The following is a 72089-nucleotide window of genomic DNA, read 5'->3' on the forward strand; positions in this document are numbered from 1 at the left end:
AGGATCAGCTGGGAGGCGGGATGGTGGTGGAGGGGCCGGGCTCCTATTCACAACAACAACAACAATGGCTGGCGATTCGAAACCGGGACAGGCTGTGCACGTTATTAATTAATGCGGAGGCAATGCGAGTCAATGAGGGCACACAAAGCGAGCACCACACCACAGCAGCTGAGAGTTTACTAAATTATGGCGGATGCAGCTGAGGATGAAATGCGAGCAGCGCAGGCTCCAGGAGAAATTATAGTAAATTACAGGAATAAATCGGCAGCAGAGTGTAGCTTGCAGCGCAGGCACCAGTAAAAATAGTAATAAGCAGGGTAAATCGGCAGCAGAGTGCAGTGAGATACGATACCCAGGTGGGACCAGGGGTCGTGTGGAGCGTCCGCTTCCGAAGCTGCAACCAGCTTTTTACAGTCTATTTTAATTCTTTTTCTGCAGGTTTATTGTTTCAAAAGAAAATATGGAGTACCTATGGGAGATTGGATTTTCATGGACATCGATTGCATCATGTTTGAACATAAGTTCCTCAACTCTTCACAGACGAAGAGTTGAAATGGGTTTGTGCACATCTTCTGAAAACAGATTTACCAATATAAGTGATGCAGAGCTTGATCAACAAATCATAAACATTTTAAGTTCAACACCTGATTCGGGACAAAGTTATGTATGTGGAAGCTTGAGAAGTAGAGGACTAAGAATTCAAAGATGGAGAGTGAGAAATAGACTTCATCTTCTTGACCCTGTTGGTAGAGCAATTAGACAACGTACAGCTATTCGACGAAGGGTGTACCATGTGCAAGGTCCAAATCATTTATGGTAAAGCATTGCTATCTATCTATCTATCTATCTATCTATCTATCTATCTATCTATCTATCTATCTATCTATCTATCTATCTATCTATCTATCTATCTATCTATCTATCTATATTTCTATCTGTCTGTCTATCTATAATGTATAGGTTACTTCCCTCTCTACGAGTGTCAGTGATTCACTTTAAGAATGTTTGATAAGTGATTTATTTAGGCCAAAACTAGAAAATGCTATCCAAACTCTTTGCCCTTCAGAAACAACTTTGAGTTTCAGACCATGCTCTGTTTCCAGAGATTTTGAACTAAGGCCATGTGCCCCTAGTAATTTTTCAAATCCTCCAAACCTATTGCACATGGCTGTGTTGAGTGTTGTTTAACAGTATTGAATCTTGCAGTATTAATGTTTTCTGTTGTGTTTGTGTAGTTTTGTTCAGTGTAGTGTTGCTGTATTGTTATGTTTGCTGTTTTGCTTTCATTTTGTGTTTTTGTGCCCGCTAGAGCTTCTGTTGTTTTCTGCAGTATAGCTCCTTTTTGCTGTGTTCATGTGTGGTTCAATTGTTTTTATATTTTGAGACTATCCAAATGTATGGGTATGGTCAAAGGCACCACTCCTGCAAACCATAGTGAGGTTGTTCGAAGTTGAAGGCAATTACCAGTAGGCACTCAGGCTTTGAGAACTGGCTGTACACTGGAGCCCAGAATTATTTTTCTTTCATACAACGCTGACACAAAGACAATTTTCTTCACTGCTTTGGGCGAAAGGGTGAAAACAAAAAAGCTCTGTATTTAGAAAAGATATGGAGCATAAGCCCTTGAGCTTACAGCCCCACATGCAACCTATGTATCCCAAATTACTTTATTCCACAAAACACTTCATTCATTTATGGTGCAAAAGGTCATAGTTTGATTTACATATTGTCATATACAAACATCATAACACTTCAAACAATAATGCAATTCCTGCCTCCTTGCTTCAGTTTTGACAGCACAACCCTTTTTGACAGTACCCTGAGCGAATACCCCCTTTGTCTAACCGTTTTTTGTGGGCTCTAGGCTACACCTTGCTGCCAAGTGTTGAAGGGTGGCCCTCATGCCTGACCCGGGCTGCAAATGCCATGTCCTCCCTCTGCTGCCCCATGCTGACCTGTCGCCTGCTCCCTGTGCCCCTGACATAAGACATCCCAAGGACACGGGTTTGAGCAGCTCCTCTTTGGTTATTCAGATCTGACTGCTGTCCCTCTGTGCTGCCTCCACCCTGCCTGAGCCCTACCTCTGCCTGTGGCTGCGACGCCCGCATTTCAGATGTGGGTGGGTGGGTCAACGGCAAATGCACATGTTCTTGGTGAGTTACCCCGCCGCCCTTAACACCTGGTGTGTCCCAAAGGGGCTCCCTAAACCTCTCACTGCTCCTCCCTAAACTCCTCCCTAATTCCTCCTCTTTAGTAGTAAGTATGCTGTTTTGTCCATCCACTTCCCTGTCCCTTCCGAATTTACTACTAAAAAGCATACTTACCTGTGTAGACACTTCACTCTCAGGATGGAGATCTATGCCCAGAAAAGTTAGGAGCAGTAGAGGTGGAAACTATGCACTGAGGTTTGTAAATTCCATTCTCTGTATGCTAGTAGTGCTACTGTAGTACTACAAAATGCACTTAATAACTATCCCTCAGGGCAGTGGCGTAACACAGGCTCCCACAGCCCCGTGGGGGCCCCCTCAGCACAGTGCTCAGGCCTGAGAGCTCTGGATTAATCCAGTGAGGGGGCCCATCAATGTACCTTGCAGGAGTCCCCCTCAACTTTTGTAAAGCCACTGCCTCCTGGTGTCTAACATAGCTGAATCTAGATAATTATTTGCAAACCCTCTGAGAGAGGATCACCTCACATATCTATCCGGTTAAATATCATTTTGAAACTAGGATTTTGAGTTTTTTTTAAGGCATTAAAAGATGTAATAATACCCATTGAGGGGGGGTTAAGTTTCATATTCTAGCACCACTCTCTGAGAAAGCCTGGGTGAGACTTCTGGTTTTTTTAAGGCTAGAGTATACAGTAGGAGAGAGTCTGCACTCTGTAGTATACTTGATCGCCAGAGATTACCAAATTGTCGGCTAGATAGCTGGGGGGAGGTGTTGGGTATAGACTTATGGATAATGAGGGCTAATTTGTAAATACTTCTGTTTTCCATGTAAATCTGTTTGAGTGATATGGTATGATCAGACATTGACCCATCTTCAGTGTTGATGTCTGCTTTTAATAGAGCAATATTCAGAAAGCAAGGAAATATTTTAAGAAACTTTCGAGTCTGTTTTGGTGGTGAGCTTTTTGAGCTTGGGCATCGATGTGATCCTGTAAGTGCCTTTATTTCAAGGGTCAAGCAATCATTACAATTGTTTTTCAGTCCTGCATGTTTAGTTTCATCTAACCATGTGTTCACTGGAGTGGTGCATGTCAATGTAGAGAAGAAGAGGAGCTAAATGTTTGTAGGGGTTTACCTTTATGTGGTGGTGATAAAATGACTTCAGTGTCTCACCCACTTCAAATAATGTCTTCTAGTGAGGAGACTCTCAGACAGAGCTGCAGTTGTTCACATACAAGCAAAAGTAGATGTTTGAATGATTCAGAAGTGTGAAGAGTTGTTCTGTGTATGCACTAAAGAGTGTCAGGAAAAACATGGACTATTAGCGTACTCCTTGGTACTTAGGCTTAGGGCCTGATTATGAGTTTGGCAGTCCAACCGCTTTTGGACTGTGTCTGTGACTGCTAGTACACTGCTGTGATGGAGCTTTCCCGCCTGCCATAGCATGAGTTTCCTGGGCGGCCAGTGGAGTGGCTGCAGCTGTGGGTAGTATATCCCCATACATATCGATGCATAGGTGTTCATTTCGACTGCATATGTGTTGAATGCATATATATGCAAGATATATATATATGGTTAGATCCCATCTACCCATTGCTCTGAGCCATATGTGGGCAGTCTCGGCAATGGGTATTTGTTATGATATGCACTTACCTGTATTTTGGTATCCTTTCCTCAGGGTGAAGATCCCCCTCGAAATCTCTATGAAAAAACAGAACAGGTGTAAGTATGCACCCCAAACCCTTCCTTTCTGCCTTCGAAACCATGATGGTGAGCTGGCAGAAGAGTAAACTTGTAATACGGTCAGCGGTCTTGCTCCGCTTGACCGTCCAATGGGGGCTGCCTTTGCGTGACAGCCGGGCCGGCAGTTGACCTTGTGCTGGCAGTGCCACCGGTTCAACTAAGGTCCCAGTACAGCAACACTGCCAACTCATAATACAGCAGATGGACCGCCACCCTCAGACTGCCACCACCAGCTCAGCAGTCTATGGAACGCAAACTCGTAAATAGGCCCTATGTTTTTTGACAGGAAGTTTGCTAGTTTTATTTCCAGCAATCAGTTTTTCTCAGGGTTGGGGCACAGATTCCCAATCACTGTTAAACTGTTCTCAAAAGGATGGCATGATTCACTATATTAAGTAACTCTGACTGTGATAAACTGGGAAGAATGAGTAAAAATCATTAGAGTAGGATGTTGACAGCATCATCTACTATTATTACCACAGCAGTTGTTAAGTTACAGCCAGCACGGAATGTTGATTGAAGATCATAGAGGAGCTGGTTTGTTTTTCATTGCTAAAAAGCATTGATTATTTCATGATGTAGCTTTCCAAAACTTGTCTAGGAAAGGGATTTTGAAAAATGGTCAGAAATTTTTTGATTTTCTTAATCGGATCACTGTTTTCTGAACACAAGAATGACTTAGCTGATTTTTAAACAGGGAGAAACTGACAAAGATTGTTATGTATGGAATGGCTGATATGCTTTATTCGCTTCGCTGATATCTAGTGGCAGAAATGACAGGAGGGTCTTAGATTACCAACAGTCTTTGTCAAAACTGCCTGTTTTATCTTATAAAACAAAGATCATATCAGTGCGGACTCACAGACTATTAGGAATGAGAGTATCTCAGGAGTGTCAGCTATGAGAGTTCTACTTCTCTTATTTTTTTACTGCAAGAAGGTAGATACTTTTTCACACTGTCTCTTGGATTCTTTGATGGCATGTAACAACATTTGGTATTTTCAATAGTTTTTAACAATTTCAAAAAGCTTCTTGGGTTAATTTTGAGCTAACCTTTCCCTGTTTAAAGTGGCAGTGTATCACCTTCATATTCTGTCTGTTGTGCAAATAATTTTCTTTTTTTCATATAATTATTTGCAAATTAGTGCAAAGAAGAGGGATTATTTTGTCTTTTTTTCGAGAAACAATTTCATTAGCCATATCCATCATGGATTCATTATAATGTGCTGTTAAACAAGTAATGTTGGTTTCATTTATGTGTTTGGTTAATTTTATAATGATCTTCTATTCAAGATAGAGCAGTTTGTGTCCCGGAAGTTTTTTCTTCAGATCGCCTGTTTGTTTATCTGACCCTTGACATATGTTTTAGTATTTAAAAAGGTGAAAGATAGTGGGAGGTGGAGAAAGAAGTCAACCGCAATTGGGGTTTCGCTCTTGATGCAGCCTTTTTTGACTATTGGGAAGTTGATTGTCAAATTTTTACATGAATTGGTGCCGAGCAAAAAGGATGTGTTGTATGTTATGTTACCAAGAATTTAAATTGCACACATACACCAAAAAGGTTTCATGGCGCTGGTGCAAAAGAGGCAAGGGACTCGGAGCTTATCCATAACCCTGTCTAAATAGCCATATTTTTAGCAAGGTCCTAAAGCTTCTATGGGAAGTTGTGACTCTAATGAGTCGTGGAAGAGAATTCCACATGCAAACCTTAGGCACTCAGTATCTTTTTGTTGTACTTGGGAACCCCAAGCAGATTTTGATGAGATAATCTAAGATTACGTTTTGGTGTATAGTCCTGAATTTTGGAGTCCACAAAGGTAGCATAGTTGCCATTATGAGATTTAAAAATAATGTGCCCATTTTTAAATCAGGACCTTTGGGAAAATGGATGACAGTATTATTTTGACATTAGAGCTTTAGTGTGGAGCCATACAAGCCTGGTTTGGAACCAGCTGCAGCTTCTGTCCCATATAGAGTGAGTTTGCATAGTTGATGGGGACATGACCAAGGCGATTATAATCTGAGTAAAAGCTTCAAGTAAAATATTATCAGATTTTTTTAAATTTTCTAGAGCTGAAAAAAACCAAGATAAAGTTAGTGCACTTATCTGAGGCTTCATAGATTGATTTTATCATGACCCCAAGGCTCTTGACCGCTTTTTGGGGGGAAGGAGGCTCACCCATCTTCACTGGCCAAATGGAAGTGTTCAAGCTATGCATTTTGTTTTCAGGCGTCACAATTTCAGTCTTATCTGAATTCAACTTTAACTCATGACAACTCATTCAGTCACAGATGTATAAATGGTGCTTCAGAAACATTCTGCAGATTCTGTGTCATCGATGTTGAAAAGCAACTGCATATCATCGGCGTACTTGTATATGTTCACCATCTGTCCCCGTAGGGTGCAGACTAAGTGGCGGATACTGAGGTTGAAAAGATGGGTGGTACTCCTCAGTTAAGTTCTACCTTTGACAAGGAAAAAGGAGTGAGATTTACTGATTTTGAACAACCAAAATTACTTTATCCAGTTTAATGCCGACTCCTGCACACTTGCGACCCTGACATATTCGATTAAGATGTCATGCGCTCTACTGTCTCCAAGGCAGCAGATTAGTCTAAGAGGACCAGTGCCTGGGTCACTCCTGTGTCTGTTCCTTTCATATCGTTAATTACGGAGAGAATAACTGTGTCTCTGGTGTGAGCAGGGCAAAACCCTACCGGGTGGTGATTGAGAAAAGATAAGTCCTCTAAGAATGTGCTTAAAGGTTGGGTAATGTGTGCCTTTAATAACTTTGCTAAGTAAGGGAGGAGTGAAAGGGCTATAGTTTTTCAATATGGAGGGACCGTCCTTTTTATTTTTAAGTGGGATGACTACCGCCTCCTTGAAGGTATGGGTGACAATGCCTTGACTTAGGGATACGTTGAGCAGAGAGATCACAGAATCGGGAAAATGTGAGAAGATTTCTTTTAGGATCCGTGGGGGGACAGGTCTCTTTTGGAGAGCCAGATTTGACCTAAGTCATCAATTTCCACTTGTCATCTATAGTGATGGCCGGTAAAACTGAGAATGTTATAAAATTCACATGTTCCGAGCCAGTAGTGCTAGTCAGGAGGCTGGGAGGAATACTGTCTTTCATCAACCTTATTTTGTCAATGAAAAAGAAGCCCAAGTAGTCATACTTGAGCGATCGGGGTTAGAAAGTTCGCTGACAGTATCAAGTATTTCTTTTGTTTTGTTGCCAGCATGTAGGATTTGATTTGATAAATATGCATATTTAGCCCCCCAAATTGATGTCTTGTAGGTTTTTAGTCGCACCATGAAAATGTCTTTATTCTCCGGAGTAGATGGTTTCTGCCATTTTCGCTATAACTGGCATTGCTCAAGTTCAGCTTTTCTCAGTTCCTCTGTATACAATTGTGATGGTTCATGGCGGTGAACTGGTTTGTTTTCTGTTTCAGGGCGTATACGTTACTGGCTTCCTTGAGCCAGGAGGATATGGGTGAATCTAGTTTAATTGTAATGTTCTCTACCGTTAAAATTGGTAGAGGAGTAAGTTTGGTAAAATAGAGTGAGTCATTTAAAATGTTTCCTTTGTATCTCTCTACTTGTGACTGAAGCAACCTATGAAGATGTATTTTGTAGTTGAATGGATTCATCCCCCCCTTTTCCGTAAACATCTTTTCCACCTCTGAGCCTTCCTTGTCTTCAAAATTATTTCTTACTATTGGAGAAGTTAATTACATAAAAAGAGAAGGTTTGATTTAATCTCACCTTTACTTATGTATTAATCAGCAATCAGTGTTTCCAGTAATTCTTTTTGGGCACTAAAACACATAATCATTGATTTTAGTATGGGTATAGTGGCCACAAGAGGAGATCCAACCCGTAGATATGCACCTAAATCCGTTCAATTCATCATGAATGTCATTGTGTTTTTTTTTGTTTTTCACTAATGTATGAAATATTTATTCACCATTATAAAGTGTTTTTGTTTGTTTTATTTATCAGGCATATTGACAGTAATCACAAACTGATACGGTGGAGGTTTGTCTTCCATGGCTGCATCGATGGCTTCAGTAGAGCAATTATATATGTGAAATGTTGCAACAATAATCGTGCAGGCACCGTTCTTAACCTTTTCAGAGATGGAATATCCAGATTTGGACTGCCATTGAGGGTTAGAGGCGACATGGGTGTTGAAAATGTTGATGTTGCACGTTACATGATATGTAGAAGAGGATTAAACAGAGGCAGTTTTATTTGTGGTCGAAGTGTTCACAATCAACGTATTGAGCGATTGTGGGCAGAGTTAAACAGAGTTGTTCTTTTGGATGGAACAAAATGGAATATTAGATATTCAAAATGAAGTCCATCTTTTTGCACTGCACTTTATTTACCTAAAAAGACTGAATAAAGCAGTTGCTGAGTTTGTGAACCAATGGAATAATCACCATTTGCGTACAGAAGGGCACTTAACTCCTTTACAGTTATGGACTGGTGGTATGCTCTGTGCCACCTCAATGTTAGACACCTTTTGTGTCGGAGATGATTATGGTGTTGATGACTATGGACACACATTTACTGCTGAATTAAACAATTCTGTGCAGGTCCCTGACAATGTTTTCATTTTAAGTGAAGAAAACAGGGTGGCACTAGAGAATTCAATGGATCCAGACACCAATAATTCTAATCATGCAGTAGACATTTTTATAAGCACATGTAATTTTATTGCAAATCTAAATAACAATGTAGACAATGCTTAAATCTAAAGTATTTCGTTTTGCTCTCCGATATGTTACAATGTTTTGTTGTCTTTTAAAAAATACTTTTCTCGTTTTTATGCATCATTGAGCAAGGTATATATCAATTTCTTTACTAATGTAAAAATGACATATTTTGCACAACACTTAAAGTATTTGTGATGTCAATGTTTGCATTCCACACTGTGGACTTACAATTACTGGATCAAAAAATATATTGTTATTCAACATGGCCTTTGTTGGTCTCTTTATTTTAAATAATAAACTGTGGAAACCCTGAGATGGACAGCAAGTGGAAACAGTTTTAAGCTTTAAAGTGTTGGTGCTAGTTGCAATTGTGTGTTTCAATGACCACTAAACATGCAGTCATTTTAAATATGTTCTGAATGCAAAATCATTTTCAAAATATTGTCAGCAGAGGATGTAACTTAAACATATGCCTTTCATGATAAATGAGTGATGGCACATTACACCCTTGCAGAGGTAAAGTTAAATAGAATAAAATTAGTGCTACGTAAATTATTACAACTACGAAGATAATGTTCAGCCACTGTAAGTCAAAATAAAATACACAAACATACAAATATCATAGTGAACATTAATAGCTTAATGTATTGGCTTAAAAGTACAGGACTTGAAATAGTTATACCATGGAACATATGGAAAAATAGCAAATTCTTGGTGAAAGATTGGATACACATACAGGATATATGAGCCCATAGACAGTTGGAATTATTTCTTTTTTCCTCGTTAGAAATTGGTGTTTGGAGGCTCAGTTTCAGAGATTATGTTGGTTGGATACATATTCATACTTCCAAATTGTCAGCAGTGGAGCATAGATTCAGAGCTTCACTTTCATATGGTTATGTTCGTATTACACTACACTTGAAATTATTTTTTGCAGACTGTTTCCTTGTTAATTATTGTCAGAAATGCCCCTCTTAAGTGTAGGTGATACCTTGTTTTGGCCTCTCCAAAATGAGAAGACTCTTCTTGCACAATAGCCATCGGCCAAGAAGACACTATTTACCGTTACCCATGGAAAAACACATATCCCAATATTATTCCTATGCATATTGTTACACATTTGTAATTTACATGTCTGCCTATCTTCATTGGTATTATTCAGGTGATTGCTTTGATTTGATGCCTGATACAGTGAAAGAACACATTGTTAATACTTTCTACTGGGACTGAACTGGAAAAACATTGCAAGCAGGGGTCGAGTGATCAACAACTAAGGTGACACTTTCAGAAATGTCCTCATAAAGTGTTTACATGTGCATTAGTGTACCTACAGTGTTCAAATGCTTAATTTGCTGCAAGAAAGGGTCAAGTTGGACATGATGAATTGCTCCTCTTTACATGCTCATCTTCTTTTTGGCTGAATATATTGTTTTTTTAGACTTTGCACAACATGGCACTGCTATCAATGCCCAGTGTATGTGTTCTGGACCCTAAAACATTTAGACATTGACTAATCATTTATTGCCATGCTAAGGCCATAGTGTATGATGTACAAACTGCACCCAAGGAATGGACTGCCGCACGTATTGTACACTCCACTCAGTAGGACAAAGCAAAAAAACATGACGTTGGGGCTACCATTGTAACCTGACTGCTGCAGTTTAATACTTGCAGAGTAAACTGTTATAATAATCATTTTTAATAGGTAAAAAGCTTCCTTTGAAATATTATATTTAATAATATTTTGGAAGTCACCCCTCTGTGTTGTAGCCAACACGCTTGGTTGGATGGTATTTAAAAGTGCCACATGTGGGGGGCGTAGCCAAGATGACGGCCTGAGAGGACGCGACTTGAAGAGGCTCCTCGTTCCAAACCCCCATTAAAAGCGTAAACACACACTATTTCGCCCCCTGCACGCTCTATCGGCTGCCAGATTTGAGCGGGATACCTGCTGGGGCCCCGGACGAGCTCACACGCGCCGGATACAGGGGCGCAAGTCATTCAGCGGCAGAGAAAGCTGTCCCCGGCCGGGGACAAGAATGAAGCAGCCCGGCCCACAGAGCGATAGCGGCTGGCGGGGCGCTCCGTGGCGGATTTACAGACGGCGTGACTGACCTCCGCTCACAAGAAGCAAGACGTGAGGTGAGGAGCGAAGGATCGGCCGCCGATCGCCAGTGAAAGGCTCGCAGTCAGTGATGCCCCAACTGACTAGAAAAAGTTCCCTCCCTTGCTTATATATGCCCAGGTCAGGTGACCACTCTCTAAGGCGGGAAAACCTAACTCCGCCTTCGTTCTGGAAGGTTCAGGAGCTTCCCCACTCTACCTATGGACAGGGGCTGTGTGGCTGGTATTGCAACATTGTATGGGGATCTAGCCTGCTCCTGACAACTAGGGTGCTACACTAAAAGACCACGCTGCAGTAGCAGGGGCTAGTGGCAGCCATGTTTGAAGTAGAGAGCACCTGCACCCTAACACAGATTAGCTAGGAAAAGGTGCCCGAAGACCTATGGGCCAACAAAAAGAAGGTGGGAAAAATGAGGCAAGGGCAAAAAAATCACAGGGAAAGACCACCCTAGGGCTGACAGGTCTAACACAGCCTCACCCAGATTGAAAGGGAGCGGCATCGGGGGACAGGCTCCGAGTCTCCGGGAAGGGCCGGCAAAGTTGAAGGTGGCAGGTCCTGGTGTCGAGGGTGCAGGCTCGGGGGCGTCAGTCGAGCCCCCGGCAACCAGTAGCAACCTGAGAGGCTCGCAAAGCGTGGAGCTCGGCCGGACGGCAGGGAGCACTACAGGGGCCCCGGCTTGGGCCTACTCAGCGGGAACAGAAACGTCCGCAGCGGGAGGCAGGCGATTACCAGCACGGAGGTGAGGAGCAAGCCGGTGGGGCGCCTAGGGGCTGAAGCTCGGGGGGCAGGCACTCGAGCCCCCGGCACGGCGCGGACCAGGGCCTAAGAATGGAGACCCCTCAGCATACGGCCACGCTACGGAGGGAGACGCCACGAGGCAAAGCCTAGGCAAAGCCGCAACCGCACGTCCACACGGCCTCACCCAGGCCTCAGTAGAGGGGCATCGGAGGACTGACATCGAGTCACCGGGGAGGGCCCGCAAGGTCGAGGGGGACAGGCCCTGGTGACGAGGGAGTAAGTTCGGGGGGCATCAATCGAGCCCCCGGCAATCAGCGGCAACCCAACACGCAGTGAGGCAACAGTCCAGTTGACAGGGCACAGCTGCAGGCCCAACCTTGAGGAAGGCTGGCCCGGGAGGCCGCCGGATAGCACAGCCATAAGCCCCTTGCCGGTGGACACACGGGGTCCATCGAAACGCAGTGCAGCCCGCACGCTCGACACATCGCCTCCCTCACAGGCCTGCCAGTGACGGTGGACTCACTTAGGGACACAGCAAGCGCATGGGGCACTACCGGACTCGTAAGGGAGTAGAGCATGTCATCCACAAACCGCAGAGGGGGCCTCACCATCCCAGAAATGATGGCTAAAGGAACATCTAAGTGGGAAAAGAGCCCCGACAAACCGACACAGTCGATTCAGCCTAAAGAGAAGGACCGGGGCGAAGGGGAGGCCCCGGCAACAAAGTCGTTCATGGAGGCCCTATTCACCTCTCTCAGGGAAGACATTCAAACCCTCAAGCAAGACATGGCAGAAGGATACAAAGAGCTGCGCCGCGACATAGACAACATTGGAGAACGAGTGGAAGCGGTCGAGAACACTGGGAGTGAAGAGGTAGAACTCTTGCAGCAGGAAATCATCAGGCTCCATGAACAACAAACAGACCTGCAGGCCCACACGGAAGATCTAGAGAACCGCTCAAGAGGCAACAACATACGGGTCCGAAATGTGCGGAGGGGGAAGACGTCATGGCCTACTTGCAGTGTCTGTTCCGAGAAATACTGGAGGAGAATGAGGACTTCATGATCCAAATCGACAGGGCCCACAGGGTGGGCCTCGCACGCCGAGCGCCAGCTCCCCCTCCAGACATTCTAGCCTTCCTGCCCGATTACCCCTCAAAGAGCGCATTCTGAAGGCAGCGTGCCAAAAACAACCCCTTTGCTTTCAGGGTCACACGGTGGAGTTATTTCAAGACTTGTCAGTGATCACTCTGCAGAAGCGACGGGCATTCAAAGTGGCTCCCTCCTTCTTGTGCGACAATGGGGTCCCGTACTCCTGGGGACACCCATTTAGACTTATTTTCAAATGGAAAGGGGCCCTTCACCAACTCTGGTCCCTGCGAGACACCTGCACCTTGCTAGGCATTCCCCATGAGGGGGACGCATCAGACGACGACTCCGGACTGCGGCCGTCCCAGTCAAAATCCCCACAGATGACAAGAGATGGCTGGCAGAGAGTGAGACGTAGACGCTCATCCAAGAGAGGTCTCAAACCAGATCCCGAGACTGTGGCGCAAGAACACGCAGCGGCGATACAAGAGGTCTCTAAGGACACAAACGCCGGATCATGAGAAGACACAAGCGGGGGTGTTATCTTGCATAGCCGCAGCACTACGATGGGGGTGGGGGTGGGACGGGGGATATCAGGGCCACCATTGCCACATTTTCCCTTCACTCGAAACTCTACCACAGGCCTGGACTGACGTTGTATAGGCCTGGGACAATGTTCACCAGTTGGGTATTCACAGGGGGGGCTGAGGAGGGGAGAGAGGGACGGGAGTGAGTGGGAAGAGAGGAGTCTATGGTGGTAAAGGCAGTTGGGGTTCAGGGTAAAGGGGTGGGGACTGGGAGGGGGGTGGGCTCCGGTGTGTTCCCGTCAATCAGACAGCGTGCGCAGGGGCACAGGGTAGCTTCAGACCAGTGCACAGAGGGACAGGGCACACATCACCTCATGGCTGACGAGTCCATCCAGGTTCTCACCCTCAATGTTAAAGGGCTCAACAACCCAGTCAAGAGAAGGGCAGTGCTCTCCTATTTAGAAAACTCTGGGGCAGCTATATGCCTGCTCCAGGAGACGCACTTGCTGGCCAAAGACTGGCATCGTATGAGGTCCAGGGCTTTCCCGAATCAGTTTTACTCCTCCACCACAGAGAAGAAAGCGGGGGTGGCCCTTCTGTTCGCTAGACACTTTAAAGGACGGGTGGGAGATAAAGTGGCAGAAATCAAAGGTAGACTCCTGGCCTACACTGTCCTTATTGGAAACCCGTCGGTTACAGTGGGGTCCATGTATGCTCCCAACACCAAACAAGAGGCTTTCCATAAGGGGGCACTATCAGACGTAATAGGCACAGACACAAAACACATTTTGGTAAGCGGGGACATAAATCTAGTCATGGACAACAATAGAGATAGATCGGGTCGAAGGTTTGGCGATTCCGGAGCACTCTCCACTGAAGGGAAGCGTTGGCTGGCCAGTAGGGGGTTCCTCGACACATGGAGAGAGATTCACCACACAACTCTAGGGTACACCTTTTACTCACATGTGCACCGCACATATGCCAGGATAGATCATTTTCTAAGTTCCACAGAATTGGCCCCCATGGTCCGGGACGTAGAGGTCGCCCCAGAGGCTCTATCGGATCATGATGCGGTGGTGCTTTGCCTTTTGGTCCCATGTATACAGTCGCACAAGGGTAAATGGCGCCTTAGAGAAAACTTGCTTTCCCGCAAAGGGGTCACACAGCAATTTTCCCAGAGCATCACAGACTATTTAAGCCAAAACGACACAGGGGAAGTGGCCATGACAGCGATCTGGGGGGCGCTCAAGGTGGTCGTGCGAGGGGAACTATTAGCGATCTCGGCAGCGGACAATAGAGAGCGGAAGCAATGACGCCAGGAGCTAGCAGAGCAAGTACTGGAGCTAGAGAGAGTTCACTGCCGGACATGGGCCCCCAGAATCTGGCGCAAATTGAAGGCAGCCAGGGCGCAGCTCACGAGCCTCGATTTAGATCGGGCAGAATATGCGGCACTACGTCTCCGTCACACATACTACGTAGGGGGGGTCAAGACCAGCCGTCTGTTGGCTAGTAAACTTAAAGCAAAAATTGTCCGTTCCAAGATCCCGGTCATTCGCGCGGAAGACGGAGGGGAGATCAGAGAGGACGACCACATTGCGGAAGCGTTCAGGGCATTTTATGCCAAGCTCTACACGGCTGATCTGACCTCGGATGATGTGGCGGGGACAACGTACCTAGAGGACGCAGAAGTTATATTCCTCAACAAGACGATTGTCCTAGTCCTATATGCCCCTATACGCCTGGATGAGGTGATCTCGGCGATAGCACGTCTTGAACCGCTGAAAGCGCCGGGCCCTGACGGATTCTCCGCTGGCTTCTATAAAACGTTCTGCCCCCTCCTGGCCCCTATACTAACAAAATTATTCAACAACTTTCAGGACCCGGGTTCAATCCCACAAGAGATGCTGGAAGCAGACATTATAGTCCTGCCGAAACCAGGCAAGGATGCGACCCTTTGTGCGGCCTATAGACCGATCTTGCTCCTCAACCTTGACTTAAAGCTATTTGCAGGAATTCTAGCCGCGAGGCTAGGCCCTTGTCTCCAGGTATAATAGAACCGGATCAGGCAGGCTTTATACCTTCCCGTCAGTGTGCAGACAACACCAAGTGCCTGATGCATGTAATCGATAAGGCACACTTTAACGCTATGAATGCAGCCCTCCTATCAGTCGACGCCGAAAAAGCGTTTGACAGGGTGGACTGGAAACATCTAGACAAGACGCTAGCGAGGTTCGGCATGGGTGACAGATTTCAAGCTTGGGTGGCTATCTGTTACGCGTCACCCCATGGCAACAATCAAGGTGAACGGGATCAGCTCCATGCCATTTGACATCAGACGAGGCACGAGGCAAGGCTGCCCGCTCTCGCCCCTGCTGTTCGCCATCTATATCGAACCATTCGCCCAACACATACGGGACAACAAAGCCATCACAGGCATCAAATTCGGGGGTGAAGAACAAACTATCAGCCTCTATGCAGACGACATCCTTGTCGCCGTGGACAACCCTAGGGTATCGATACCTGCCTTTCTGGAGGAAATGGAGCTGTTCGGGAGGGTATCAGGCTTCAAAATGAACATCTGGAAGTCCGTGATTCTACCCCTGGGGAGCAACACCTGCCTGGCCAACAGAGGATTGTTACAAATGGGGGGCTGACCACGCAAATGGCGTTGCCATGCCTGGGGATTGATTTGACGCCCACAACAGCCCAGAAAGTCGAACTAAACTACTCTAAACTTCTGGCACGCGTTCAGGGGGATGTTCTAGGATGGCTACAACAGCCACTCTCCTGGCTTGGGCGGGTGGCAGCTGTTAAAATATCCCTATTGCCAAAGGTGCTCTACCTTTTCCAAACCATCCCAGTCACCCCCCCTATAGGCATGATTAAAAAGCTGCAGGACACAATACAGCAATACATCTTGGCCGGTAAACGTCCTCGGCTGAGGCGCGACTTGGTCACGTGGGTGACGGCGGAGGGCGGGCTCGGCGTCTCCAGGTTTGCTCCACAGAATCCGGTTGATGTATACAATGGTCCATGTTCAAACGTCACAAACACTCTTGTTGTAAATACACAGAGTATTTGAGCCATTAGGCGAGGAAAAAAACAGGAAGAACGGAAGGAAAGGGAAGGGACAGCAGGGAAGGGATAAACCTGTAACGACAAAACATATACTTATCAAACAGGCATTGCTCATCAGGCTACACTCATATGATCTCGCTAATAACTCTGTATACCTGTTAGAATAAAGGAAAGAGACCCTGGGCAGAACGTATCATCAATCACCACCTGTCTTGGCTGATAGGCCTGATGAAACATAAGCAAAGGTCATAAGTCATACATACTCCCATAGGAAACAAACATATAGGTAAGCAGACATCCTTTCCCTGCGTACCATAACAGAGGTGAAAAGATACTGTGTATGAATACTGGATTCTGGTAGCAAGACCTCCCCTGCTGGGTTTGAGCGATACCAATTATTCCTCTTGAAAAGGTTAAATTATAACAGCACCTTGTAATCCCAGAAACGGTGGTGTGTAGGGAGCAAGAACCACAACACTCCGCTCTGTATACAATGGAGAAAGAGAGTCTTTGTATTTCAACCCTGAAATGTCATAACTTATAAGCATCTAGCTCCTGGTAAACAATAAACGCCCAACGGGTGCATAGGTAACTATGTCCGAGAACTTGCAGGCACGGCAGTGAGGAGACAGGGCCCCTTCACTCCGCTCGCATGTAGAATAATAGAAATAAGAAAAATGTCACCCACACGGTAGCGTGTAGTTGCGACCACTACTGCGCTCCGCAGGGGGATTCAGCTAATACCGACACTCCGCCGATATCAAGATTCAACCAACCAAAAACAGATCATAGAAGTTCAGGCACTTCTAGATCGTAGAACGGTAACGCGTGGCCTTGACCACCGTGCTCCGCTCGTAGAACTCAATGTACAAACGTCCGCTGAAGCGCTACATGAAGCTAACCCCAGAATCGCGGAAATGCTTCCCCGAGCTCCCCGGTCCTACCTTGATGCGGGGACCCGGTCAACAGCACCAGAACGGAACACCAAAGCCGCAAAGTCCTTGCGGCGTGCAGTAGCTTCCTTTCCTCCTGACAAGACGGAAGTCGATAGAAGTACACGCAACACGAAGCGTGTCGACTGTCCTCAAATACCTCCTTCCTAGTCTGGGAGATGTAGTTTTGTTATCGGTTCATGGTTCCTTGCTATGCTTGATGCGTAGAAGACTTACATATCGCACAGTCATGCAGGTGAACCTGACACGGCGTGCCGGACCTGCAGCGATACTTCCAGGCATCACAACTGCGATACCTTTTACAATGGTCCCGGCCGACTTCAGAGAAACACTGGCTCTTTCAGGACAGGGCCATGGCAGGCATGCCGCTCTGAAGAGTCCCATTCATAGCGCGCCAAGACAGGCCAGCCTACCTCAAAAAGTCACCCATCACCAGGACGATCCTCAGGTATGGGACAAAGTGGCGGTCCCACGGGGCCTTACGTCCTTTCCTTCACCGATGACACCCCTGCTAGATAATCCAGCTTTCCCGCCAGGTCTGGTCACCGGTTCCTTCCCACAGTGGCGACAGACGGAGTGTCGATCGGCTGGGCACTCATTTGACCTACAGGGCTTCATGACGTTGGACGTCATAAGGGATGTATATGCGATTGACAAACCACAACGCTTCCAATATTTTCTGCTTCGGCACTGGCTTACCCACAAGGATACTGTCCCTCATGTGAGCCGCCCACTCACAACATTCGAAAAGTGGCTTTATACCAAATCCACAGATACGCGGGCGATCACTGAACTGTATAAGCTGCTGTCTCCCCCCTTGCCCGTGGAAAGATCTGCAGGTCAGAGACGATGGGAGCGACAACTGGGGCGCACGCTCTCGGACAAGGAATGGCAGGACGTTTTCGATTGGGCGCACCACATGGCTCGAAACATGGCCAGTAGAGAGTTGATGGTCAAGTTGGCCTATTACTGGCACTTGACTCCGGAGCGGCTATACCGGAGTAACCCTAGATGAGACCCCACATGCTTGAGGGGATGCGGACACACGGGGACCATGATTCACCTGCTATGGGAATGCGAAGCGGTGCAAGAATATTGGGAGATGGTTCTCCTGGACATAGACTTACACTTTGAGACGGAGATCCCCCATTTCCCCGCATACACGATCCTAGGCCTACCCAACAAACTCACGTTCCCATTCAAGTCACTACGGGGGGAAACAAATGGGGTTTGGCAATGGGGGCAGCGACGCAACACATCCTCTCCCTATGGGGCACCTCACGGACGCCCACACATACGGGGTGGCTTCACCGGCTCTGGTATATAATGGGGATGGAAAGGATACAAGCCTCTCTCACACAAACATCGGACACCTTTAGAGAAACGTGGTTGCCATTAGTCTCCCTGTTAACCCAAGAATTCAATGAGCTTACCTGCCCCAAATACCTATAGGTCCTCAGACTAGCGGAAGAGTTCCATAAGACACCACCAGGAGATAAGTGAGACACTGTCTAACTCGGGTCCATTTGGTTACCTTGCGACGACTCAGCAGAACACACCGGAGAGGGGGGTAAGAATGGGGGGGGGGGCACCAGGGGAGGGGGCAGTTGGGGTTAGGGAGGGCCACGAGGGGGGTTGGAATACAGGAGCTCCAATATGCACTATCTTGATGGGTAGCGACCTCACCAGCTTACATGGACACATGGCATCTATCCCCAAAGCTCAGATCTCTAACGCAGGTGTAGAAATAGGGATTGAAGGGCACCTACACCATAATGGTTGTCTACATGTTACCTTGTATTTTACTGCTGAGCTAAAAAAAAAATGTGATAAAAAAAAAAAGTGCCACATGTTAAAAATTAACATGACAATGTCCCTAAAGCAATAAGTCCCTAAAGGCTATTATCAGTTTGCTGTTCTATGTGTAAAAACAGAGTGATTTCACATTTTTAATAAATAGAAATAATAAATAGAAAGTTAGCATTAATATGCATGAGCTTTCGAAAAGTTAAATAGCATTATCCTTTGTCAACTCCTAGCCTCTACTCAAGCCTAGCTGTAGGTTTTAAAAAAAAATGTGAACTGCATCCCAGGAGCAAACAATAGGCTGACCTGCATGCATGGGCAGATGACCCATCAGAATTCCATAGAATATTTACAGAGAAGGCTGTGGGCATCCTGTTGACACCAAAATGTCAATCCTGCTTAACGTGTCTGTGAAGCCACATCTAACACTTGGCAGTGAGAGAACAGGTTGCCAAGGCAATTTTGTGTACTTAATGCCTTTTACTGAAAGACCCTGCTTGTGACCTACCAGGCATCTGTCTCTGGGTTTGTTGTGTGTATAGTGAGTGCTTCAAACTGAACGTCATTATTAGATGTGGAAGGTCACTAGGATTACCAGGGTACACTCCACATTCACATCCCCAGTCTCAGAGCCCGAGTTTATTGTGGCCAGAGACCTTTGCCGTACAGAATTTGCTCTAATACACATTGCATTTTTGGGCAGTTTACAGTTAGGTAAACAGGAACTACTGCAAACCACAGTTTTTTTTCTACTGCTTGGGAATCTTTACTCCATTGGTCATAGAGGAACTAGGGGTGTCATAAGGTGTAACCATTCCCCCACAAGCTGATAAACCAAATAATTCTGGACCCTCATCCAGCCTTTCTCTGAAAAATGGCAGACTTGCTAAAAGTCTGAGTCTGCTGCACTCTGCTTCTGTGACCTGTTGGAAGATCTTGAAGAGTTTGGACCCCCACCTTCATTAAACCCAAAGACTGAAAGGTCTCCAAAGATCAAGGGGCTGTTCCCCTGGGCGGCTCCAGGAACCAAAAAAAAAACCTTAAAAGAACGTTCCTGTGAAGAATGCCAGTTGACCAGTGGCAACTGGACCTGAACTGAACTTTGCTGTTTCCCTCTGACAGACATCCTGAGGGGCAGATTTATCATTATTTTATGCAGTGTGGTGCAGCAAGCCACCATGCTGCACTATGCTGCGGAAAGATAATGGTCACAATTGCACCGTATTTAACATGAAACCGCGTATTCCTGCACTTTACTTGCACTGGAGCACTATGTGCTGCCTTGCAGACAGGAGTGTTTTTAGCAGGACACCTTCCTACACTAAAAAAATCCCCTGAAGCATTTGTGCTGTGTGTGCTGCAGCACACATAGAAAGCGGAACAAAAGAGGAGAAATAGAGACATTTTTCCTCCTTATGCTATACCTGGGAGGCTTAGTAAGTAATCTTTATTGTAGTGATTATTTAAAATCTTACAATATTACACATCTAAAACGAGAAAGCAGTAAAAGCTATGTTCAAATATAAAAACACTTAAAATACCATTACATCGAATAAATTCATTTGGTTTTGTAGTAAATTACATAATAAAAGTAATTATTCTCCTAATTTCTTTTTAACTATCAATAAGAACTTTACAAAGGTAGCATTCAAAATGATATCACTTGATTGTAGGCACCTAATCAGGGCCTACCTGGGAGGCTTAGCATTTTTACCCATTCCCAGATCTGACAGTAATGGTATATCTGGGAATGTGCCAAAATGCATGGTAGGATGCGTGGGAACACCTAGGCTACATTGGTTGCACCCCCATAGATATGGGGTATGTCCCCCGGGCTCCATGAAATCCTCCTGCGTGGAAGGTTCAATAAATTTGTGCAATAGTTTGTCTGTTTGAAACTTGGGGCCAGATGTATCTAGATACCGTTTTGCGATTCCTAAATAGCGATTTTTTGCGAATCGCTATTTAGAATTCGCAAAACGGTACGTATGTACAAAATCGCTATTTTTTAGCGATTCATTATTATTCTTTATTTGCGAATTCGCAATTTGCAAATTCGCAAATAAAGAATAATTTCCAATGCATTCCTATGGGCCAGGAGGCCCATAGGAATGATAGTGCAATAATTCTCAAATTGCGAATTCGCAATTTGCTAATCGCAATTTGAGAATTATTTCAAGGGTGCAGGGGTGTCTCAAAGACACCCTGCTGCACCCCTGAAATCTACATGTGTGTGGATGTGGCACACATACATGCCCTATGGGCATGTATGTGTGTCACATGCCACCCTCACAAATGCCAAATAGGGCATTTCTAAGAGAAATCGCAAATTACCACCAACTACAAGTTGGTGGTAAATTGCGATTTCTTAACACAATTTCGCAATTCAAAAATGTATCATACATATCATTTAAGGAATCGTAAAATTTGCAATTCCTTAAATGCCATGGCAAAATAAGGAATCGCAAATTATTGCGATTCCTTAAATTGCGATTTTTTGATACATAGCAAAAAATGCAAAAAGGCTGTTTGCGAGTCGCAAAGGCCGAAATTCTGCAAATTTCGGCCTTTGCGAGTCGCAAAAGCCTTGATACATCTGGCCCTTGGCGTTTTATTTCATCATGTTTTCATCACATGGATGTAAAGTTCATAACTTTTCATTTTAATTCATGAGAAAAAAATGTTATCATTTCCAATGCATTTCGGCATATGAACTGCCTTCTTCCAGGGGATATCTCTATAAACAAAACAGAATAATGCAACATTCAATGTAAATCCTACATGCTATATATACACGGTTAATCGTAAGGCCCAGAGCTCTGTACCGAGGTGAATGTATGACATTGTTCTACATTATGTCCATCAATTGTTCTTTTTGCATCTGACCACCCGTGGTGTGCTGAACCAATTTCACTCTGGTGAGAATTGTCACACGGGTCTACTTGAGACGGTTCATAATGATAATCACCACCTGACTCTTGATACTAACACTAGAGAGCTCGAACCCAGAAGGATGGAAACACCTGTGAGAGGAGGACTAGGGCACAAGGCACAGTAGCTCAGTAAAATAATTGTAGCTATAACCTGTTCTGTGAAGCATTAAGTTTTACATTTGTATAGAGTTATTTTTCATAAGCAAAGGAAATCTATGAGTTACATGATCAGTTACTGCTTTGAAGGCCAATAGATGACTTTCGAGTTTACATACCCTCACACTACCTCACTGATAAGCCTTTAACTGCTTGCCATTGCTACAACTGAGAGTGAAGTGTTAAAGAGATTGTACATAGCCTAGTTTGCACAGCCAAAGGTTCACTGTAGCCTTTTACATCTGAGGTAAATGACCACAGGCCTCAGGCCCAGTAGCCCCTGCTTGCCCAGTGGCCACCCAAACAGGGTCTAACACAAGACACACTAAAAAGATGAAAGCAAGAACTCAGTCAATCTGAAGAACTTCTATTTATTGTCAACCAATGTAGTTTTATTGGTAAAGATGGTTTGGAAAAAAACTTTATTAATCATTGCAAAAAATAAACATTGACAAAGTTTCCGGAAAAATATTTTTTTCAATACATTTTCTAATTTGCCATGATGAATACAGGAATGGGAAGAAATGTGCTATTATCAAGGCACAGAGACCTGCCCTGTGGCTATGAGTTGATTTCACAGAAGTCCAATGCCCTTGCATTTCGTATGCTGCCATGAGACTCTCACCTTCCGCGACAACAGCATGATCAATCCTTTGTATCCATAACTACTTTGTCATATGTATACATTATACCGCTCATTTCAATATGATCATTAGGCTTGTCCAAACCCTGGAGAATTCAGTATCCCAAAGTCCATGTTTTTTTTAAATTCTTCATACGAAATTAAAAGGGGGAGGCGCAACACATTTCCACAGGTGTTTGCCTCTGGAAACATAGACATTTCGACTTGGCCATCGCATGCATGCAGAAAGTCTATTGATGGCTGAGGATTAAAGCCAAGTGGTGGAACTGTGTTAGCGCCAGTCACAAAACACAGAATGTCCTTTAATTTGGCTTCACATGCAAGCTCTAAAAGAAAAAAGAAATATTTGTCAAACTAATAAAATTGTGATTACTGCAACGATTGTGATTTTTTTATTTCATCTGCTAAATGAATACTTCAGTAATGGTTGATATGTGAATAATAAAACCCCTGCTGATTTGCTGTGCTTCATTTCACAAAAAACTCCTCAAATCAAGATTATCTGTTGTTAACACTGATATCTGGTGTGAGAGTATGTTACCATTTCCACAATCCTGCTCGCCTTACTCTCCCTTTATTAGAAGTCTTCCGATTGTTCAACATGGAGTAAGCATAGGTATTCCATGCAGCTAGACCTGCATCTGACACTCTCTCTGAGTCTTCACACACACAAACCACTGTTTAGACAAACAACTGCGACAAGCCAAAAAACTTCTCTTAAGGGCTGGAGGTAACTGTAATCTCCCCTGTGAAAAGGCTTTACTCTGTCAGAGACCCACACAGCAGACCCAACCATGCTCTATATTGATTTTTATTACTTTTTCTTGATGCAGTACATGTAGCTTCATTCTAATGGGGTAGCTAACATTTTACTGCCAGGACACTACAATGAAGTTTGAACAACATTAATAATAGACATATCGTGCAAAATGAAGATTGAAATAAAGCAGGCATAGACTTTACAATTTTGGATGCATTATCCTTTTGTTCTTATTATAGATTTTACTCGGTACAAATAAAACGGGTTGGTCTGTTCCTCCTTAACTCTCTTTCTCTACAGTATCTCTCTGTAGTCTTCGACACCATGTTTCCCATTATAGGCTGGTTTAAATTATAGTTTCAACTGATGTGTCTCATCAATAGTTGAACTGTAACATAATGAAAAAATTTAACTTGCCTTCACAATCTTGGAGGTAATCTCTCCAGTAACCAATGATGTGCTCTTCTTGTAACCGGTGGTTACTGCCAGATGAACTGAATTGAATGTTAAACATTCCATTTATGATATCAGTGGTGATTTTGTGTTCCACCCAAATGAATGCCTCTTCAAAAAGCTGTTTATGAATTTCCATGGCCTGAAGTACTCCCAGAGTTTTTAACCCCTCCTTTAATCTGCAATAAAGAATAATCATAAATAGACAAACTATTGGTCAAATTATAATGTAAAAGTTATTATAAAATTAAGGTATGTCTATGAAACATCTAAAAATCCTTCAGTGCCCTATGTTCGAGCGTCAGTCTAAATAGAAATATTTGAAGTTAGCGGTTGGAGAGCACTGACAAAGGCAAATTCTCTTTCTCCTGTGGTCTTGTGAGGATTTCCTAGCAGCAAGGTAGCACATGACCTGCAGCTTTTCTTTAAAAGAAAGTAACCAAATCCAGCATGCACATTAGTAAAGAACAAACTGCTGATTTTGAGATCTTTTTGGCAGCCAATTTTTGACTTCAAACTGTGGAGCCTTTGGAGTGTGTGAATAGGACCTTAGAAACTTTGCTTGTACTTTGAGCAAGGCCTGGCCAACCCTGCATAATACAATGTTATTTTATGCATTAGATGAAAAGACCACCTGGTTTACAGTCATAAAATGTTGAAACATCTTATATTGATTCAGTATTTTTTAAGTGACGCCTACAATACACTGCTATAAAATATCAAATTTGTATGGCATCACAAACCCATTTTAGGAATTTTTACAGAATATTTTAATCCCTGGCCTTCGTTCTGCTGAGAAGTGATAGTTAGTCACCCTGTCTACTGCTGGAAGGGGGGATAAGTAGAAAATACCTCAGCTGCAGGCTGCCTGTGTCTGACCCTGTTAAGATGGCGCCCTGTGGCTGAGTAATGTAGAGGGCTCTCTGAGGCAGTCTTCACGGGAGAGCCTGTTGATCATTAAAAGCGCTTGGTGGATTGAGGGGACTGATATTTAGCATGGCTGGGATCAGCAGTGACCCGAATTGGCTGAGCAAAGATATTGTGATGAGGCAAGACAGCATGGCGCAGTGATTGCTCTGAATTAAATCTACAAATTTGTGCCTGCCTGATGCTCCACTGTAAAGAGAACATACTCATTTAAATGAGGATATCAGCTTCTGGTGCTGGAGCAAGGGTTTCCCCGTAAACACAAGTGCAGACTGGGGTACGTTTTGTACACTGAACTCCCTGAGATTGTCTGACTGACAGGGGATAGCTAATCAGTTCAGAGTTAACACAGCGGTATTCGAATATAGAACCTCTTTCCACCTAATAGAGAAATTAAGGAGCTTAAAATGCACAAGGCCCCTGGGGCCAACTGCATTACAAGTGATTTCTTCAAGACACACCCACCAGTGTTGGTACCAGACTTCACAACCTTATTTAATAGTATCCCGCAAAATAGCAAACTTTCAATAACAATGAATGAAGCCCTAGTTACAGTAACACCTAAACCAAAGAAATTTCACCAGCTCTGCTTCCTTAGACCGACACTCTTGTTAAATCTTGATGTTAAATTTTGCTCTGGAATTCCTGCAGTAAAGCTGAATAGCTCTGTTTCACAGCACAGTCAGGATTTGTCTAATTAAGACAGACGTATGATAACAGCTGGTGGAAAAGGTCAACATAAATAAGATCCTGGTCATATAGTGGCCTTGGACACGAGAAAGCTTTCGACTGGGTGGACTAGGTCTTCCGCATTAGGACTATAGAGAGGTTTGGTCCCAGATTTATAGCATTGGTTTGGCTGAATTGCAATAATCCTATGTCCCAAATCATAGCGAATTGCAGAAGAAAGAGAGGGTAACAGTGGGTCGAGACAAGGAAGGGCTACCCACTCCCACTGCTTCTTTACGCTATAAGCTTAGAACCCTGTGAAGCACAATATGGCCGACAAGGAGGTCGGAAGCATAACCTTTGGGCAGGAGATTCATAAAGCATTCTTGTCCGCTGATGATGTCCTCTAATCATTTACTGATCCCTCAAGATTTTTCCCTTGAATTCAACACCTTCTTACTCGCTTTGAGGGAGTATAAGGCTTCATTGTAAACATAGCAAAGTCAAGAATTTTCAGGCTTACACTATCTTGGGGCAAGGTTGAGGAACTAGCACTAAACACCCAGTACCAATGGAGAAATAAGGCAGGCACATACCTGGGTGTTATATTAACTCCTAAGATTGAGGACCTTTACAAAGCTAACTTTCCACCACTTCTTCAGGTTATATGAGAGGACTGTCGGAGGTGGTCCTCTCTGTACCTATCTTCATTGTGGAGGCTCAATTCAATTAAGATAAACTTAGTTCCTCTAGTTCTCTATCTTTTCCAGGCACCTGCTATAATGGTCTACAGGAAACTGTTTGCATCCCTTAATCATTCGAACAGTTGTTTTATTGGGCTGGCAGAAAGGGCTACACTCTGATAAACAGGCATAAATATACATGACTACCGAACCATGTGGGCAACTTGCCCTACCAGGACTTGCCCTTATACCACAGGGTAGCCCAAATGAGGGCGATAGTAAAGTGGTTGCTCTGAAAAACACAGATGCAGAGAAGCATTGGCCACATATGAAAATGCTGGTGATAGGATGCTACATTTGGGACCTGTTCTGGAATTCAACATCTGATCAACCCTTGAATGCATACTTAAGCACCCTCAAAAAGGCAACGTTCATAGTCTAGACATGGTTATTAAGAAATCTGCATTGACAACATTCCCCTCTAGACCCACGCCATTGATTTGAATACATCATTTAAACCTTCAATAGATCCAGGTCCCTTTATTAACCTGTAGGAGGGAGGGGCTGCCATTCTATCTGTTAGGTTTCAGGGGAAAGAGATACTTTTACTGTTGGAGCCTGCAATAGAAAATTATTGTAAATGTACAAGATACACTCAATGATCTAATTGGTCTCTCCAAACCTGAACAAATAAGCAGCTTCCAGAGATTTAAAGATCTCCTTTCAGTTGAGAAGTTTGTGCAGGAGGGCCTAGGGTTAGGATCACCTTTCTAAATATTATACTACTCACCTCGGTCCGAACTCTTAGTTTGCCTCTGCAAGAATTTTAAGATAACATTGAAGGCCTTAGTTAGATAGTACTGCCCCGGTCTACGCAATGGCGCAATTCCCAAACAGTCTTGCACACGCTAGCAGGAAGGGAAGCTCATTATCAGGTGATATTTGATTGAGATCTATATCCTACTCAGTTTGAAACATAGGGCAACACTCTTTGTTGGCAGTTTGTGGATTATTATGAGGCTTTAAACACATATGGTGGTAAAGTCCTCAGATTCCCCTCTTTCTAGAAATCATTACAGAATTTAAAGTGATACTTGGATATACCAGGTTAAGCTTTGTAACTATGCTGTAACTTGTTAAAATATGAAACAATTGCTGATAAATTGAATATGTGTAATTGTTTGGGGTCAGATAAAACAACACTGGCGGCGGATCTGAATGAAGTCGACCCTCCACCAGTCTTAATGTGATATCTCAGACTATTCGGACAACTGTTAGACTGTTCAATGCCCTGGTGGATACATTTAGAAACGTTGAGGAAATGTGTGGCCTGCTGATCAAGTTTTTATTCACGGGCTGCCGTTACTTTTCTATCCCATACACATGCAAGCCCTGAATCTGTTCCATTTTTAGAACTCCATTTGGGCTGCCAAGACTTGAATATGAGAAGTCCAATACCTCTGATGCTCTGCTTTGTATGCTGATGCCCATTGTGACTGTGAAAAGAAAATAGTTGTTGGATAATATTTATTGCAATTTATATTTGGGGAAGTTGGAGAGGTGGGAAGGCCTTTCTTTTTTTATGTCTTCCTGTTTGTTTTCTTTGTTTTGATTTGTGCTGCGTGGGCTGAACCTATGGGATTGTTGGGATTCCTGTAATTTTTGTTAGCCTTCTATTTATGCCCTCTGGAGGAAGGACTGCACAAGTTGTATTGTAAAATGCCAATAAAAAACTGAAACAAAGTAAATGTAAAATATATTTGAAACCCATGATGTGCTTGATTTCACAATCTGTCTTTGGGACATTTCTGAGAGTGTGAATATGTATGATGCCATTAGGATGGACAGTGATTTATAGTAATGACTTTTTTCTAAATGGACATGCATGTATTGCAAAGTCAAAAGGATATTGATTTATAGTGCATATGTATATAAATATCACTGTACCTAACCAGTGAAGGAACAGTCCTCCCCACAATGTACCAATTGATGATATCTTCCAATAGTTCTTTTTTGTCATTCAGAGATTTAAATGGACGGAAGCAACCTGCCACACTTAGAATTGTGCTGTGTTTTTGAATCAATCCTTGAAGAGTTTCAAGAGACGAAGCATCCTCAATCTATGGAAAAATTAAGATTGTGATATTTTTATTAAATAGTAACAACAAATATTTTCACTGTAACAAAAAAAAACAATAACTAAACCTTAATGATGCAGAATAATTTGTCTTGGCCATCTGCTAAATAAACATATTTGTTCAGTAAGTTTACAAAAGTTTAACAGTCAATGGACTAAAACAGCATCAACTGCTACTGTAGTTAATGCTACTGTAGTTTTACACTAGCTACACTCTCTCGCTGAATGGAACAACAAATGGGAAAGAGCGCAAGAGAATTATACAAAGATGACTAGCACAATGGCCTAATGTACCTGATTGTGTTTGGCAGTAGGTTTTCTTTTAGTTTAATTGCAAAATTCCACACTAAGTGTATTAATCCAGAATACAGATATATAGGTCCTCTCCTATATCTCATTCTTTGCAGAAACATGGTCAGGAAGGCCTCTTCTATTATGTTATTAGTCATTGTTGAAAACTGTAGCAATTCCAAGGAAGTCTCATGGGGCAACTGCAAGTGGTAGATGGTATGACTCTAGTTATGTGCCTGAAACTTTGTCTTCTTGTAATGTGAAGACTCTAACATATCAAGAACATATCACATACTTTTGATTTGGTGGTATCACCAAGAAATATAGATCAACATCGGGTTAACAGTAGGACATTCTTGATTGATCACTGATGCAAGAATGTGGATTTGTGTATGGCAGTTGAGAGAGTAGCAAATACGTAGAGGTTGCCCTGGAAACTTTAAAACAGTGTGGAGGACGGAGAATAGACATTCAGGATTGACCCCATTCCATATCAAATAGATGAGTGTATTTCTTTTCATATTCGTTTCTAGTACGTATGGCAATTATACATAAATCTAAGGTGCATGAATAACTATTACCACAAAATTAAAAGCAAATGATTTGCATGTTTTTGACTAATAGACCTTCTACTATGTGAAAACAAAATAATAAAAATTGATAAACATTCATCAGCACAAATGTTTACTATCTATTGCTTACCTCTTGCAACATGTCTCGTGTATCCGGATCTACCACATCTACCAAACTGCAATTCACATTTTTTGCATCAGAAACTAAACATTGATACAAAACAGGCGACACAAAATTTGGAGCAGGCCCCCCGTGAACTAGGGAAACGGCCAGGGCTTGCCCAGCCAGGTAATAGTCATCATTTCGCATACCTTAAACAAGAAAAAATAAATTAAATGTATTGCGTTCTGCTTATCTATAAAACATTTATTATATATCTCTGAAACTAAATTTATTGCATAAAATCTAGAAAACATATTATCCAAGAATACACAGCCTGATTCACGAAGGTACTTACGTGCAGTAAGTCAAGCATGCAGAGTTTCGGCATTTGTGGCGGAGCCTTTTCACACAAGGGTGTTTAATCACTGTACTTGGGACATAGTCTCCGTACTCGGTACAGAATCTCCACACTGCAGTTCAAGACTCCACACTCTTAACAGTAACTTCATAAATCAGGACCCCAAATATATTTTTGATAGAACAAGAGTTTTAGACGGATGGCCTGATTACACGTTTACCTGTTACTTTAGGCACCAGATAAATAATTTTACCATAGGGTGCATTAAATATTGGTAGTGATACATAACACGTATTGCTAGTTTGTGAAGAATAGCATGAAGATCTTGGTGTTTAAAACACCAAAATCTGCATGATATAGTAGATACCCTGTGTTTCTCTCCCATTATCTTTCGACAGGTTTTGCATGCTAAAATGTAACGACAGTTGAGTTTTTATTTTATATCCAGTAATGATCAAATGCAAGATCCTGAAGAAAGACCGCTCCACCCGCCCCACTCGCCAGCATCCACAAAAGCTCCCTCTGCATGACAACCACTGACTCGGACGATGCCTCGCCCACATGGAACACATTCTCTTCCAGACCAACCCCAAAACGAACCTCAGCGGAACCGTCGCCTACAGACTGCCTGGCCCCATGTTACATTTACCGATGTCATTGCTAACCCCATCACATCCCACGCACTCGCCTCCACAGACTACATACTACTTGGAGAACTAAACTTCCACCTGAATAACCACCACAACCCCAACACCACCACCCTCCTAGAGAACCTCAGCAACATAGGACTGAAACAACTTATCTCTGCCCCCACTCACACAGCAGGACACACACTTGACCCTGTCTTCGCAGAAGGAAATAGCATCTTCCACTGTCACATCATGGAACTGCTCTGGGCTGATCACCATTGCATCCAATTCTCCTTTAGAAAACGTACCACACACAAGCACACGCGTCGCCTCCCATGCACAATCTGGAACAAAATCTCAGAAGAACACATCACCTCCGCCTTCACCTGCACTCCATCCCTAACTACGAACAGATGCCTACACTGTGGCAAGCAACCTCCACCAATGGATCGCCAACTGAACAAACACACTCGCTCCCCTCCAGAAGACTACAAGACGACACAACAAGAAAGCAAACTGGTTCACCACAGCACTCCAAGAATCCAAGCATGCCTGCTGTCGACTGGAAAAAACATGGAGAAACAGCAAAACTCCGGAAACATGCATCCCCTACAAAACAGTCACCATGGCATACCACCAACTCATCAAATCCACAAAGAAGAATTTCCTCAAAGACAGAATACTCTCCAACACCCACAACTCCAAGGACCTCTTCTCCATCATACAGGAATTTGCCAAACCCAACAGCGAAACAACAGATGCCTCTCACTCCCAAGACCTCTGCAACAGACTCAGCTCCTTCTTTCACCTCAAGATCAAGACGCTCTATTACAACTTGGACGACCAAGACCTCTGCACGACCTCAACCCCAACCCCCAGCGATGTCACCCAACAGACCCCTGCCCGCCACACATCTTACACATGGCTGCCACAGCCCTCGCATCCGAGCTACGTTGAACCATCAACTGCTCCATTGTGACCATCACATTCCCTGACAACTGGAAGCGCACCTAAGTCAACCCCCTCCAAATTTAATCCTCGCAGACCCGGCGGACCGTAAGAACTTCAGGCCCATCTTGCTGCTTCCTTTCACAGCCAAGGTCATCGGAAAGGCCATCAGCACCCAGCTAACAAACTTAATTGTAACCAACAACATCCTAGATATCTCCCATTCCGGATTCCGCAGCAACCACAGCACCCAGACCACCCTCCTTGCCGCCACAGATGACATCTGCACACTCCTTCACCAAGGCCAAACGGAAGCCCATATCCACCTGGACCTATCAGCGGCCTTCGACTCTGTCTCCCACTGCACACTAACCACCAGACTCTACAACACCAGCATCCAAGGAAAAGCCTTAGACTGGATCCGCTCATTCCTCATGGACAGAACACAGAAAATAAGACTTCTTTCTTTCCTTTCACAACCGACAGAGACCAGATGCGGAGTACCCCAAGGATCCGGCCTCAGCCACACCATCTTCAAAGTCTACATGGCGCCCCTCACAGGCATCATCAGAAACCATGGGTTCAACATCGTCCCTCTACGCATTCGACACCCAACCCCTCCTCTCCCTCACTAAGGAACCCGACATCACCAGGCACAACTTCCAATAAGGGTTGAAAGCTGGCAAAGTTAAATTCCTTGGAGGATGATTGTTGGGGACATGTGTTAATAACCCAGATTAAATGTCTCCACCTCGTGCTTATATATGTAGTACAAGATTAAAAGGTACAAGTCATTCCTGCCCAAAGATATTCACAACATGGTGTTTAACCAGGAATAGAATACTATATACCATTTTTGGACCTTCCAGATGTTTCTTTCTTTTAGCTTCAACATATTCCGAACTTTACCATAAATAAGGTGCTGTATCCAAAAAGTTCTGCTTTCGCAAACCTCCTAGAAGATGTCTTGATGGGCTCCAGTGGAGGAAAGAGTCTATCCTGAGAACTTGTTTTTTAAAAAGATCTGCATCTACAATGGACTGGAATTTCTATGCACAACAAAACTCCTACCTTTATGACCCGACCAGTTTCTCAAGTCCCATGTATCAAACTAATTCACGCAGTGGGTTATTGCCTTTGATATACGGGCCTATGTTTCCAAATATGCAGGATGCATCTGTACAGTTTGGGTGATTAATTCATACACACTGCTGCACCAGAGCATCAACTAAGATGACCTAATGCAGAATCTCTAAAGTTAGCCATTGTTTGAAGTACTTGTCACAGGAATTTTCTCTAAATTGATAACAGTAACTACTGCAGGAAAACCTTAGCCCCTCATTTAATGCAAAGCAAACATAAAATATATAATTGAGTACATGCTAGCAAGGTTGTTTTTCAAGCTGCAAGGGATATATTAAGTGGGTGGAATTGAAATCAGTCTGCTCTTGCTGCATAAATGAATAGTATAGTTCAGAATTCCCTTCACTATTCCACTTTTAGTTAAAATTCTTTGAGAATGCCTGATCAGTGGTATCAAACAAACTTTGAAGACGTCAGTAAGTAATATAATATAAACATTATTTACACTTTAAATAATTAATCTTTCCCTCTAGAATTTGAGCAGTTTAGAAAGGTTGGAATGTAATAAATGTAAGGTACCTTGGGCATCACAACTGAGTGTCTTCCTGTTTTCGGGTCCCTCAAAGAGTTTGCTATGTTGTAAATGATGCATTAACAATCGCAAAAATTCCCGTGTTGGGCCGCCAAAATCCACAGCTCCTTCAGAGTTACCAGAGGAATCAGTAAACATGACAGATATACGGTTGGTTGCTTTATAGGTTTTGCGAAGGAACGCACGACGTGCTCCATCCCAAATGTTTCGCCGATTTATGTTGAACTTGCATGTCTTTTCAGAGTCAATTTGTAAAGCAAGGTTTGATAGTAGATCCTTCAACGTTATATCATCGCTCTCACTGAAATACAGGAAATAAAGCTAAGCTATCAAATGTATTAGTTAAAAATTAAACGTATAAATCAGAATTAAAACTTATAAAATTACCTTTCGTGCGCCTCATTTTGTTCAGAAATATTGATATTTGAGGTATCAAACTCTTCATCATCAGGAATCTGCGCATTATCAACCAACAGTTCAGTGTAACATCTAAAACAGTAAGAATATTGTCAACTATTATTATGTTAAAACAAACAATCAAAGTATCATCCTATGCCTTCCTGTTACAAGTCACCTTTATACATGACTTATAGGGCAACATGTATAAAAGTTAGAAATAGCCATTTGCCAATTGCGATTCACTGTGAATCAGAATTTTGAAATCGCTATTCCTAATGTATTGACGTCTTTTGAGTTTAATTACTGATTTGTAGTGGGTTCAGGTAGGTCACAATTTGCAATCCATTAGGTATCGTAGCCATCACAGGGATGGTGGCCTGTTGGGGTCAGCAGACAACCATGTCTGTGATTGCATTTAAATAAAGAAACTATTGTTTTTTTCTAAATGCAGCCCATTTTCCTTAAAAGAAACCATGATGAGTTTAAAAAAGAAATAAATGAAACTTGGAAGTTTCAGTTTTTAAGAGCAGGCCAGTGGCCCCTTGAATATTTTTCAACCATTCTCAGAGGTGAAGTGGTCTCTTGGAGACCTCTTCACATTTGTGAATGGGTTACCAATTGGTTGTAAATTGATAATGTTTTTGCCACCGTATTTCAGTCGCAAAACATTTGTACATACCTTTCCAATTTTGTGTTAGGAAGGGATGCCCTCCTCATGCCCCTTTCTAATACAGAATCACAGAACCCAAATTGAGATTCCATAAAAGTGTTTTTGCTGATGCAAATGGCCTGATGCTGTGAATAGGGACATTTGCGACTACATGTACATGTTCCTAGGTTTGGATTACTAACGTTTTACCAAATTAAGCAACAATCATCACTAGAGAACTCATCTAATTTGTGCACACAAGCTATGATCATGTAACCAAACTGAGTATTTTTAATGATTAATTATGCTTAATTGTGTAAGCCAATTACTTTAGACTTGTAGAAATCGCCATTCTTGTTTTTGCCCTCCACATTTATTTAGCATAGTAGTGCAGATTACATTTGCACCAGCAATGCATTTTAATAGACAGAAGATGGGTTAGTGGTAGCATATAGTTAAGATCCATACAATATGTAAAACAAGAACAAAACTAGCTCCATGCCACACACCAAGGGTGTTATAGTTCGGAAGTACATACCTGTGGTACTCCATATTGACTACTAGGCCCCTAGACATTTAGTTTTACATCTTTTAAATTAAGAATGTTGTCATTCTGTCTGCATGCTAAGATGCCATGGCCAACATCTTACATTATGCCATACAACTACTGCGTGGGATTGTACATTTTACATTGTTGTATTCCTGCATCATTTAAGTGACTGCTGACATACCATTACCTGCCTTGATATACTATTTTCTCTTTAAAAAGTATTTGACCACTTCAGATGCATTGTACATTAACTGCATGATCCAATAGCCTTACATCACAGAAAAGAGCTGGGAAAAAAATCCTTCATGGTCCTGCATTACTGGGCTGCTCATGACAAAACTTGCAAGACAATAGCTTTTTTTATGAAAGCCAAATACTTTCAAAATGATACAACAATATTGAAAAAACAAGCAAATCTCAATTGAGTATCTGGGTTGAGAAAAGCAGTACCGATAATGGTCATCAAATCCTTCGCTAATGAGAGTGGGAGAGGGCGTTATCTGCAATGTATGTTCTTCCGAAGTGTTAGCAGGAATTGGATTTGCTGTAATGTTGCAGACTTTCAATGGATCTGAACTACTCAGGTATTCTGTTTCAGCAGAATTATTGCTGAAAGTTTCTTCACTTTCCAGCCACATCACCATGTCCGTTTTTTCATCTATGCCTTTATCCTACAAAAAACATCAATGGCACATGACATGAATCTTGATGAAGATATACAAGAAATGTTAGTAATCAAACAATTTACAAATAGCCAGTGTGGAGTAGCCAGGCATGAACTACTCCTTCAGGACCGCATCTGACAAGCATTTCCACTGTTCACTGGCAGCTGACCATAGACAAATCCTACTCCTATAAGGCGGATTTAAACTGTCTACCAGATCATCCATAGCACAACTCTATGTTTACCAAATGTTAATTCCGACATTACATATGTAATAGAACTCTCAGCTCAAGGCACTTACCATTTACTGACCATCTTGTACTTACTGGAGACTTGAAAAAATGAGACCACTTCTTTTCTTCACACATAATATATGAAACATAGTCAAATGTAATTGAGGAAGGCCATAATAACCAGACTATTCTGAAACAGATCCCATCCTTTCATTTAAAGTAAAGCCAGCACACCTGCATTCCAAGTAGAATCTGACCCACTTACAAGACATTAGGTATGAACACAGGCAAATGTATTTGTCACTATTCTTTTCTAACCTCCCTGTAAGAGTAACTTCAGAATCAGCACAAGATGGTAAGAATACTTCTCCGCTCATCACACACTATTGCATAGCTCTTGCCGTACAGGCTACCAACCTAACCCTTTTGTAGATTTCTGTATTTCACTAAATAACCATACTTGTGTCGATGCGCATTTGTATTTCATTCAACCCTAACTCCATGTCTTTGGTCAAATTCCTCTCTGCATCTTATACACACACAGAAATTAACTCAATCACACACTCTGTATAAGCAATCAATTGTTCACATTTGTTGGCAGTCTCTCCATATAGAGTAAGAGAGAACCGCATAGGATGATGATACATAGCTATATTAATATAGTTAAATATTGGAATGTGCTGTTTAATGCCCAAATTAAAACAAAGTGGATGATATTGAATTATGTTTTAAAGTAATGTTGGATACTCCGATCTAAATAAGTAATGCCCTCCTTTTTATTTTCTGTAAAAAAATAGTACAGTATTTTACTTCCTGCTTTAGATCGATATTGCTACGCTATAAAAATATTTTTCTATCCAACTGCACTAGCAAGAACATGCAATATAAAAACGTTATGGGAATATGGAAATGCATGCATATTTATTAATAGATATGTTTCCTATACCTTTCAAAAGAAACCACAGAGCATACTTTATGCAAGTAGTACTTACAGGCCCCTGGGAATCAGGAAGTTGAAGAATTTGCCTTGATGGTTGTAAATAGACTGATTTCTGTTTGAAGAGTTTTGAGATTATAAGACCTGACAGACTCTGTTTGTCCATTAGCAATGGCTGCACTAATTTGTTATGGCATGGCATCAGAAATTTTATGCTATAAAAACAAAAAGTGGAGTGTTAGTTTAACTAAACATGAACTTTAAAATTATACATTTAAACATATCTCAAAATATCAGAAATGCTAAATCTGTATCACTCAGAATATCATCCATGAACGGAGAAGTAAACCTGTTTGACAACAAGCTGACCAATTTTTAGCAATGCTGACAATCTGTTATACCTGTCAGTCTTTGAGTGGTCTTCGTTCCGGCATAATTTTTGCTTCTTTACATCCACTTTTTAATGATTGTGTTGGACTTTGGACTCTGATCACTGCTGACCAGTGCTAAAGTGTGCCTGTGCTTCTGCCATAAACCTGTTTTATCCACAATTGGTATATTTAATTTACTTGTAGGTTCATTGTAAAATGGTATTCTATATACCCAGGGCCTGTAAATGTAATGCTACTAGTGGGCCTATAGCACTGATTGTGCAACCCACTCAAGTAGCCTATCAGACCTGTCTTAGGCCTGCCACTGCAGGGCTTGTGTGTGCAGTTTACTGCCACTCCAACTTGGCATTTAAAATCCAAGCTTTAAATATCCCTTTTATTACAAATATGTCACCCCTAAGATAGTCCATAGGTAGCTCATAGACCTGTAACAATACTGTCAGAAGGATTGCCGTGAGGCTTCAAGGACTGTCACTGTTCTGGACTGCTGATCTCGAAAACCTGTTTTTCTGCTGTGCTGTCCTTCTGCCTGCTGCTCACTGCCCCTGCTGAGTGACAGCTGGACTCTGCCTTGCGACCAAAGTGTTTTCCAAGGGCTTATTTGATTTCGTCCTGTTGCTTGCGACTCAGCGATATCAAAGTATATAAACTTGCTCCTGTGCCTGGTCCTTTGGAAGTGGACCCAGATACTTGCTCCAGAGAAATGAACCATCCTTAGCTTGTATGAAGCAGAACCCAATGCATCGTCCTTGTGACAGGAGTAGAATCGGCAGATCACATCAGAACCAATGCAACACCTGTGCAAACTGATGTTCGGAACATCACACTAAAAAAAAAAGCACCTCGTTTTCGGCACTTCGTCTTCGGAACCGACACATCGCCACCCATGGGGGGATCGACATGCTGCTCCCCTGCGCTCCGTATCTTGCTGTAGGATCAATGTACTATGTTTACTGGACCTGGATGGCTCTTGTCCCTGGTCTCCGATCTATCACGTCGGCCTGAGCTGTTGAATTTGCCCCAGTCCAGCGTGATCATATAACCCCAATTGTTGCATATTGCTTGTAAAGGCTAGTCCTCTTTTTATTCTTTATGAATTCAGAACTCCACTTCTAGTCTTTCAATTTATGTTGGTTTGTTCTAGATTAATTTATAATATTATTGCCTGTTTTTCGAAACCTAAGTGTGGTATTTTTGTGTTTTCATAGTGTCATTGTGTGTTGTGTAGCAGAAATACTGTACACATTGACTATTTTGATTCGACGGACTGTTCTGTGCCAACCTACCAGAGGTTGAGCATAGGTAATCTTTTAGTGTGTATCCGAGATACCCTTAATAGGATTGTGGTTCCTCTTTAGACATGGTGCATGCCTTTGCCAACCAGAAACCCAGGGTCTTATTTACAAGTCCCTTGTGGCACAACTGCGCTGCCGAAGCATCACGTTTGTGACCTTCCAGAGGCGCCATGTGCAGATCTAAATCTACGAGGCCATTAGAAGCCACTTTACATGGCTTTTCATGGCTTCGTACATATGGAGTAAAGCAAAGAAGTGCAAGTTGCTGCCTTGCCTTACTCTGTGTCAAGGAGACAGTCCATTCTCTAGAGAATGCGTAATGAGGAGAAATGTTTACATTTCTCATTTTTTCCACTTTGCATCTGTGCTGCATTCTGCAGCAAACATAGAACAAGGTAAATGCCTCTAATAATCGTTTTTTATCCAGGAAAGTGCCCCTTTCTGCACAAAAACAAATCACTCAAACAAAGCAGACACCCTTGCAACATGATGTGAGGGTGCCTGCGCTCATTTATGGCTGGATATTGTGTGCTGGCGTGGTCTGAAAGGACAGTAAATGTACTGCTTCTTGTATATACAGTGCATTTCCTGCCCTTTCAAATTGGTGTAGGGCGCTGCAGAAAGATGGCTTGCGGCACTGCCCAACAACAAATCTTTAAAAATAAGCCCCACAGTTTCCAACACCATCTATATGGTGGATGGGAGGTAGCGCTGTGGATAAGAATTGAACAGATGGAACTGCTTATCTTACAGCATTCTAATTGTCACTATATTGATTGTACAATGTGCTATGCTTTTCCTTCACGTCAGTTGTCCTGATTCCTCCGGATCTGAATGTAAGGAATATAAGCATCTATATGTTAGACCACTAGCACAATTATTGATTTATTTGTACTCCTCCTTTTAAGAATATCACTCCATGAACTAATCTTGTACGTGTAAAAAAAGGATTTGTATCAATTGACACCTGCAGTTTGTTTCCTTGCTCTGTCTATCTGACCATTGACACTCATTATTTCTTACATTTTTATGTATTCATAAGTTATTTTCCATACACATAACCAAAAATCTCTTAATACATTGAAAGTATATGGCTTTGATTTACAAAATAGATTACATGCAAGACTGTTACCTAATTAAGTGGAAATAGACAACAATTACATATACAACTTGCTGATATTTTTAAAATAGTAATGCATAAAAATATGCGAAATGAAAATTGACTTACTCAATATTGTCAATTTTGGGGCTAAAAGCCACATGGAGTTGGTCCTGCACCTCATGGTTAGTCCATAATTTGTTAAATTCAAATGTTGTGATGATATGTCCACTCTCATAAAGAAATTGCTTTGTTCCTTGCTTCACAGCAATCTCATCGTGAGGACCAGATAAAAGAATTACTTCCTTAGTGAATGTAGGAGGCCCACGAAAATGCCTGAAATGCAAAGTCATGTCCAGATGTCAATTATATATTTAGAAATTGAATATAATTCTACACTTTGTACTATGTCACAATTCAAAAATCAGTTGATGTGAAGTATCAAGAAAAAAACAACATTAGATCAGAAAAAAACAACATTTGATTGGCACAACGGTCCTGAAAGAGCAAAGCGTTCATAAAGCATAAAATAACAAGTTTAAGATCTTATTTTTAGAACTGTTACACCACCTCTAGCCCAATCAGGGTGCGTGTTTATTGAGTAAACCATTTTTAGCGAGTTCTTGGACTGTGCTCATCATTTCTTTCTTTCTCTATCTATCTATATATACATATATATATATAATCTTCTCATTGGCCCTTCTGGAACGGTGAGACCCATGGCAAGTGGCGTGCATGAACCATTGTGCTACATCCTGTGAGTGCGCTTTCCTGACTTTTGCATTATATATATATATATGTGTGTTGGTTCTTGTGCGACTGAGCTTCGCCTTGGGCAACTTGTGGAACCTAGTTTCCGTAGGAAAACCTTACTTTTCTTTACTAATAACTTTGACGCCGTTTGACAAATCTTCACAACATGTTTAAAACTAGTTGACCACTCACCTCAGCAGCTATTTGCAAAGTTTGAGAGAAATTTGTTTTGTGTGGGGCATGAAAAAGGGAGGGTCCCAAAACGTGTTTTCACATACAATTTCCCATAGTGATTTTGAACATGACTACAGCCTGAACTGCTGAACAGAATTACACCAAATTTGGCAGGAAGCTAGATCTTGGCCCAGAAAGATCTCTTTTTTTGTCATTTGGTGGAAATCTGTTCGGTAGTTTTTAAGTAAATCCTTATTGTTCTTTATTTTGTATATGTAGGGACATGGAGGTTCTGCGGATCCGACAGATCTAATGGTAAGATTTAATTGGCTGCCACTTCAACCAGGAAGTAGTGGCAGCCATTTTAGGACCCTGGATTATAACATGCGCCTTTGCAAAGGTCTGCTAATTACCCCACATATTACATCACTCATGACATCTTCTATTAAATCATTGATAATATCAGTGAAACATTTGCTGTAAAAGTATTGATGAAAGCTATAGTTTATTTAGGGCCTGAGTTATAGTAACTAGAGATAACGAACTATAAATGCTGAATATCTATGGTTTAGAGTGAGTAAAATTGTGAACTGAACTGTAACACCCCTGTGACCTTTCACTTTTTAGTGAATTTCTACTTTTCTTTTCTACTTCATAACTATAGCGTCCCTGTAACCTTTGGTTTTCTATGATATATATATATATATATATATACATATATATATCACAACACAGGAAGAGTTCTCGATGCTTCAAGTCCGTAAAACATCAGCTTAATTCAAATACACAGAGTCAGCATTTCCTTGGAAAGGATATCTCTTCCTGTGTTATGGTTTTAAAGGTCGGGAGACTCCTTGCCTGTTCATACGAGGCCACCCTGCAGGGACAGGGGCTCCTAGCAAAGTGGAATACTGTGCTTGTATTATATATATATATATATATATATATATATATATATATATATATATATATATATATATATATATATATATCCTTTTCCTTGGTTTTCAGCTACCGGGTCATGCAGCGGGTTGGGGATTCATTTCCCTGCGGCGGAACCAAGCCGCTCCATATGTCAATTCGAGATCCCTCGCACCGGAGAGATAAAAACGGGACGAACTCTCGTGTCTCTTACTTTTTACACGATCGTGAGCAAGGAATCTGGATATTTCGAAACTCGTTGATCATACTTTGCCTACTAGACGCATGCTGAAGGAATAAAAAGTAAGAGACACCAGAGCTTGTCCCGTTTTTATCTCTCCGGTGCGAGGGATTTTGAATTGACATATGTATATATATATATATACACACACACACATATATATATATATATATATATATATATATATATATATATATGTGTGTGTGTAAATATACATATATGTATGTATTAAAAAATATATGTATTGAAAAAAAAATTTGGAAACCACAAGTTCAAGTGTTTATTTCAAATAAAGCAAATAAAATAAAGCAAATAAAGCAAAAAAAATGCTGCACATTAACTATTGCATAGCACTCCATTGCATTTTTTGCAAATGTGCTCCTCTCCAGTAAGCTCTTTCGTTAAATCATAATTGACACAACAAGAAACACTACATTTGGCAAGTGAGACATTCTGGGTCTGAGGAAGGAGAGCATCCACCACCACAGTGGTTTGCAGGCCACACACCCAATGTAAAATGAAACTCATAGTGAAATTTATTACAACAAAATTATTTTGGAGACAATGAAATCAATGAAATAGTATATCATATGTAATCTAACCTCCGAGTATATTTTGGCTGTTGCATCCTTTCACCATTCTGTCTTCCAAAGTTTCGTGTAAAGTGAAATATTGGCGATTGTGTCATAGAGCTTTGCACACGTGTTTCTGAATGTTCTTGGGCTGACCTGGAAGATTCCATTGGGTTTGAAGAACACCTTCCTCTTGTAAATACGTGTCTTACTTCTTCGTCCACCTCTTGTCCTCTGTTTCTGTATCGTGTATTGTAGTTTGATCTAGATATACTTAGACTGTTAGAATTGGCATTACTACTTCCTGAAAAGGTTTGATCGGACCTAACATGGGTCGGATTCCTTGGTACATCTAGAGTGTGGCTTATTGCCTCCAAAATTGATGGCTGAGCTAAAAGGCTATCAACAAGGTCACACACTACCTTTGACTCTGCAGCCATCTTTTTAGTTTGATCTGGAAAAAAGAACATATCAGTATGTAAAAACAGTGTAAAAAACTCATATCATCTGACAAATTTGCAAGTTTGATAAGGTATGGAAATTAACCCATCCAAAAGGATTTTCCCTGCACGATTTTTGCAAAGTATAATAAATATGTGTAAGAGAAAAGTACAATTATTCTGAGGTTTCAACAAGTAATGTGGGAAAACAAATGGTATTGCCCTCCTTGATTCCCCATTCAGAGGTGCGGGACTTCAACAGATGCAGTTATACTGCACCCTTCATAAAACACCACATTCTCTAGTATTACATGTGTAGTCAAAATGTATACATTTAATTCAAGAATTAACTTGTGGCCTCCATTTGTCAAAATATACTGCAGGGGCACCTTTAAGGAATCACTTTTGTTCACACCTTAGTTCCTAGCAAAGCAATTCTGAATGGTTGTAAATAAACCTGAAATACATATTGAACCACTAATGTCTGCTAATAATACTCTGTAGAGAACTATGCTGTACTGCACATTTTAAATTACCAATCAACTTTTAATGTTATTTGTAAAAAAGTCTAAATAAGCAGTTGCTTCCATTTATTTTTTTGCTGTTATATCATTGTGACTTAGATGCACTGCGTATTACTTAGCACCTATTACATGAAAGCCTGTAGTGGGGTTGCTTGGGAACTACCCAGAGTTCCTTGCTTCTCATTTTCGCATATATGATACACACACACTCACTAGCAGGGCTGGGAATACCATCACACAAGGGACCCATGCTCAGCACAACTTTTTCTATATCTACACGATTACCTTTTTAATTGCCATTGTTGAGGCCCCCTCATTACATTTTGCAGGGGAGCCCGAGTCCACATCCTCTCACTTATGCCTGAGCTGCAATCTACTCAGCCTTTCATTTATACATACTTAACGCCCAGTCCACAACCTCTCATTTATGCACAAGCTACAAATCTACAGCCTGTCATTTATACATGTAGATACTGCAGCCCAGTCCACAGACTTTCAATACATAGTTAGTCCATTTGCCAGCGTTTATGTACAATGCTGTGAGTTCATAGCCTCACATTCATGCAAACTGCTGCCAAGTATCGTATTGTAGCATGGTATTTCTGTAGCGCTTTTTTAAACCTTGACGAATTGCCAAAGCACTTTCAGAATGGTCCAGTATGTGGCACGTCTATTTGTTTCACATGGTCAGAGAAGGATGTCGGTTGAGGTGTGAGCTGTGAGTATATGTGCTTTAGACTTGTTGCAGCCGCACATTCGAGTTTTTTTATGATTTTTAAATGGATCTTGCTGATCTCTAATCTCTTTGGAAGAGTGCTCCAGGCCTTGCATGTCATGAAAGAGGAAGAGTTTCACCAGAGGAGATTATGATGTGGAGGCATCTGGAAGTGACATAAACCCAACCACTGATGTCACTGTTAAAGTGGTCACCACTACATACTATATGGAATGCACCCATGTCAGATATAAGCCCAGCATCTTGAAGCACTATCAAGCCACCATTAAGTACTTCACAGAGTCCACCCAGGAATGACAGATGTCCAATCTCTCAAGGCAATCTAAAGCAATGTAAGTATTGTACAGAATCCACCCTGGTGCTGAATATGCCCAACCTCTATAAGCCTCCAAAGGGCTTTAAGTACAGACTACTGAGTAATCCTTTGCGTATAACCGAATAATGACTGCCTTAACAGCAAGCATACCACAACAGCAGATTAGACGCTGCTTGGGGGACCGCCATCTTAGGTGAGGAGCAGGAGCAGGGATAGCAGTCTAGTGCTAGGCCCCTCCCGCACTCCCGCCCTCGTCACTACAAAAAGCCCTTCCGACCACACTCCAATGATTGCGATTGTGTGTGTGGTGTGTTAATTAAATCGTCCTGAGGAGGAAAGCCGGGACTAGTAGAGTGCAATTGCTGCTGTTTTTAAATCGCCGGATTTAAATTTACATTGAATGCGAGTCTGCAAATATTTTCTTGCATTTGTTACTTACCCGCCTAAATACCGCTGGACCTTAGCGGTTTATCCTTCTCTACCAACGGACTGGTGCAGTAAATTATCGGGCCCATTTGGCTGTGAACCCTCCGGGATCATCCCCACTGCAGCAGATTAGACGCTGCTTGGGGGACCGCCATCTTAGGTGAGGAGCAGGAGCAGGGATGGCAGTCTAGTGCTAGGCCCCTCCCGCACTCGTCACTATAAAATGGAGCCTTTATCCCGGAGGTGCAGCGGACGGGCGCAGCGGGCGCGCCAAAGGCAAGCCCGTCTGCGCCTGTCCACGACGGGCCGGGTCCAGGGGCCACAACCCCAGCTCAACTGACCAGCCAAGCATTGAAAATGACAACGAGAGCCAATACATATACAAGCAGCGAGCTTAGGAAGCTTAACAACTTTGACACAAAACACTCTGCGTCATGTGTACAAGTAGGACCTCTTAACACTATGGGGCCAATCGGGTGCCGGAACTGCAAATGGGAGAGCAATCCCTGGTATTGTCCGGTCAACACAAGTATCCCAGGTCTGGCATTGAGATGTATCTACCTCAATGTAAGATCCCTCCCAAAACATGCAATCGAAATCTTGGATATTCTGAATACCGATCAACCGGATTTGGCCTTTATCACTGAGACTTGGCTTGATAATCACAGCACCCCGGATATTGCAACGGCACTCCCAGCAGATTATAAAATTCTTAATCTAAACAGGGAAAAAAGAAGGGAGGTGGGGTAGCAGTGTTGTTTAAAGACTCCCTCATGTGTAGACAAGAGGTGATTACACAGGCCAACAGACATGAAGCTATGGCATTTTCAGTGTCTACAAATACCAATATTTTATTTGGTGGGGTGATTATATACAATCCCCCGGGCTGTACGTCTGATTTCAGCACTCAGCTTCTTGCGCAAATCATGCCGGTTTGTCTAAAAAAACAAAAATATTCTACTTCTAAGGGACTTTAATATTCACTATGAGAACAGCAATAATCAGACAGTTAGAGGAGAATATGGAAATCCTACAGCTGTCTCAAAGAATTAAACAACCAGCACATAGGGCAGGACACACATTAGATCTGATGTTCTCTAATTTAAGTTCAATCCTCATTAAAGGGATTAATTCAATTACTTGGACAGATCACTCCATGATTGAGTTCATCATTAACCTACCTGTCAAAAATACCAGGCCATCTGATCCGGTAGTGGCGATTAGTAGGAGTTGGAAATATTTCACAGTAGAAGCTTTCCAGCAACATTTCACAAACTCTTACTCAGTAAAAACTAGTATTAATGATGAAATAGATCATCTCCAGAACCATATCATTAACGCACTGGAACATTGTTCAGTACTACACACTAACAACAAACCCAGGCGTACCATGTCAGAAAATTGGTATGGGCCAGAATTAAAGTTTTTAAAAAGGAAATGTACATCACTGGAGCATAAATGGAGACTTTAAAAAACTCAAGATGCTAGAGTGTCATATAAGAAGGAACTCTTACTATATAATAAAGCCATTAGGAAAGCAAAGAAAGAATGCTTCTCTTGTAGAATAACAGAAAACAAACATTTGTCCAAAGAACTTTTTAAAATAGTCAGAGAACTATGTAGTCCTGCAAGCCTTTCATCAAAACTGACCCCCTCTCAAGTAGGCTTCAATAAAATTAATGATTTTTTCTGTGAGAAAATTGACACAATGTATTCCTCATTTTCACATACTAAATTAGATTTTTTAGAGGCCCACAAGCTAGCCATCCCTCAGACTAGTTGCTCCAGCTTTGGCCCATTCTCGGAAGAAGAAGTGGGTAAAGTCATGTTAAAAATAAAATCAGGTTCCCCGCTGGACCCATGTCCACATCACATTTTTTCGCAACTCACCCCAGTAATATGCCCAGCAGTAACACAAGCATTGAATCATTCGCTGGAATCTGCTGAATTTCCAACTAACTGGAAGAATGCCATAGTTACCCCACTACTAAAAAAAGCAGGCTTAGACATCGAGAATACTGCTAATTACAGACCCATATCTCAACTACCCTATCTAGCTAAAGTTTTAGAACAATTGGTCAACAGGCAATTGTCCAATTTTCTTGAAACTAATAATCTATTAGATATTTCGCAAACGGGTTTTAGGGTCTACAATAGCACAGAGACTACTCTCCTGTCTGTGCTGTATAACATCAGAATGCATGTGGATCGGGGAAAACAGTCGCCCTGATATTATTAGATCTCTCAGCGGCGTTTGATACCGTACCTCACAACCTGCTATTAAGAATTCTTGCAGCAAAAGGTATCCAGGACAGAGCATTGGGATGGCTGCAATCGTTTTTGGTGGAAAGAACGCAATCAGTGCGTATGGGTAACTTTTCATCCCCACACCGGTACATCAAATATGGGGTGCCGCAGGGGGCCTCATTGAGCCCAACGTTGTTCAACGTGTTTGTGTCCTCCCTGGCAGTGATAGGAAGAAAGTGGGGTGTCGAAATCTGTTCTTACGCAGATGACACCCAAATAACCGTTATTCTAGACGAGAATGATGACCCTAAAGACAGGTTACTAAACTGTCTCACCGAACTGTCTGACTGGATGTACTGTCACTTGTTAAAATTGAACGCAGACTAATCAGAAATACTGCTGTTCGGTGGACATACTCAACTGTGGAATAACAGCTGGTATCCGGCGTCCCTGGGCACCCCTCCGATCCCCACCCTGACAGCAAGGAATTCGGGAGTCACAATTGACACCACTCTTTCTATGAAATCCCACGTGTCAACAATCTGTGGCAAAGGCTTTACCTTGTTAAAAATGCTTAGAAGAGTCTTCCCCTGGATTCCTATGGAGTGCAGAAGGATCCTGGTCCAGTCACTATTGATGAGTAGACTGTACTACGGTAACTCCCTATTTGTAGGTATGGCAGATTACCTTTTTGCCAAACTACAAATAGTGCAGAACGCGGCGGCCAAGGCCATATGTAAGAAAAGAAAATACAACTCCCCCAAGAGAGAACTCCATTGGCTGCCAATGAGGCAGAGAGCAACTTTCAAAATGCTGTGTATAACACACAGAGCACTGCATAACACTGGCCCACTTATCCTAAGAAACAGGATCCAGTTTTATGTACCATCTAGAAATCTCTGCTCGCAAGTTACTGCAAGAGCGAGAACAACTCGAGTGAGGAGAGCCAGGGTGGGAGAGCGAGCTTTCTCCCATATAGCCGCAACCCAGTGGAATGAATTGCCTGTGGCTCTCAGAGTTACAGACTGCCACATATCATTCAGGAAACAATTGAAAACTCTCCTTTTCCCTAAATCAGATTACAATTTTAAGTTTCAAGTTATGCCACCATTCACTATAGTCGCTGCAGCGCCGTGATATCCTATCTAGGATGATTGTTAGCGCTTTACAAGAAAAATAACAAATAACAAACAGTGGCTGTGTCATGGCCCTCATTGGTAAAATGAATTAGGTTAAATAAAAATGGATGGAATGTGAGAGAACGGGGGAAATGGTAAAAGGACTGTGGGCGGGCCCTAAACCATAACTGGCCTTTCCAAGCCTAAACTAGATAGATGCCACAGGAAGGTCCTTAAAACATTTACCCTTAACCAGGACATTCTGGCCCGTCACTGTTGGAAGAGGTGTTATCTAAAGTCTGTGATCAGGAGACGTCAGATGGATAGGCACCACCAACAGTAAGAAGGAGACAACTGAAGAAGGAAAACATAAACAAATCAGGCAGAAGGTACATTTTTATGGACAGTAAAATGATCTGCATAGCAGCAAATACAGTATTTCACTTTCATTACATAGCCTCTCACTCATGCACACTGGCACCCAGACTGCAGCCTCTCTTTCACGCACACTGGCGCCCCGATCACAGTTTTTCTTTCCCACACACTGACACCTAGACCACAGCTTCTCTGTCACACACAATGCCACTTAATGCACGCCTTGTCAGTGATGCACACTGCAGCCTAGAATGGACGTGCTGCTCAGACTATAGCCCAGGGGTCTCCAAACCGGTCCTGGAGTGCCGGATCCATGCCAGATTTTTTGGATATCCCCATTGAGATACATGTAGTAATTTTAAAAACCTGGCATGGATCCGGCCCTCCAGAACCGGTTTGGAGACCCCTGCTATAGCCTCTCATTTATGCATGCTGTGCTGCTACGCAGTCAGTAGCCTCTCATTCATGCACACTGAAGCCCAGTCACACATTGTCATTGAAACACTGTCTCCAAGCCCAGTTTCTTAACCATGTACACTGCTGCACATTCTACAGCCTCTCATTGATGTACCCTACTGCCCAGTGCACAGCGTCTCATCCACATACCAGCCAACCTGATGATTATCAAGTGAGGCTCTAAGCCCTTTGTGTACTTGTTAAGTCACAACATGCCTTGCAACAGACAGTGAATGCTTTGTGTACTAGGCTCGACCTGACAACAATATAAATGAGGGTGAAGTCCGATGTTTAACAGTTTGAACCCATTACAGTGAATGGAAAATATACAGTTCTGGGAGGGAGAAATATGTTTGAAAGGACAATGACCTACCTCCCCATTAGTCGATGAACATGAGGAGGCTGAATACAAGTCAAAAGGGGTGGAACCCATCAGTGAAGGTGAGTTGAAATGTGCATTCATGCACAATGATGCAGAGTCCACTATTTCTCAATCATGTACAGTGCAGCCCTGTCACACCATCTCATTCATGCACACTGATTTCCACTCTTCTGTCACTCATTGATACACACTGATGTCCACTCTATCTCTCATTCATGCACACTGATGTCCACTCTTCTGTCTCTCATTCATTCACAGTGATGTCCACTCTGCTGTCTCTCATTCATGCACACTGTTGTCCACTCTTCTGTCTCTCATTAATTCACACTGATGCCCACTCGACTGTCTCTCAGTCATGCACACTGATGTCCACTCAACAGGTTCTCATAAACACACACTGGCTGGCCCAGGTCCAAAGGTGAGCACTGATGCCCGGTCCATAGCCTCAGATTCACACACTGATGCCCAGACGACACCCTTTGTTTAACACACGCTGATGCCTAGACTACATTCATACACAAAGCAACCTAGACACAGGCTTCTCGTGCATCAACACTCACTCTTGCCAAACTTCTGAGAGCAATGAGCAGTTGTCGAAGTGGGGAAAAAAGTAAGGGAAGTGTGGGAGGAGAATCAGAGAGTGGGAATAACTTGAGGATTAGGTCAGTGGGTGGAGTCAGAGGTCTGTCCAGAAAGCACATCCCAGTTGGCAAATGTTTTCCACAAAATTATGGCTTTGACATACCTGCCACATAATGCATAATCTGACGATTTTAGCTAACAGCTTTTTGTAGTTCAAACAGATCAAAATATACTAAAAATGTAAATGTAAAAATGCTCAAGGACACCCTACCTACCACAGCGCGGGGACACGCCTTGGGCGTAAACCAGGCGCTTTACAAAACTCCCTAATAATAATAATAATACTAAAAATGTATTTGATATATGTTGCTGCAAAGTGGAAGGCCCTTTGCAAAGGTTAACTGGTCACCTTTCTTACTGCCGCATTTGTACGTTACACTGGTTCTAATAGGGCAAACTCTTTGTTGTTAGTATGTGTAAAAAGTTACAAAATAATGAAGTATCAGAAAATGTACTGCATTACGCTGCTGACTTTATTTTGGTGTATAATTTAGTCAACACTGCAAGATAGGTTTGTCCTCTATTGCAGCATAATCCCAGTGGCCCCAAAACATGCAGCACATGTTAAAAGTGCTTGTGCATGAAGCACAGAGACTGTCAAGTTTGCAAAGTTAGAGGCATATTTAGAAAGGAGTAACAGAGCGTGGTGTTTGCCTGCTTGGCTTAACACCGCACTCTGCCACTTCTGAAACGTGGGGCTGCATCGTATTCACAACAATAGGGTGCAGCCCTGCTTTTCCACTGCGCTGGTGCTAAATTTAGCTGCCTAGGGCTAACGCAGGCACCCTTGCACCATATAGTGCATGGGTGCCTGCGTTGTGGGGAATGATTGTTTATGTGGAGTAAGGTGTGCCTTCCTGCACATAAACAATCTTAAAGGGCGATATGTAACTTGTATGTGTGCTGCTTTGTACAGTACACATAGAAGTTGAAACTCATCATTATAAAAAATATTAATTTATGTGCAGGAAGGGGAGCATTCATGCACATACACAATGGTGGTTTGCTGTTTTTATGTGTGCTGCACAATGCAGTACACATAAAAACAGCAACAACGAGGAAAAGTAAAGTGTTTATAATGATTGTGCCCTGTTAAAACCAGGTTTTCCCTAGTCTTAATTTTGGCACTGCACAATATTTGCATCACTCTTGTAAATTTTGGGCAGCGCCCAAATTAATGGTGCTGCGGCAGAATGCCTACCACAACACCCATTGCCCACCCTTTGCACAATAAGTATAGTGTAAAAGGGTGCCTTATGTACAAGGCAGCGTTAAGCCACAAACTCTGCCTTGCAAAGAAGGCAAAGCCTGTTTAACCACTACAATGTAAAAAAAATGACTTCTGTTGGCGAAAGGGGCTTGTAAATATGCACCATAGTTTGGTGTGCTACTGCTGGAACAATGCTAAAAGTGGTACCATTGTGTTGGACCCGGCCTCGTGGCATGGTCACCCCTGACCCAGGCATCTCCCCAAGACCCTGAGCCCCCCGAACCTTCCCGCCATGTCATACTTCCCCGACACTGGGCTTCCCGTCCTCGTCCCCCATTTTCCTGGTAACCAAAGCTGAGGCCCATGTCCCTGCACCTTAGATGGCCGCCCCGGCCCCAGCCCGACCTCGGCCGACGGCGCCATACCCAGCCATGGGGTAGAGCGCTCCCTGTGAGCGAGAGAGGGAGGAGTAGCTTGGTCACACCTTCCACCTCCCCTCGAGAGATGAGTTTCGATCACCTATCCGGCCTCCCTGAGGGCTGGCTCCAGGCCTGCTGAGTGTCTGGGATCCCTCCAGACCCCACTTGAAAGGAGCTGCCGAGGCGGAACCCCCAACAACCAGCCCCCAGGTGCTAAGACCTCCGCCTGCGAGGACTCCGGACATCAAAGGAAGGGAGTCCTATATCAAGGGTGGCTCTGGAACGATCAGGCAGTTGTATCCTGGACTACGAGATCCCTGCTGACCTTGTCGCGGCTCCTTTTGCAACCGAAGAGACTACCGAGCCCTGCTGACCTCTTCGCGGCTCTCCTGCAATCTGAAGAACTATCTGAGCCCTGCTGACGCTGTCGCGGCTCCACTGCTACCAAAGAAGATTACCGAGCCCTGCTGTCGCGGCTCCACTGCTACCGAAGAAGATCACCAAGCGCTGCTGACGCTGTCGCGGCTCAACTGCTACCGAAGAAAACCACCGAGCCCTGCTGACACTGTCGCGGCTCCCCTGCTACCTTGAGAACTCTTGAGCCCTGCTGATCTGATCGCGGCTCTCCGAAACCGCAAGACGACGACCTTCTTGCTCGAGCCCTGCTGATTCGATCGCGGCTCAGAGACTATTCTGGTCCGGCTGGACCCAAGACCACCCCGTATCCCCCAGCTCGAGGATTGAGAGCTGTGTGCCGGATACTTTTGCCTTTGAGACTGTCCCGCTACCCTACCCCTACCAAGACTCTTTGAGCCCTTGTTCGCCTGTACTTGAAAAACTGCGGATCATAAAGATCCATTTTTACTTGAAGAGATAAAGAATACATTCTCTTAACCTACGGTGTGGTGTCTCTTTGTTGAGTGGTGCTTGTGCAGCGCATACCATTCTAGATTCGAGATCCTCACCCTGAGGGTCTCCCGCCAGTGCTCGGCTGTGTTCTTAGGAGAGATGGGTCCCAGGGTGGTCAGGTGCGAAATCGGCCTTCCCCTGAGATCGCCCTTCTAACACATTGGGTGAGGCATACTGGTCTAAAAGGTCCTGAGACTTCATTGACAAGAGTCGCTGTTGCTCTAGGGCATGGGTACTCACAAACTTTCTCTCGGGGGCCAAATATACAGTGTGGTTTGTGTCCGAGGCCCACACCAGTGGGGGTGGGAGCAGTGGGGAAGGGGCCGGGGCTAGAGCAACAAAAACAACTGTGACCATGGGGTTGAACACAGGTCCCTGCAGAGGATGCCTTCATCCACTGAGCCACCAGACCTGGCATACACACATTTCTCTTTCTCCTTCTTTCTCTCTCTCTCTTTCTTTCTCTTTCTATCTCTCTCCCTCCCTCTTTCCCTGTCTTCCTCTGTCTCACTCACTCGGACTGTCTCACTCCCTCTCTCCAGGGGCGGCTCTAGGCTCATGGTGGCCCTGGGCAGGAGCGTAGGAAGGGGGCCCCTGGAAAAGGGGGTCCGGGCAGGGCGGAGCGCGGAGGCCAGTGAAGAGGGGGGGGGGGGGGGGTCAGAATGTTTGGAAGTGGAACAGAGCCAGAGGCCACCAAATCCCTGCCAGGGGCCGCCACACAAATATGTATCCTTCCTCAGAGGATTATTATATTAAGGATATATATTGCCGTGGTGGCCCCTGGGATTTGGTGTCCCTGTGCAGGGGCACAGCTTGCACATACCTAAGGCCGGCCCTGCTCTCTCTCCCCCTCTCTCTCTCTGTCCCTCTGACTCCCTATATCTCCTTTCCTCCCCCTCACTCTGTCTCCCTCTGTCTGTCTGTCTGTCTGTCTCCCTCCCTCTGTCTGTCTCACTCACTCAGTCTGTCTCCCTCCCTATGTCTGTTGCCCTCCCTCTGTCTCACTCCTCCCTCCTCCCTCTGTCTGTCTCCCTCCCTATCTGTCGCCCTCCCTCTGTCTGTCTCCTTCTGTCTCTCTCTGTCTCCGTCCCTCTGTCTCCCTCCCTCTGTCCGTCTCCGTCCCTGTCTCCCTCTCTCCATCTCTGTCCCTGTGTCTCCCTTCCTCTGTCTCCCTCCCTCTGTCACTTTCCCTCTGTCTCCCTGTGTCTGTCTCCCTCTGTCTCCGTCCCTCTCCCTTTCTCTGTCTCCGTCCCTCTCCCTTTCTGTCTCCCTCCCTCTGTCACCCCCCCTCTGTCTCCCTCTGTCTGTCTCCCTCCCTCTGTCACCCTCCCACTGTCTCCCTCCCTCTCTCTTCCTCCCTCCGTCTGGGACACACCGCCTCAAACGCCTTCCCTGTCGTCCTCCGGTGCTGTATGTTGGTCCCAAGGGTTGTGATGTCACTGACTACCAGGCAGGGGGTTTCACGACTCTGGGCTTGTGTCCACTGCACATCCTGGTTCCACTTGTTGGTCTAGTGGGGGGTAGGTAGCAACCCCCTCCTCAGGTTGCTGGTGTGGCCCCCTCCCATGCTTCACAGGTACGAGCAACAATTAATCACTGCCTTTATGCCCCCAGGCCGCCTAGTCTCAGGCTATTGCTATCTTGACGATGTGCAGCTGGACGAGGATTGTCAAGGTTGCGATGTGTGTAAGTCTCTCCAGGGCCCCTTGGCATTTTGCGTGCAAGGCAGCGTTATCTCCTAGCTCACAGTAATGATTGAGCGGTTCCTGTGGTCTTTTGTAGGTCTGAGCTTGGCCCACTGTATTGTCAATGGTGCTTCACAGGTGGACACGCCACTCAGATGGAGGGAGCACTCGCGTCGGGCTGGGACATCGCTCCTATTTTATGCCTTCTTCTGTTGCAGAACGAGGAGGGATCCCGCTGCGCTCACACAGATCACACTGTGCCATTGAGATCCCCGGAGTGCAGCCGCGAGCTAAGCTCTCTGGCCAAGAATTGCTCCGGAACCACCCTCCTCCCCAGCGGGCCCGCATTATCCTCCGCACTCACTGGTCTTGGCGGGGGGCATCTGTAGAACTCCATATTCTTCCTGACCCTCGCTTTGTAGAAAGCATCACGGAGCAGCAGAGAGGACTGGGCCACCTCACCAGCCAGCAGGGGGTCTGGATCTGCATTGGACAGCCCCCAGACTTCTCGGGGCGATCTTCTCCCGAAGGTCCCCTCCTAACAGCCGCTCCTGAGTCGGGCTCCCACTGGGCTCCGCATGACCCTGAGTGCCTGCCGGGCATTGCCTTCCACAATTGCAGCAGCTCTGCCCAGTCCTTTTTCTGCCACCCTGCCTGTGTGTTCCCTGGCTGAGACAGCTTCAGGGGCACACACACACACACACAGCCTCTGCACCCGAGCACTTCACAGGTCTTTAAAAGACCATTTGCATGTTAATGGGGCTTTGTTGCATTTCACCTCTTCTTAGGCCCCTGCAGCGGCACTCTATCACTGGAATAGCCCCGGCCCTGCAGCAGTCTCTCAGAGTAGCGCTGCTGAAACTCTCAGTGTTTGCAGACACTCTAAAAAAAATTTCAAAAACACAGGTACGATTTCTGCAAGGTCCGCGGGCCGCTAAGGAAGGCTTGGCGGGCCACTCGCGGCCTGCAGGCTGTACTACGAGTACCCATGCTCTAGGGTGTGTTGCTTCATAGGCCTGCCCGCAAGACTGGAGGTGAACTCAAGTATGGATTGTGGTGGACAAGCCTTCATGGTTAACTCACACTATTAGGGCCTAGAAAAGAAGGCTTTTGAGGTCTTGCATTGGAATGTGGTCCCTCAGGACAGTGGTCTGGTCATAAAGGCTGAACCTGGTTCTCCCGTTCCAAATGATGCCGCTATGGCCATAGCGCCACATCTTTCCCCCACGGAACACCATACTGCTCCACTGAGAGAAACTTGCACTGCCTTCAGCTACAACCCAATTGTGACCCGCTATAAACACCCGGATGTGACTTAATTCAAAATATGCAGTAGACTTGAGTATTACGCTGCCTGAAACAAACAATAACATCCTGGAAAAAGAAAACACTTATAGGGAATGAAAGATTAAGTAAAGCATGTGAAATGTAAGCAGGTACAACACTTTTAAACTCATCCAGAAATTAATTTGTGTTTTTGCCTGAAAAGTTAAGGACACGACTACAGGGCCTGGAAGGAACAGGTTTCAATGTTAATTGCTTATGTACTTACAAAATGGAAGCAGTATAGTTTAAAAAGACCAACGGCCACATGCTTCAACCTATTTAGGAAGTGCAAACGGTGCGAATCGGTAAATTCGGCCTTTTGCGATTCCTAAATAGGTTTTTGGGATGCATCAAACATTTTTGGCAAAATCACTATTTTTAGCGAATTCCAAAAATGCAATTGCTTTTGAGGAATCGCAAATTTGCGATTCCTTAAAAGCAATGCATGATTGCTTTTAAAATTGCGAATTCGCAATTAGGGGGTGCAAATTACCACGAGGTTGAACCTCGAGGTAATTTGCGAAAAAGTATTAAAATGCTCAAATTTGCATTTTACACAATGTCATGTTACAGACACACATGTCCTTAGGACATGTGTGTGTGAAACATGCACTTTAAAATACATTTCAGGGGTGCAGGGGGGGGTCCTTTGGACCCCCCCCTGCACCCATGGAATGCATTAACATTTTGCGAATTGCTAATTGAAATTCGCAAAATGTCAATGCCTTCCCATTGATTCCTATGGGCCTTTTGGCCCATAGGAATCAATGAGATTGCGAAATCGCAAATTAGAATTCGCATAATATTTGCGATTTGGTAAAAATTGCGATTTTTACCGAATCGCAAATATTATGCGATTAAAATCATGCATCCCATTTTGCGATTCCTTATTTGCGATTCCCTAAAAATCGCAAATAAGGAATCGCAAAACCATGCAATGATGCATGTGGCCGCACATCCCTGAACACACAGCTGCCTTACACATTTCCTAAACCAAAATAAGAAAAACAGCTGATAAGGATCACATTTAAACATTTAGCTTTCCACGCCATGCATCAACCAGATATTGCAATACCTCCAGTAACAGTGCACTTCCACATCCAGGGAAAACAATGCTGTTCAAAGAAAGAGGAGAAAATGAAAGAAGATCTTCACTGGCAAACTCTGTCAAGTGGCGCTAAGGCGTTTGGGTGACTTTTAAAACGAAGAGGTTGACTTTAAAACCACTCTATCTTGCTTTATTTCACTTTTTCCGTACGTTAAACCTGTATCTTCTCTCCGTCTCGAGGCTGCCATTTGATACAGAAAAACGTCTGAAAAGTACTAAAGTTTCTGAAAAAGTGTTCCTTCTTTTCAGATTCTTTTCTCAAACAAACCAATAAAGGAGAGAAAAGAAAGGATGAAACCGTGTCTTGAAGTCACGGTCTTCAGCAAATGAGGAAGCGTGAGACCTGGAGAAAATAAGAGAAAGAAAAAGAGAAACGCTGGTGGTAGCTGCCAGAAGTGGACACTGTCCTTTTCTTCTCTGGGCAAGAAAGGAAAGAGAGTTGTTTTCTTTCTCTGAGCACCTGCCCTTCCCCGAAAGGCTGTGCCTTATCTAAAGGCCTTCGCGAATTCTGCCGTCCTGTGACACAATTTTGAAAAAGACAAACAGGTCTCGGCTATCACTGTACATCAGGAAATGCGATGTCTGCGATGTTCCCCATACACGAGGGGGCAGATTTATGTTAACTGGCGCATCCCCAGGGATGCGCCAGTTAACATGCGCCACAGTGCGCCACAGCTCCGCCAGCCATGGTGCGCCGCATTTATAATGCGGCGCACCATGGTGCAAAAACGGCACAGATGCGTGACGCATCTGTGCCGGAAATGTGGCGCATTGCTGGAGTTGCGTCGCAAGCGCGACACAGCTCCAGCAAGGCTCGGGGGTGCCCCATTTTAACAATGCTGCGTCAAGACCTACGCCTGCTTCAAGCAGGCGCAGGCTTTTGACGCAGCATTGGCTTAAAAGTGACTGAGTGAAATCTCATAGATTTCACTCAGCCACTTTTGCGAGGCGCACCTGCCCCGGAACGCCCACCCTGCGCCGGAACGCCCACAAGCGGCGCAGGGCTTTACAACGTGACGCATCTGCCTAGATGCGTCACGTTGTAAATCGTTCGGAGGGATGCGCCACGTTTACGCCGCCTTGCGTGACGCAACTGCGGCGTAAACGTGGCGCAAGGGCCTCATAAATCTGCCCCGAGGTGTCTGAAAGATCCCCGGCACATCAGGCATCAAGCACAACGTAATATGTACCCGGTGTATCAGACAGTTGGGTCTGTAATATGCCCTTATCTTTTCGAACGTGACGAGTCTGTAATATATAGACTAGCTCGTCTCCACTGTTTCGTCCGTGACACACACAGTACGATGTCTGCAATATAGCCTCCGAAGATCCTTCGGTGTGATGTCTGTAATGTAATAGGACCCTTCCACCCAGAATTAGGCCTGTAATGCGCCCACCTCTGACCTCTGAATATCTTTAATATGACGCACGTGTATGTGACACTAGGGTATGCAGTATGACCACATCTATCAGATTGTATATTTTCAGTCTGCCAAATTGTGAGAAAAATGCCGCCAATTTCGGATTAGAAAGTGTGGCGTCTTTAGAGTGACAGTGTGTGTGCGTGCTTGCCTGCGTGTGTGGTGTGTGTAAGGTGTGGCTTGAAGAGGGCAGTAGTTTCACTGCTCCTGAGGTGCAGCAGTGAGGGAGCTTGCAGGGTGTGGGTGACGATAGATGTGTTGATCACAGTGTAAGAAGAGCACGTGGTGTCATCTCTTTTCCCTGCATTCTTTGGTCTTTAGCTTCTTGGTGTTACTCCTGTGAGTGGCATGTAGCTCCCTGAAATCTCCCCAAATGTGCGTGAGGAGTGCTCGAGTTTACGCTTCATGCGTAATATCAGTCATTGAGGAGGGGCCGTAGTAGGTGTGGTGGTACTCTAATTGGGGGTGGGGTGGCGGGGGGGGATTCTGGCAAAATTCCTAACACCCCCCTGATTAGTGGAGCAGTGGTGTAAAGGGCGTTCTGGAGGGCTTCAGTTTGAGGTGGTGGCTGTCAACGTTCTCCCACTCACAGCACCCCCTCTTCAAGGGGTGGCTGTAAGACCATATTTTGGGCACCTGGGGTTCGAGAGAGAGGCCATAGGCACTTGTGACGGCTTAACAAGGCGTCGGATGACAGTCCCCAATTTCCCGATGCTCTCTCTCGCCCCTGTACACAGCTTGCCAGATGCCCCTGGCTGGAGACGCAGGCACGGCCACCGCCCCCGCGCAGGTCACTCAGCCCCCAGGCCCATCCGAGTCCTAACCACACCGACGCTGCTCCCCTGCTCAGCACGGCTCACCCCACTCAGAGTGCACACCTACACGCCCAACCTCCCACACCCGTACTCTTGGACATACAGGCACTGGTCACAAGCACAGCACGTGGCCCGCCACACTCACCGTGCACAGCAGTCCGTCATTTTCCGAGCTGGTGTGCTGCGCCATTGTGTGCGAGATGCACATAGTTAAAGCGTTCAGTAGAAATCGCATAATTATCTGTGTCTGTGCCAAGGACCCTGCCCAATCCGCTGACCGGGTAACATAATTACCTGAGGCTCCAACACGCCCGAACCCACCTCACTGGTGGCACCAGCGAGCCCTAGGTGCGTGCAGGCTTGCACTCCTGACACCTGCCTGCTGCATCGCTGCGCACTGCCTGCGCCACAGACCCCTAACTGCTGGCCAATCCCCTCTCTATCCGAGGGTCGCCTGTTGTTCTCGCCGCCGGCTCAGCTTTCCTCGGCGCCATTCGGCCTACGCACTGAGCTGCTGCCCCCAGAATGGTACAACGGCGCTGCATGTGACGGAGTCTGGGCTGTCCCACGAGACACGATTGTTGTTGCCCACACCACCCTCCTCCCTCACACACTTTACACTGCGGCCTCTGGGAAAGGGCTGAATCCAGTCTACTTACCGTGGCTTCCAGTCCTAATTTCTATCCTTTATGCTGCGACACAGCACCGGGGCTGCAGGGCTCAGCTAGGCTGATGCTGTGTGCGGCTTTTGGGCACTGGCAGGCAGCTGATCAGTGCCACTGCCACCAAAGGCTTCTGCTCCTCTTAGCTGAGGCCTAAAAGGGAGCTCGTGCTGCTACCAACGAAGAAGGCCTGAATAGAATTATGGGTTGGAAAGTGGGGGCAGGACCACCAAATGCAGGGGCCTCATTGGTAGAGCTTTGACTTCAGGAGATTGACAGCCCTGTGATCCAAATAGCACAGCAGAAAAGGGTGTGACTGGACTGTGTTCTCCTTGCTTCTGCACGTGTTTTTCAATGTGCTCCTGTCCACAACCCCTCCTCTTGCGGAGCTCGCCTTGAACTCCTCTGTAATTGGCTGTTGGTGTCATGTGCTTTTCAGTGTATGTTATACACACAATTCACCATATCCAATTCACTCACACTCTTATCCAGTTCATGAAGTATGCTACACAACCCAATGTGATTCGTTTCCTAATTCAGTAATGCCCATATTCATTTTGAAAACAGAATTATTTGTGTCACTATTATTCATATCAATTTAAACATTTGTCATATTTAAACCAATCTGTAAGGGTAATGGTTTTTAAATTGTGTGCAAAACAGTACACTTGCCTGCAGTAAATGACAGCACCTTAACACATCAAGCTGTATATCATTTAATACCCTACCAGTCCAGCAGTAACCCTTTTCCACACATCTTTTTCATAACCCCAGGATATCTCCTACAAAGGAAAGTGGAAATAATCTAAGATGAAATGTGGCCGAGGTGGCACTTTGTGTACTATTACATTTAGCGCTTTTGTCCAGCAATGTGTGTATAGACATTCCCTTCAAGCCTCCATTCCTCTTCTATTTTTCAACTTTGGCCACATTTTTTATCGGTGTCGATGCTATTGATAAGCCCTGCCAAGTGGCGCACATCTCACATTAGAATAAAGCACTTTCAGTAATGTCCCCGCTTTATCGCAATGCCTGAGTTTGTCATCCAAAAGTGTTTCTCTTCGCAGAGCTTTGCACAACTATTCAGATTAAGGTTTGCGTGGAACCATGTTGCGAAGTGCCTTACCTCAGTACACAGTCCTCTCTCTTCCTCTGTTTATAAAGAGCTTCATGCTTTTCTGTACATCCAGTTTGAGTTGATGGGCGGACATTATTCTATGTTTCACTGGAGAGACTGGTCCCTTCTCTCCAGTGGCGGTGCGTCCATTGTGGGCGCTGGGGCGTTGCCCCACCAGCCATATCGCCCTAAATTCGTGCAAGCAAATCAAAAGAAGCAATTCTGAATTCTCTCAACTCCTGGACCTCCACTCTTGCGCTGCTGGGACACACACACACGGCAATCGGCCACTGAAGGGGGTGGGGGAGGGACTGCGGCAGCACTCAACTCAGTTTGAGTGACAGTCAGAGTGTCACTGAGAGCGGCGCGTAGTGCACATGTTCTCTGAGGCAACAGTCCGACCGCCGTATTAGCATACATGCAGTCCGACTGATGCCTGCGGTGGGAATCCGATCTGCTGATCTGCCTCCAACAGGCTCAAGGAGACGTTGGGACTGATGGCGGCTCGTAATCCCCAAAATGGAGGAGGTGCCTGCTCAGGCACCACAGTGGTGATTATGATGCACATTTCCGGCACTCTTCCTATGGTGGTCCGACTGCCATAGAAAGGCTGTCGGAAATGGACTTTGGGGGCCCCCCGAGCAGGGCCCCTGTCTCTCCACACCATTCACAATGAGGTCTGATGCCCCCTCAAACAAAAATGCATCGTGTGGCAGGCACCGTATGGTGCCTGCTAAATGTGTATGGATGTTTAAAAAGTGTAATTCTCCTATTGCGGCTTGTGCTGTAGCCCACGGGACAAGCCACAATAGGAAATATTCACTTTCTGAATGTCGTGAAGGCAGTTGCATCCTAATTAGGGATGCAGGACCACCAACTCCTTCTCGGGATGGCCAGTTTCCAACATGATGCCTGACGGACACTCGTTCAACCGGCATTGTAATGAGGCCCTTAGTAACTTTCTAGCTTGGTGTGGATGGAACTCCACATATCCTATGCTTAAAAACTTTCCTAGAAAAATGTAGATTTGAGGTGAGCAGATTTGGTGGTCGGTGGTGGTATAGAGTGCTCCATAGAAAGGAACTGGTCTCCACGTAAACTTGGGAACTACCCAGAGTTCCCTGCTTCCTTTTATGCATAATGTATGTGGCACTCTAGTCCTGAAACGATAAAGATATATACATATTTGTGTGCACACACAGATGTATATACATATATATATATATATATATATATATATATATATATATATATATATATATATATATATATATATATATAAGAGAGAGTGATTCCACCTGACGCTGCTTTCCGCGGTTCCCTCCCTTCTGCGTCGGTGCCAGCCGGCGGTAGCAGCACCCGCTTGAATTTTTTTAGGATTTCCTGAGTAGACGCCCCAATCAGCGATTACACAAGGGGCAGCACACCAGGAGACGGCACAATCATTTATTGTGCCGTCTCCTGGTGTGCCGCCTCCTGTGTCATCGCCGATTGGGCGTCTACTCAGCAAATCGACCCCACCCCCCAAAAATTTTTTATATATACACACAAAGGAGCTCCAATCCCTGCAGGGCGGCTTCACAGAAACGGGCATGGAGCATTCTGTGATTTGGCACACCAAATAAAAAGATAAGTGAAGACCAACTTGATAAATCACTGGCTTTATTGTGTCTCAAGGGTGGCAGAGCATCAATCCTTAAGTTTTTCGGGCAATGGCCATGGCCTTGCTCACAGGTGAGAAAAGACTCATTGAATAAACTAGCACTATTTAAATAACAATGATCACGTGACCCGGTGCAATCCTACAATTTCTAAATTGCAACCGGGGTGTTGTTGCACCCCGGTTGCTTACTGTGTAGCGCCTTGATGACAACGTCTGATTAAAGTCATTGCCCAGTGCACTGTGACGTGATGTAGATCTTGCTGGATAGCACACCAAATCACAGTTTAAAAGTCTGAGTGCACTGTAATGTTCAACAAAATGTGACGTATAAATTGTGCAGCGTTTACCTTTCATGTTTAAAATCCTCATGATGTACTGTCCATGGTATCACCATATCTTTGAACACAATGCCAGAGAGTCCAAGTGGGCAAGAGGAGACGGAAGACCTCTAGTACTCCCTTTCGCACTGCAGTGCAAAAATACCTGGGAAATATTTTTTGTCTGCACATAGGCGCGCAGGACATATATGTATCTATGCATATATATAAATATATATGTGTGTGTGTTTATTTTTTGATGGAGAACCCCCTTTTTTCATTCTTTACCTCCTTTTACCTCTACCCACTTCCTACAACCCAAAATTATCCTCATCTCCCTTTACCTCTAACCACCTTTAAACCCTAAAATAATCCTTACTTCCCTTTATCTCTATGCACACATAAAAAATATCTTATTTACTAAAATACTTACCGACCTGATAAAGTACTGTGTGACAAATGTAGACATACTTTACTGTGTGGCAAATGGATGCATCTAATAGATGCATGCTAAAGGCTGGTTCCTGTGTGTTATATTAATTTTAGTTACTTTGTTTTAATCCTTATCATTTCCGTTCAGAATATGTTATATTATTTAAACATGTAATATTCATTTTAAAACTGATCAACATAAGTTCAATGCAAGACATATTCATTTAAACAGGGGTCATATTCATTTAAACATGGGTTGTGTTTAATTTGATATATAGTTTATTCATTTCAAATCATGCTACATTTATCTCACATAGTTTCATATTTACTTCAAAACGTGCCATAATAATTTTAAAAAATGTCATGATAATTTTGATGTAGGCCATATTAATTTCACCAGGTGTCATATTCATTTCAAAGTGGGTCATATTCATCTTAACAAGTGTCCTATTCCTTTATTGAATGTAAAATGTATTTCAATGAATGTCATATTCACCTTAACACTTGCCATATTAATTTTAACATGGGTCATATCCATTTCAACATAGGTCTTATTCATTGTAGTACATGCAAGACATATTTTGATATGTATCAGATTACTTTTAAAGAATAATATATTCATTTTGACAAGTTTCAATTTCATTTCAGCATTGGTCATACTCATTTTAAGACATGTTGAATATATTTCAATGGGGCTCATGTTGATTTCAGTCCATGTCATAGTCATCTTAGCACGTGTCATACTTTTTTCAATAGATGTCTCATTCATATTAACACATCATATATTAATTCTAACATGAAACATATCCATCTCAACACATATGATAATCATGTTTATGTGTTTCATATTACTTTCAATGTAACCTGTATTCATTTTGATACATATCATTTTCATTTGAACGTTACTTGTATTCATTTTAAAACATGTCAGACTAATTTCAATAAAGCTCATATTCATTTAAACACATATTGTATTCATTTCAACATGTGTTATATTCATTTCAATTAATGGTATATTTATTTCAATGAATGCCATATTCATATTAACGCTTGTCATATTCATTTTAAGATGCACATTTTTCATTTTAGCAAATATCAAATTCAGTTTAATATGTGTCATATTCATTTCTATGCATGCCATATTCATTGTGACAAATGCCATGAGAATTTCAGCGTTGGTCATTTTTATTTTAAGGTGAGTCAACTTCAATTTAATGGGGCTGATAATCATTTCAATACAAGCCATATTCATTTTAAATCATCGTCTGTTTAATTCCGTATATCTCATATTCATTGCAATGTGAGTGACATTCATTTCACCACAATTCATAATCATTGCAATATGTCTGATGCTTATTTCAGTTTATGTTACAATATTTTCAATGTGCATTGTATTCTTTTCAGGATATAATATATTCATTTCAAAAACTTATTTTCATTTTAATCTGTCATATTCATCTCAATGCACGCCGTATACCTCTTGCCATATGTCAGTCACTTCAAGAAATTTCCCATTCTGTCTGATGCACATTGTATTCGTTTCAGTGATAGCTATATTATTTACAGTGAGGCCCATATTTATTTCAGTATGATTGATATATATTTCAGTACTGCCTTCATTCAGGTGGAGTGTGTTTTATTCATATAAATCACTAAGTAGCATTTTCAATCTGCCAGGTTTCATATTTATTTTCAATTCAAGTCAGATTCACTCTGCCGGGTGTCATAATAATTTTGACACATATTGCATTCATTCTGATGCGTGTCGTTTTCATTTTGCAGCACTCCATGCATTTCAGGCGTTGTATTATATGGGGATCTGTAATTTTGACATGAACGGCTTCCCATAACTTTCCCCGTTCTGGAAAGAAAGTAGCTTGTTAACAGAAAAGTTTCAAATTGTGGACTTTCTCTACAGGAACTGGGGCGATACCGTGCCTGCCTGCACACAGCAGCTGCAGAGTTTGAGTGGATACAATGATCAGAGAGCACCATGGCTCTTAAAGTGCCCTATGTGGTTTTTGTCCAAGGGGGTGTGAGCTCTGTATATCAGAGCCAGGGAGAGGACAGGGAAAGCCATGAATCACAGTTGCGACCCCTAGTGACCCCTAAATGACGTACATGGCTATGGATGGGATACAACCAGACATCAAATTAACTTAATTATGCATGAGATCCATGCATCCTTTCTTTTCATTGAACAAAGTATCTTAACCCAAGCCCAACTGTCAAAACAGATTAACATTTAATAATTCATAACAGTAATTGATAACAATAAATTCTGTAGAAAAAACTATAGTATTTTTCCAATACATAAAACAAAGCAAATATGGACCAGAATTAAACACAATGGGGCGTATTACCAAGATGGTTTGTGTTGTGTTTGTACCACGCAATATGGTACATGCGCAACACAAACTTTAAGTATGATTTATGAAGGTACGCAAGGCCAGTATGCGTGGCCCTGAGTGGTTCCAGAAATCTGGAGTAAGTCAGCGCAGCACAAATCGCTGTTTTGCCTCACTCTGCCCCTGGAAGGCATCCCATAGGCAATGCATAGTTGTTTCAACGCAACTCCCAAGCTTTTTCATGCATTCTCATATTTACCAGAAATGGTAGCCCTGAAATGTGCCAAAAAGATACGACTTCCCAGGAGGGGCATAATTAGGAGAAATATCAATATTTCTCCTCATCACTTCCTCTTTCTATGTGTGCAGCATGCTTCAGCACAAATAGTAAGAGGAATATGCCTCTCATGATTGCTTTGGTGCAGGAAGGTGGACCTTCCTGCAAAAAAACAATCCTGCGTTCAATGCAGGCACACTTGAACCATGGTTCAAGAGGGCCTGCATTGGCGTTAGGCTGCCAAAGGGTGCCAACACGGGGGAAAATAAAGGAATGCGCTTTATTACCTTAAATATGGCGCATTGCCATCCTTTCTCTGTCACGCAGTGGAGCACTGTGACTTGCTGTGCTGCACTGCATAGCTTTTTCATAAACAGGCCTTTATCTTTTCTTCATGAAACTGTGGTTCCTGACATGATGCGCTTTCGTGTAGCCAACTTTGCTTTTGATTTGGATTTGGTATCTTATTTGTTTGTCCTCACATTTACCTATTTTTCTCCAAGTGGTTCTTTGTTAGATTTTCCACTTTTAACGTACAGCAAGTCACTGTAATGGATTTCTATTATTGGTGTTACACAGGGCTATATCATATTTTAGTAATCAATCTGCTTTTCTCCAACTAACGGAGCCACCTGGAGCTTTTGTATTTAAAACATAAAACAACATGAAACCAAAGAAAAAAACATATTGTTCAACTATTATTCACACATCAGGCTTTAATTAATCGACCATAATTTGTCAGTCACATTCTAATTACTTCTGTTTGGGCCAGGTTATTTCCCATGCTATCATCCAGCACCTTCTATGCTGTTTACTTTAGATGTCTTTTGCTCTACAACTCTTCTGCGATGTCCTATCTTATACTTTAAAATGCAGATCTGTTTACTCATGTGCCTTTTTGCTGTGCAATTTAGAGTATCCAAAAATGTAAAAAAAATATTCTCATCCTGCGCTCAAAGGGGGTCTCTCATCCAATTAGGCTTCTATTTTCTCCAGAACAGTATCACACAGAGTGTATCTGTTCCATTTTGGAAATCTAGATAATGTGTCAATTTCCGCATATGCCTACTTTTATAGGTCCTTTAACCGTGCTTGCAATGACGTACTAGAGGGAACTTTCCAGTTCATAGTAATAAGTCTCTTTGTCAGTGCCAGAGCCAAGTATAAAAATTTACAAAAATGCTTCAAACTCTTTGTTTATGTCATCAGACCTAGAAGGTCTGAATAATGGTTCTTTCTGTATCAGCCTTCCCTATAAAAGTCACACATTCCAGCATGTCTGTCCATTCAATAAATCAATCAATCAGTAGATTTCTAGAAATTTCTTGTCACCCGAGAGGGTATTCACATGCCAGAACTAAGATATTTTTAAGGAAATTGCCACACAATATAGTAGAAATGTGCCTAAGTACCTGTGCATCTGCGACTTACCGTTGGCACACCTAGATACATATGGATAATGAGAATCAATGTTGAATATTTATGAAGGTAAATAAATTGAGTCTATTTTTAAGTGGAATTTTTGGAGACCAATTTCACATAGTTAACCATGCTCATGACAAGGTCAGCTCGTCATGAGGCACGGTTGAGCTGTGCTTATGACGAGCTGACCTTGTCATGAACAATGGAAAAGCCTTATGAGCAGCACACAGCGGGAAAACCCTTAGCACCCAAGGTGTTAAACTAGTTTTCGCCACACAGTGACTGAGCTTCAGACTGCATCTGGACTATCATTCAGGCTCAAAAGGAGTGCCCCCATGTTGGTGTGAGTGTACACCAGTATGCCTACCACCACGATCCACAAGCGAAAAACATTGTCAACTGCAAATGTGACACAATCACCTACCATCCCTTTCACTCACTCGGCTGACCCATTGCCTTGGGAATGATGCAGTCTTCACGTTCTGTGCTCCAATCCCGTCTTCCTCAAAAACCTCTGCACATAGCTCTCTAAGCAATCCGTAATCGGTTACCAAAAACTTTGAGGGCACTTCTGTAGGAAATGTATCTGTAAAAATATTACAACCATCTACAATGAGGAATTCTGCCAAATTTTCCTTCAAATCTATTTCAATGTGTAATTAACCAGCACACTCAAGAGCCATATCCCATGAGGTAAAACAATAAAAGGGCCAAAAACATCAGTGCCAACACTTTCCCACACTTTCCCACACCCAAGTTCCCACACTTTCTCAGGCAAACTCTTCATCCATCATGTTAAAAGTGACACACCGGTGGCGCAAGGGGCTTGTAAATAAACCCCCTCGTACAATTGAACTCAACCTGTTACCACTTTTTATAATTCCATTCTCCAAGGTAATCTCTGAAACATTGGGAAATTACTTCAATTCAGCATCTACACATCTTTCTCTAGGCCAACCCATCAACACATTCTTGACTCAAACACAACATATTGCAACCCATTCATCCATTCTTCCTCAGACACACAGGACCTGATTCACAAAGGTAACAAACGCTTTTGAGTAATTTACACGTTTGAGTAGGTTTACTGCTTTTTGCTTATTCACAAAATCTCATTTATGTCACTGCTAAAAAAAACATTGGCACTGCTACACTAGCCCATGGGATATCATTGGGGTAAGGAATTAAAATACAAATGCATAAGAAATTATTTTAAATTAAATTAAATTATTTTAAATAGTTAGAAATATAAATAAATATAACTTAATGTAAACAATATACAAATATAATTATAACATATTTTAATATCCAGTTTTCAATAAAAAATTAATGTAGTAATAATTTTCATTGAAATATAACAACTATTTCTAATTAATTCCATACATCACTTTTAATATTGCAATTTAAATAAGTGCAATTTAAACCTGTGCATCATATTTTTTTCTTAAGGTGAGAATCCTCTTTTTAATTTAATCGTCAGAAGAATAATTTCAATTTATTATCATATGCTTAGGTTACAGAGCTCTGCTAAATTAAGTGATTTTATAGCCCTGGAGGTTTCATCTATTGTTTTTGGGGTCTCTAAAGCCTCGAACTCAGGGTCAGTAATTATTGGAACCCCTACCAGTCCAATCAATATAAGAAATCCTGTCTGCAACTGTGCCGGGCTCTCCAGAGTTGATTCCTATAGTAGTTACTTCTTCATTGAGCCTTTTGGTGTCTGTCTAAAGTCCACGCCCCTAGCTCTTCTCACCTTTTCCCCTCAGCTGGTGGGATAGATGAGTGCCCACATTGTTCCATGTGTCATATAACTGTCTATGAAGGTGTTGAAAAAAACAATACAAATATATCTAATCTGACCCATAATGTCTATTACCTACCCTAAAAGTCTTCTGGGGGGGTCAATGTCTATAATCATCTATATTCTAAGTTATGCCTCAAGTTTCTGTACTTCTAAAAAAACATATTCTACAGACTCCTGCCATAATGGATATAAACTTGCCTTTCATCATTGTTTGAAATCATCCCAGATTTTTGATGTAGGTGGACATTTCTAGTGTGAGGACTGAATCCTTAAGGTGAGAGGGAGATGAACACTATCCTCTCCATCTCCCCATAGCCCATCCCAAATCCACCTCCATCATTAACATTGCCTGGTCAGACACTGAGATCAACGCAGTCCATATTTGTTGGACTAATGGAAACAAACAATTACTGAAAAGGACATAACCAATCCTTCCGAATTTCGAAAGTTCGTGTGAAAAAAGGAGTAAAGTCTGTACTTATCATGACATTAAGCCCACAGAACGGCTTTAAGCTTCTTGAAAATCAATTGATGTGGCCCTTTCCCCAACTGAACCTATCTGAAGCCATGTCCCATACTAAATTGGGACACCCCGTCCGCATCATTGCACCCACTACAATGTCATAATGAGGACCCAGAATGGATTGCAAAATGGCATGCTGCCCTGTGTTAGGGAAATATATTTTGAACCTGGCTACTATTACACGTTCCATTAAGCCGTTTAGCACTAAAGATCTGTCTTTATTTTCTTTCTTAGATTCTGTAATGGAAAAGTACTGGCCATTTTGCAAATTAAAGGGAGAAATATACCATTGAATATTCTTCAAGTTTCATTCTAGATTGATTTTCTCTAGTCAAAAGTGTGTTTCTTGTAGGCAAAGGATATTGGGTTGGACCCAATGAGATATTTTGTTATATGGCAGACCACTTAATTGGAGAGCTAAGTTAATTAACATTTAAAGTCACACATGTAGCCATGTCTAAGGCTGCCTTGTTTGCCTCTTGTATAAAAATGCAAACTCTGGGCTTCCCAGATATCTCACTCTGTGCTTTAATTTTCCGGTCCATCACCAGTCAGTGTATATTCTGACATCCCAAATTGCCCAGCACTTAAACACCCCCCCCACCAAATCTCATATTTAAACCTTCATAAGCCCTATAATACACTTCAAAGACAAAGACCAAATCAAACATCTACAGTGCCCAATTGGGCCTATTCAGTGATGAGGAAAAGGTGGCTCCTTCCGCAGAAGGGTTAGTTGCAGGGAGGTCATGTGTGTTTAAATCTATATTATACTGAGGGGCATATGTACAAGCCCCTATCACCATGGAAAAATAATCTTATCCGACTTAACCTGGCTTAACGCTGCCTTGTAAATAAGGCCCCCTTTCACGCTATGCTTAGCGCGAAAGGTGTGGGCAGTGGGTGTTGGGGTGGGCGTTCCACTGCAACACCCATTGATTTTGACGCTGCCCCCTATTTACAAGGGTGGCGTAAATAGGAGGCAGCACCAAAATTAGGACCAGGAAAAACCTGGTCTTAACTTGGTGAAACAAGGAGAAATGCTTTATTTCTCCTCGTTTTTGCTTTTTCCATGTGTGTTGACTTGTGCAGCACACATGGAAAAAGCAAAACAACATTTTGTAACTTCCATGTGTTGTGGATTAAGCAGCACATGGAGAAGTGACAAAATGGCATTTAAAGATTGTTCATGTGCAGGAAGAGACACCTTCCTACACATAAATAATCTTCCCCTGCCCACCGACACCCTTGCACTGTGGTGCAAGCATGCCTGCATTGGTGCTAAGCTGCTAAACTTAGTGGCAGCACAGGGGGAAACGCAAGGCAGCACCATATAATTGTAAACATGGTGCAGCCTTCTGATTCTGACGTGGCGGAGTGAGGCGTTAAGCCATGACGGCTTACGCCTCACTCCGACACTTCTTTAGCACCTAAGCGCCAATGCAGGCACCATTGCTCCATAGTGCAAGGGTGTCTGCGCGCAGGGGAGGATTATTTATGTGTACTAAGGTGCCCCTTCCTGCACATAAACAATGCTAAAATTGCCATACTGTCACTGGCATGTGTGCTGCTTCATTATTGCGTAATTTAATTTTGTAGCGGGTTGTGGGTTTATAGGGGAATAGGGTGGGAAGTAATTTAATTATAATTAATTAAATATGTAAAAGTATTTATTGGTAGTAATTTTAATTAATTGTTAATTGATTTATATTTGTTAATTCGTTTAATTAATTAAATTTTAATTGGTAATTAATTTTAATTAATTGATTAATTGGTAATTATGTAAATTTTGCTAATTTATTTTCTGTAGCGGGTTGTGAGTTGATAGGGGAATTGGGTGGGAAGTAATTAAATTATAATTAATTAAATATGTAAAATTATTTATTGGTATTTATTTTGAATTAATTATTAATTAAGTTTTTATGGGTAATTATTAAAATTTTATTTGCAAATTAATTTAATTTAATTGATTAATTGCTAATTATGTTAATTTTAATAATTTATTTTCTGTGGCGGGTTGTTGGTTTATAGTGGAATAGGGTGGGAAGTAATTTACTAATATTTAATTAAATGATAACATTTATTTAATTGTATTTAATTCGAAATAATTGTTAATTAAGTTTTAATTATTAAATAATTAATTGTTAATTTGTAATTAATTTGTATTAATAGGTAACTAATTGAAATAATTATTGTTAATTAGTAATTTTAATATATTAATTATTATATTATAGTAAATTGTTAATTATTTTAAATACATTTTTTATAGATATTAATTTATAATTTTTTAAATAATATATGAAGTATTTACTTTCCTTAATGTTGTATTTTCTGGAGTGGAAATAGTAATTTTAACCCTTACGCTATCCAAAGCTTTCCCTGCTGTTGCACTCTTTGGAGTGGGAATAGTAATTTTGACCCCTACGCTATCCAACCCTTTCCCTACTGTTGCACCCACTGGAGTGGGAATAGTAAATTTTACCTCTACGCTATCCAACGCTTTCCCTACTGTTGCACCCACTGGAGTGGGAATAGTAATTTTAACCCCTACGCTATCCAACGCTTTCCCTACTGTAGCACTCTTTGGAGTGGGAATAGTAGTTCCTTACGCTATCCAAAGCTTTCCCTACTGTTGCACTCTTTGGAGTGGGAATATTAATTTTTACCCCTACGCCATCCAACGCTTTCCCTACTGTTGCACCCACTGGAGTGGGAATAGTAATTTTAACCCCTACGCTATCCAACACTTTCCCTACGATTGCACTCTTTGGAGTGGGAATAGTAATTTTTACACTTTTGTTATTGTACGTTAATAATATTGGATATTATTTAATAATATATTGTTACTATATATATGTTTTATCAAATATGAATTACAACATTTTTTATAACTTTCATTAATTATTTAATTATTATAAGTTAATGTAAGTATTTTTAAGTATATTTTAGTAATTAATTTTTTATAGTAATTTAATTTAACATTGTTTTTAGTAAAGTCGATATTTTTATAAACTATATTTTAGTAAACGATATTTTTAACTCAATATTTTAGTACTTACCTGTTTGTAGATAGAATCTCAATATTCTATCTGTCGATATTTTTTCAACTATATTTTTGATGGTCGATATTCTGTCCCTCGATATTATGTCAGTAATCCCTCAAATTCACACAGGCAGGCATTATCCCCCATCAACATGG

At 42.9% G+C, this 72089-nt stretch overlaps 1 protein-coding gene across 1 annotated transcript; it reads right to left on the reverse strand.

The window, feature by feature from the left end:
* Positions 1 to 22755: 22755 nt before the first annotated feature.
* Positions 22756 to 39351, reverse strand: LOC147667159 (G2/M phase-specific E3 ubiquitin-protein ligase-like). Its single transcript, XM_086948881.1, has 9 exons — positions 39239 to 39351; positions 36379 to 36538; positions 34940 to 35160; positions 33279 to 33380; positions 32879 to 33192; positions 29309 to 29490; positions 28126 to 28298; positions 23864 to 24078; positions 22756 to 23012 (listed from the first exon to the last, which is right to left on the reverse strand). Exons 2-9 carry the CDS (start codon positions 36523 to 36525, stop codon positions 22756 to 22758), a joined length of 1611 nt encoding a protein of 536 aa, XP_086805007.1. The 5' UTR covers positions 36526 to 36538; positions 39239 to 39351.
* Between the last annotated feature and the right edge of the window lie 32738 nt (positions 39352 to 72089).

The sequence above is a fragment of the Lissotriton vulgaris genome, unplaced genomic scaffold, assembly GCF_964263255.1.
Source record: "Lissotriton vulgaris unplaced genomic scaffold, aLisVul1.2 SCAFFOLD_7278, whole genome shotgun sequence".
In the NCBI taxonomy this organism is placed as follows: Eukaryota; Metazoa; Chordata; class Amphibia; order Caudata; family Salamandridae; genus Lissotriton; species Lissotriton vulgaris.

What these genes read in the sequence shown, in the direction of transcription:
- LOC147667159 (XM_086948881.1), bottom strand. Translation starts at nt 36,525, where the DNA reads ATGCCATGCCATAACAAATTAGTGCAGCCATTGCTAATGGACAAACAG. An exon ending in CAAAATGAGGCGCACGAAAG is followed by an intron (nt 33,193 to 33,278) that starts GTAATTTTATAA and finishes CCTGTATTTCAG; the next exon opens with TGAGAGCGATGATATAACGT. An exon ending in TTACCTCCAAGATTGTGAAG is followed by an intron (nt 23,013 to 23,863) that starts GCAAGTTAAATT and finishes TTTTTCTTTTAG; the next exon opens with AGCTTGCATGTGAAGCCAAA.